The sequence below is a fragment of the Pan troglodytes genome, chromosome 14 (assembly GCF_028858775.2).
Source record: "Pan troglodytes isolate AG18354 chromosome 14, NHGRI_mPanTro3-v2.0_pri, whole genome shotgun sequence".
NCBI lineage: Eukaryota > Metazoa > Chordata > Mammalia > Primates > Hominidae > Pan > Pan troglodytes.
Window position 1 is genome coordinate 15,469,240 of NC_072412.2, and position 72,089 is coordinate 15,541,328.

Consider the following 72,089-nt stretch of genomic DNA (forward strand, 5'->3'; position numbering starts at 1 on the left):
CCAGGTTGATTCACTGAGAAAGTTTGAATTGGTTTAGAAAGCATAGTTCTGAGTTTTCTAGAAGAACAAAATTTAGAGTCGGGCATAAGAAGTAATGCCCATATCAAAAAATTAGAAATATCTCAAATTAACAACCTAACATCACAACTGAAAGAATTAGAGAAGCAAGGAGAACTCAACCACAAAGCTTATAGAAGACAAGAAATAACTAAAATCAGAGCTGAATTGAAAGAAATTGAGACATGAAAAACTGTTCAAAAGATCACTTAATCAAGGTTTTTTGAAAAAATTACTAAGATAGGGCACTAGCTAGATTAATAAAGAAGATGAGAGAAGATTCAAATAAAGAAAATTAGAAATGATGAAGGGAATGTTACCACTGACCCCAGAGAAATAAAAATAACAACCAGTAACTACTACGAGCACCTCTATACACACAAACTAGAAACCCTAGAAGAGATTAATAAATTCCTGGACACATATACTCTCTCAAGACTGAACCAGGAAGAGATTCAGTCTCTGAGCAGACCAATTATGAGCTCCAAAAATTGAATCCATAATAAATAGCCTACCAACCCCCAAAAAGCCCAGGACCTGATAGATTAACAAATTTTAACAGATGTACAAAGAAGAGCCAGTACCAGTCCTACTGAAACTATTTCAAGAAATAGAGGAGGGACTCTTCCCCAACTTGTTCTATGAGGCCAGAATCATCCTGATACCAAAGCCTGGCAGTGACAAAACAAAAAAAGAAAACTTCAGGCCAGTATCCTTGATGAACATCCATTCAATAATCCACAACAAAATACTTGCAAACTGAATCTAGCAACACATCAAAAGGCTAATTCACCATAGTGAAATAAGCTTCTTCCCTGGAATGGAAGGGTGGTCCATCATGGGCAAATCAATAAAATGTGATTCCTAACATAAATAAAACTAAAGAACCACGTGATTGTCTCAAAAGATGCAGAAAAGACTTTCAGTAAAATTCAACAAAGCTTCATGTTAAAAATTCTCAATAAATGAGGTATCAAAGGAACATACCTCAAAATAATAAAGGCCACCTATGACAAACTCACAGCCAACATTATACTAAATGGGCAAAATCTGGAAGCATCCTCCTTGAAACCCGCACAAGACAAGGATGCCCTCTCTCACCACTCCTATTCAACATAGTATTAGAAGTCCTTTCTGGAGCAATCAGACAAGAGAAAGAAATAAAGCGTATTTAAATAGAAAGAGAAGTCCAACTACCTCTGTTTGCAGACAACATAATTCTGTATCTAAACCCTATACTTGTGACCCAAAATTCCTTAAGCTGATAAACAACTTCCACAAAGTTTCAGGACACAAAATCAATGTACGAAATTTGCTAGCATTCCTATACACCAAGAAGAGCCAAACTAAGAGCCAAATCAGAGAGGCAATTTTATTCACAATTTCCACGAAAAGAATAAAGTACATACGAATACAGCTAACCAGGGAGGTGAAAAATCTCTACAATGAAAATTACAAAACACCTCTCAAAGAAGTCAGAGAAGACACAAATAAATGAAAAATCATTCCATGTTAATGGAGAGAAAGAATTAATATCATTTAAATGGTTGTACTGTCCAAAGCTATTCCTATTAAACTACCAATGACATGCTTCACAGAAGTAGAAAAAAGCTATTTAAAAATTCATATAGAACCAAGAAAGAACCTAAGTAGCCAAGGCAATCCTAAGCAAAAAGAACAAAGCTTGAGGCATCACATTACCCGACTTCAAACTAACCTGCAGCACCACAGTAACCAAAACAGCATGGTACTAGTACAAAAACAGACACATACACCAGTGGAACAGAATAGAGAGGTTAGAAGTAAGACCACATACCTACAAGTATGTAATCTTTGACAAAGCTGGCAAAAACAATCAATGGGGAAAAGATTCCCTATTCAATAAAAAATGGTGCTGGGATAACTGGCTAGCCATATGCAGAAGATTGAAGTTGGACTTCTTCCTTATACCATATACAAAAATCAACTCAAGATGGATTAAATACTTAAATGTAAAACCCAAAACTATAAAAACTCCGGAAGACAACCTAGACAATACCATCCTGGACATAGAAAGAGGCAAAGATTTCATGATAAAGACACCAAAAACAACAAATACAACTATTGACAAGTGGGATCTAATTAAACTTAAAAGCTTCTGCTCAGCAAAAGAAATTATCAATAGAGTGAACAACCTATAGAATGAGGAAAAAATATTTACAAACTATGTATCTGACAAAGATCTAATATTCAATATGAGGAACTTAAATTTACAAGAGAAAAACAAAAAACCCTATTAAAAAGTGGCCAAAGCCCTGACTTCTGAATAGCACTTCTGGACCCAGCCAGGGACTGAGGGATCTCACTGCCCTAAAGGAAAGAACACAGACCTGTCTGGCTTTGCCACCTGCTAATTGTAGAGACCAAAGGCCTTGAGTGAACATAGGGAGTCGTCAGAAAGTGCATGCAGCAGGACTTGAGCAAGACCTGTGCTGTGATAGCTTCAGGTCTGATCCAGGGCAGTCATAGTGGTGGTGGCCAGAGGTGCTTGTGTCTTTCTTCTCCCAGCTTTAGGTGGCTTAGAACAGAGAGAAAGACTCTGTATCTTTGAGGGAAAATAAGGGTAGGGAAAGAGTCTGTGGCTAGTAATCCAGAAAATTCTCCTGGATCTTGTTGAAGGCTGTCAAGGTGGTACTTCTCTGAGTCTGGAAGAATTACAGCATTATTGGGTATAAGGTGCCCCATAAAGCAGATATGGCTTAGATCACAACACCCAACTCTTTTCAAATATGTGAAAAGCCTTCCCAAGAAAGACAGCTACAAATAATCCCAGACAGTGAAGACTACAATAAATACTCACCTTTTCTCTCTTTAAATTTTATTTTTTAAACTTCTCATATGGTGCTGCATGCCCAAGATTTTAATGTCCAGACACTGAAGAACATCTACTAGCATCAACACCATCCAGGAAAACATGACCTCACCAAGTGAACTAAATAAGGCACTGGGGACAAATCCTGGAGAAAAAGAGATATGTGATGTTTCAGACAGAGAATTCAAAATAGCTGTATTAAAAAAAACTGAAAGAAATTTAAGATAACAAAGTAAGGAAATTCCACATTTTATCAGCTAAACTCAACAAAGAGATTGAAATAGTTACAGTACATTAAGCAGAAATTCTGAGCTGAAAAATGCAATTGGCATGCTGAAGAATGCATTACAGCCATGTAATAGCAGAATGGATCAAGCAGAAGAAATAGTGAGCTTGAAGACAGGCTCTTTGAAAATACATAGAAGAGACAAAAGAAAAAGAATAAAAACAACAAATCATGCCGACAGGATCTAGAAAATAGCCTCACAAAGACAGATCTAAGAGTTATTTGTTTTAAAGAAGTTGTAAAGAAAGAGGCAGGGGAGGATCTAGAAAATAGCCTCACAAAGACAGATCTAAGAGTTATTGGTTTTAAAGAAGATGCAGAGAAAGAGGCAGTGGTAGAAAAATTTATTCAAAGGGATAGTAACAGAGAACTTTCCAAACCTAGAGAAAGACATCCATATCCAACTACAAAAATGTTATAGAACATTAAGCAGATTTAACCCAAAAAAGACTACTTCAAAGCATTCAATAGTCTTCCAAAGGTCAAAGATAAAAGTTCTTAAGGAAGAAAGAGAAAAGAAACAAATAACCTACTGGGGAGCTCCAACACGTCTGGCAGCAGACTTTACAGTGGGAACTCTACTGGCCAGGAGAGAGAAGCAATAAATATTTAAAGTACTAAAGGAAAGAAACTTTTACCTTAGAATAGAATATACAGTGAAAATGTTCTTCCAAAAAAAAAGAATAGTGACTTTTTCAGACAAACAAAAGCTGAAGTATTTTATGAATACCATACCTGTCCTAAAGGAATGCTAAAGGGAGTACTTCAATCAGGAAGAAAAGGACATTAATGAGTAACAAATGATCACCTAAAGGTAAAAAAAATCCTCACTGCTAATAGGATACAAAACAAAACAGAATATTATAACACTATAGCTGTGTGGTGTGCAAACTACTCTTATTTAAAGTAGGAATACTAAATAATATCCAATCAAAAGTAATAGCTACAACAACATTTCAAGACATAGCACAATAAAATATAAATAGAAACAACAAAAAGTTAAAAAGTTAAGGGATGAGCACGACCCGTCCTGAGCCGGCAGATGTGGTGGAAGCCCCGGAGCTCCGGAGCTCCCGGAAGGACTGGAGCGTGGGCGGAAAGGAGGCTGCCCCTAGAGCCGGAAGCCTGCGCAGGGGACAGAGGCCTCCGGCGGCGCCCCCCAGCAACAGCAGGGCGGTGCCACATTGGTCCTGAGCCAGGCCTGGCCGCCGGTGACGGCGGGACTCTCTGGGAGGCCGGCGGTCCTCGGGTGTAGAGGGAGACAGCTGCCCGGGGGCACGGGCGAGCGCCTCTGGGGGTCCCGGATCCGAGACCCGCGGCCCCGGGGTGGCGGTGACGCCTGGAGTCATGCGGGCTTGGCTGGGCCGGGCTCTTGGGGCAGCCAGGCGCCGCTACTGGCGTCTAGGCCACACCACCCTGAACGCGCCCGCTCGCCTCTGATCCGTTGAAGCTAAGCAGGGTCGGGACTGGTTAGTACTTGGATGGGATTCCGCCTGGTAATAGCGGTACCATAGGCTTTTGGCTTCCCGCTCCCTCCTTCTTTCCCCCTTTTGTCTCCGTGCTTCCCAACTGCCCCCCGCCTCTGCTCCCCGTTGACCGCCCCCGTGCCCCAGCCGAAGCCCAGGACCTCCTCCTGAAGATCCGCCGCTGCAGCACCGCCAGGCAGCAGCATCCCACCTCTTCCGACTCGCTGCAGCCCCACCCAACCCGGGCGGGACGGGACCGACCCCGAGGGTGCAGGCGCGGGTTCCCTGAGGTCCCGGGTGTCTTCACGCTCCCCGGACTCACAGGCAATTGTATTCATTCATTCAGCGTCACTGCAACCGTCCAAGCCGGTGGAAGGGGCGAGCAGGAGCAGCGGGTGCCACAGAACCCAGCCAAGACCTCAGCTCCAGAACCCAAGGGCTGCTTTCCCCAGAGGAAGGACATTTTCTTCGCCAGCCACGAGGAAATCCGTCCCTGTGCACCCTGTTTCCCAATGCCACCGACTTCGTGTAAACTCCAGTCCGGAGGACAGGAGAGAGACCCAGGCCTCGCCCCGTGGACAGGCTCGGCGCCACGGCTCCCTCCAGACACACGAGCACACTCTACAAATCTCGGGGCCCACCGCATCAAGGAGACAGAAAGAAGCAAACAAAGGAAGGACCTTATGAAACCCCCCCCCAAAGCAACAAACCAATCGAAGAAAAAAACACGTCTCAGGGCTCCATTGGTTTTCCTGGGTGGGGGACCCTGACCACCTGTTCTAGCCCGGCCCAAGAACCCTCCACCCCACCCCGGCCTGCTGAAAGGTGCCCTGTCTACCTGAGCAGAGCCTCCCTCTCCAAGGCTCTGTCGCTGTCACTCCACAACTCCCTCACCCTCTCCCTTTCTCTACTTCCCCCTCCACCTCGCGCTCTACTGTGGTGCTCTCTCTTCCCCCCTCTCTCTCTCCTCCCCCCTTTTCTGTCTCTCTCTCTCTCTCTCTATCGCTGTCTCTCTCTCTGCCTCTGGTTCTATTTCTCCATCCCTCTCTCCCTTGCTCTCCTTCTGCAGCAGGAGGAGCTGCAGACAGAACCCCTCAGACACCGAGTTGTAGAAGGAGGGGCTTTATTCAGCTGGGAGCATCCGCAGACTCATGTCTCCAAAAACCGAGCTCTCCGAGTGAGCAGTTCCTGTCCCTCTTAAGGGCTTACAACTCTAAGGGGGTCCACGTGAGAGGGTCGTGATTGATTGAGGAAGCAGAGGGTACGTGACTAGGGGCTGCATGCACAGGTAATTAGATCAGAACAAAACAGGACAGGGATTTTCACAGTGCTTTTCTATACAATGTCTGTAATCTATAGATAACATAACCGAGTAGGTCAGGGGTCGATCTTTAACTACCAGGCCCAGGGTGTGGCGCAGGGCTGTCTGCCTGTGGATTTCATTTCTGCCTTTTAGATTTTACTTCTTCTTTCTTTGGAGGCAGAAATTGGGCATAACACAATATGAGGGGTGGTCTCCCTTCAAGCGCTCTGTGTCTGTGTCTTTGTGTGTCTGTGTGTGTGCGCCCGGGTGTGGTGTGTGTGTGTGTCTGCGTGCATGCACCCGTGTGCATCCGTGTGTGTGTCAGGGTGGGTTTGCTCGTGGTAGTGGTGGGGTGTGTCTGGGTGTCCGTCAGCCCCTCTTTCCCGGGATGAGGCTGCCGGGGCTCTAGTGACAGGGCGGGGCAAAGCAGAGCCTTCTTGCCCCTTTGGCCATGGTGGGTCCTCGTCAGAACAAGCGACGATGGTGTGAGCATTGTGAGAAAAAGGGCCCGTGGGGCTGGGCCGGCTGTTCGCCCCTGGGCAGCCCTGGCGGCTCTGAGTGTGTGGGGCAAGAGGGGGCCTTGCAGGAGGGGCGGCGAGGAATCCAAAATAAATTTTCCGCGGCAAGGCGGAGGACCGGAGGGGACCCCAGGACCGTGGGCCTCGGGCCCTGACGCCTCGGAGCACACCCGTCCTAAGCGGGCCCCAGGTGTTGGAAGCTCGGGAGCTCAAGAGCCTGGGGAAGGCCTGGAGTCTCAGCGAGAGGGTGGCTGCCTGGAGAGTCCAGAGCCCTGGCAGGGGATGGAGGCCTCTGGCGCCTGGGCTGTCTCGCGCATGGTCTGGCCGCCGGCGACATCGGAACGCTCTGGGAGGTCGGCGGAAAGCGCAGCGCGGCGATGGTGGTGCTTGGGCGTAGAGGGGGAGAGCAGCCCGGCCACAGGCAAGCGGCTCCGGGGTGCCTGATCCCAGCCTCGCGGCCCCCGGGTTGGTGGTGACGCCTGGAATCAGGCAGGTGCAGCTGGACTGGGCTCTTGGGCCAGCCAGGCGCCACTGCCATTGTCTACGGCCATACCACCCGGAAAACGAGAGAGACCCAAGCCGCGGCCCGTGGGCACGCTCAGCGCCACTGCTCCTGCCACAGTGAGGGGCGCACTCTACAACTTTCAGGGCCCACAGCACCAAGAGGACAGGGAGGAGCCCTTGCTGCCTGGCTCACGAAAGCCCCCTGTGGGAGAGCCCCAGAAGCGCAGGGCATGTGGGGTGCAGGAAGCGCCTTTCCCCATGCCCCGGTGTAGGTGAACTCCATAGAGGAGGGAGGAGGGTGACACCCACCAGGGGTGCTAATTGGTAACCACAGTGGCCTCAAAGAACTCAAATGAAAGGAAGACTTGCAAGTCTCTCACTTTAAGTCCAGAGCTAGAAATGATTAAGCTTAGTGAAGATGTAGAATTTTCATAGCTAGAGAGAAGTCAACGCTTGGCTTCAAAACTTCAAAGGATGGGCTGACTCTCTTTGAGGACCACTGCAGCTGGTGACTTCAAGTTACAGCCAGTGCTCATTGACCACTCTGAAAATCTCAGGGCCCTTAAGAATTATGCAAAATCTATTCTTTCTGTGCTCTAGAAATAGAACATCACTGTCTGGGTGACAGCACATCTGTTAATAGCATGGTTTACTGAATATTTTAATCCCACTATTGAGACCTACTGCTCCGAAAAAAAAAAAAAAACGATTCTTTTAAAAAGATTGTTGGTTGGCCAGGCATAGTGGCTCATACTTGTAATCCCTGCACTTTGGGAGGCTGAGGATCACCTGAGGTCAGGAGTTCCAGACCAGCCTGGCCAAAATGATGAAACCCCATCTCTAATAAAAATACAAAAAAATTAGCCAGGCATGGTGGTAGTACCTGTAATTTCAGCTACTCGGGAGGCTGAGGCAGAAGAATGGCTTGAACCCTGGAGGCAGAGGTTGCAGTGAGCCGAGACCGCACCACTGTACTCCAGCCTGGGCAACAAGAGTGAAACTACGTCAAAAAAAAAAAAAAAAAGAAAAGAAAAGAAAAGAAAAGAAAGAAAAAGAAAAAATAAAAGGAAAGAAAAGAAAAAAAGATTGCTGCTTATTGACAATTCACCTAGCCACCCAGAAGCTTAGATGGAGATGTACTTGGAAATTAATGTTATTTTCATGGCTGCTAGTACAATATTTACCTTCAGCCTGTGGATCAAGGAGTGGTTTTGACTTTCAAGTGTTTTTATTAATTAATAATTGCATTTTGTAAAGGTATAGCTGTCATAGATAGTGATTTCTTTGATGAATCTGGATAAACTGAATTGAAAACCTTTTGGAAAGGATTCACCATTAATCCTTTCATGATATTTGAACCTCCTCCCGTGAATCACAAATGTCCTTAATAGCAATCCTTAAATGCCATTAAGGACTTTTGTGATTGATGGGAGGAGGATGAAATATTAACATTAACAGGAGTTTGGAAGAAGTTGATTCCAGCCCTCATGGATGACTTTGAGGGCTCAGGATGTCAGTGGAGGAAGTCCCTGCAGATGTGGTAGAAATCACAAGATAACTAGAATTAGAATTAGGGCCTTAAGGTGAGATGAAATTGCTGTAAACTCATGATGAAACTTGAACAAATAGGGAGTTGCTTCTTAGGGACGAGCAAAGAAAATATTTTCTTGAGATGGAATCTAATCCAGGTGGAGATGCTATCAACATTGTTGAAATGACAACAAAGGATTTAGAATATTCCATAAACCTAGTTGATAAAGCAGCAGCAGGGTTTGAGAGGGTTTACTCCAATTTTGAAAGAAGTTCTACTGTTGACAAAATGCTGTCAAACAGCATCACATGCTACAGGGAAATCTTCTGTGAAAGGAACAAACTTCATTGTTTTAAAAAATTGACACATGCTTCCAACCTTCAGCAGCCCCCACACTGATTAGCCAGCAGTCATCAATATAGAGGCAAGACTCTCACCAGCAAAAAGATTATGACTTGGTAAGGCTCAGATATTCATTAGCATTTTTTAGCACTGACGTATTTTAACTTAAGGTATGTACACAGTTTTTTAGACATTCTATTAATTACTAATTAATAATTATTAAATACTCATTAGACTACAATATAGTTTAAGCATAACTTTTATAAGCACTGGGAAATAAAATGTTTATGCAACTAACTTGATTGTAACATTTGCCTTATTGAAGTGGTCTGGAACAAAACCCACACTATCTCTGAGGTGTGCTTGTAGGTTTTTGTTTGTAACATTTGCTTTACTGCAGTTGTCTGGAACCAAACCCACACTATCTCTGAGGTGTGCTTCTAGGTTTTTGGTTGTTCTTTGTTTTGAGATGGGGTTTCGCTCTGTCGCCTAGGCCAGAGTGCAGTGGCATGATCATAGCTCACTGCAGCCTCAAACTGCTGGGTCAAGTGATTTTTCTACCACAGCCTCCTGAGTAGCTGGGACTACAGGCATGCAGCACTATGCCTGGCTATGTTTTTTAATACTTTTTTTGTAGAGACGGGATCTCACTATGTTGCCCACCTGGTCTTGAACTCTGGGGCTCAGGCAATCCAGCCACTTCAGCCTCCCAAAATGCAGCCATTACCGGCTTGAGCAACTGCACCCAGCTTGTCTGCAGTTCTTAAAACAAAAACGGCCAGGTGCGGTCTGACACCTGTAATCCCAGCACTTTGGGAGGCCAAGGCAGGTGAATCACAAGGTCAGGAGTTCAAGACCAGCCTGGCCAAGATGGTGAACGCAGTCTCTACTAAAAATACAAAAATTAGCCAGGCGCAGTGGCGGGCACCTGTAGTCCCAGCTACTCGGGAGGCCGAGGCAGGAAACTCGCTTGAACCCGGGAGGCGGAGGTTGCAGTAAGCCGAGATCGTGCCACTGCACTCCTGCCTTGCGACAGAGCAAGACTCCATCAAAAAAAAAATGTAATTTAAAAGATTAAAAGTTACGATAGATTTTTACAAATGTATATATCTACCATTATAGTATCATACAGAATGGTTTTACTGCCGTGAAGATTCTCTGTGCTCTGTGTATCCATCTCTTCCTTCCCCTTGGTCCATGGCAACCACTGATCTTTCTACTGATCCCATAGTTTCACCGTTTCCAGAACGTCATATAATTGGAATCGAACAGTACGTAGACTTTTCGGATTGGCTTCTTCTTTTAGCAATATGCATTTAAGTTTCCTCCATGTATTTTTTTGTGGCTTGATAGTTCATCTCCTGTTAGCAGTGAATAACATCCTGTTGCCATTATACTTTTGTCAAGACTCAGAACGTACAACGTGAAGAGTAAACGTGAATGTGCACTGTAATCTTTGAGTGATAATGAAGGATCAAGGTAGGTTCCTGGTTGTCACAGGTGTGCTCCTGTGAGGCAGGAAGCTGTAGTGCGGAGGCTGTGTGTGGGGAAAGGGACATATGAGAAGTCTTTACTCTCTGCTCCGTTTAGCTGTGAACCTGCACTTCTCTAAAAAATAAAATTAGTTAAAATTAAAAGCAAAAAATTAGAAAAATTAAACATTACAATGTGTCATATAGTTTTCAAATCACAAGACAGAAAAAGACATAATAAAAGAAACTATAGAAAACATCAAGGATAGGAATAAAACATCAGTGATAGAAGGCAGAAGACAGAAACGTGGAGCCAAACACATTAATTTATTTTAATCATTAATTATACTCATTTATACTAATTTATATTGATTTAACATATTAATTCTGACTAAATGGCATTAAAAGAGGTCTGAGGAATTTGCATGTCACATTCTGGATGACAGGACTCGATAATATTAACTTTTTAGTTTGCTGTAAATCATTTAAAAATATGCTCAAATTCCAATAAAAATTCCAAGAAAAATATTTTCGAACAAGAACATGTGATTTTAAATCCATATATTGAACACACACATACAATGAGAGCCATTATTATAAAATTTACTATAAGATATTTAAGATTATTATCACTATCCAAAATTAAACAAATTTGAAATGGCACAAAAATAAACACATTAATGAAAGAGAATTAAAAACACAGAAATTGAGTGTAATTTTATCTAGTGACAGGGTAACATTTTAAACCCACAAAACAGAGCGATTGTTCCATTTGTGGTATTAAAATATTGGGTAATGATTTGAGAATATAAAATGACAGAATTGCATCATGGTCCTACATCTTACATAAAAGTTAATTCCAGTATTAAATATAAAAGAGAGAGAGAGAGAGAAAAGAAAATTAGATGTGTGTGTGTGTTTTATGACCTTGAGAATGAATGTCTTCTAAAATAAAAATTTCAAACAGAAACCATATAAAAAGGAATAAACCTAACGTACCTAAAATGTAAATTCTTATACATTTTAACACCAGGTAAATAGCACAAAACAAACTGGGGAAACTTTTACAGCAATTATGTTACATGAAAGTTAAAATCCTTATGACATATACAATGTATAAAACAGTATGATTACTGCTATTATTAATCGCATTATGATTACCTGGTCTTCCCGCGCACCAGTCCTCTTCTGGTGCCCTGTGGTGAAGCAGAGCCCTCCCTCTCTGGCCACAGTGAGGGATCCAGCAGGAACCTGTGCCTAAACCCACAGAGGGTGTGAGCCAAGCCAGGACGTCACATTCCCTCCCGCGAAATGATGCAGATACCCACTCACGACAGAGATTTGGTCCCTCTCTGGAAAAGCTGTGTAACAATTATTGCAGAAACTTGTTTCTTATGTTCCCAGACACGTGGAGAAAGCTGGTCTGGAAGACTGATGTCCACATGCTAAGAGAAGCAGTCACTCATAACACACACACTGCACACACCACACCGTGTGCACATGCACACACACCCCACACACAGACACCACACAAACAGCACACACACCATGTGCACATGCACACACACCCCTCACACCCACTGCCTACACCCCACAAACATACCTACTGCACACACACCATGTGCACATGCATACACCCCATACAGACACCACACACACTGCACACACGCCACATATAGACACCACACACAGTGCACACACACTATGTGCACACACCCCACACACACCACACACACTGCATACACACCATGTGCACACACACACAGACACCACACACACTGCACACACACCATATGCACATGCACACACTGCACACAAACACACTGCACACACACCATGTGCACACACACACCCCACACACATACACCACACACAGTACGCACACCATGTGCACATGCACAGGCCCCATACAGACACCACACACACCACACATAGACACCACACACACTGCACACACACTATGTGCACACACCCCACACACACCACACACACTGCATACACACCATGTGCACACACACACCACAGACACCACACACACTGCACACACACCATATGCACCTGCACACACTGCACACAAACACACTGCACACACACCATGTGCACACACACACCCCACACACATACACCACACACAGTACACACACCATGTGCGCATGCACACACCCCACACAGACACCACACACACTGCACACACACCATGTGCATATGCACACCCCAGACATCACACACACTACACACACCACTCCATGTGCACACATGCACCCCAGACACCACACACACTGCACACACACACCGTGTACACACACACACCCCATACACCACACACACCACACACGCCATGTGCACATGCACACCCCAGACACCACACACTGCACACAGCAGACACCACACTACACACACGCCATGTGCACACGCACACACCCACATACACACCACATTGCACACACCACGTCATGTGCACATGCACACTCCACATGCAGAAGCCACACACACGGCACACACACCATGTACACATGCACACACACCACACACCATGCACGTGCACACACACACCCCTCAGACACCACACTGCACACACAACCAAGACACCACACGCACTGCACACCCCCCCAACACTGCACACACACCATGTGCACATGTACACACACACCACACACTGCACACACACCATGTACACATGCACACACCCCACAGACACCACCCAGACACCACACACACTGCACACAGCACACCATGTATACACACACACTGCACACACACCATGTACACATGCACACACACCCTGCACAGACACCACACACTGCACACACCACACCATGTATACATGCACACACCATGCACACACACCATGTGCACTTGCACACACACCCCAGACACCACACACAGACACCACACTGCACCCACACCATGTATACATGCACACACCCCACACACTGTACACACACCATGTGCACACATGCACACCTCTGACACCACACACTGTGTACACACCATGTGCACACACACCCCCCACAGACATCACACACACCACACAGTATGTGCACACGTGCACACACCCCCACACCACACACATGAATCTACTACACTTACACCACACACATACAGCACCACACACATCACACACCCCATACATACTCCCCACACACCACACACACCACACATACTCCCCACACACTGCACACGTACATACAGTGCCACACACATAGAGCAAACACATACCTCACATACATACACCACACCACACACACATTCTACAAACACATCAAGCACACATCAAACACTACACACACCGCACACACACAGCACCATACACACACAAAACACACACATCACATACACCACACACATATCACATGCACACACCACACATAGTACACATACACACCAAACACACATACACCACAAACACAGCACATATACACACCATGCACCACCCACATACTACACGCAGTATAAACACATAACACCCACAATACACTCCACACACACATATACATACCCCATGTACCTACTACACACACAGGCCACACACACATATCATGCATACACCTGCACACACCTCACAGAATATATACACTCCTCACTTTTAGAAATTAATTTGGCTTTTAAGGAGCCTGGATAGTAAAGTATTTTATTGGCGTTTGAGTGAGCCGAGAAAATGCGTATAAATACACATGCATAACTATGAGGGCAAAAGCAGCACTTTCGAAATCACAACATTAGATTAAACCGTGTAAATTTTTTATTGTTTTTAAAAAGTCAACTCTTTCTCATTTTACTAGAAACTATTTACCAGAGTAAACTAATGAGATTCTTCCTGAGGTCAAAAGACTTTCTGGAAAAACTTCTCCTTGATGAAATTGCACTTAAAACATCACTTCCATAGTGAAGTATTTCTTTAAGATGTTCTTGGTCCTTTTCCTGTCATGTGGAATCGTCAATTCAAATTTTAAAAGTGACTATGAGATGTTTTTCATCTATTATTTAAAAAATGTTGAAGGGCTTTTTAATTCTGCCTTCAGCAGAGATCGACACACTCTGATTATGATGTAAAACTGAATACGTTACTCTGACAGGCTTTCTCCTCTGCAGCGCCGCTACCATCATTATTAATAATGATTGAATGCTTTTACTCCATGCACAATCTATATTCCCTGCTTTATAAAGAATAGAAATCTAATTCTCACTATGAAGGCAGATAAAAGTAATCCCTTCAATCTACAGATGACTGAATCATTTACCAAAGCACTCAGACTTTAAATATAATTTATCAAATGTGTCTATATTTCTATGCATATAATTCATATAAAGAACATGTAGTTTAAATCATTGCACATTTTATGCTTTTAATCAGTTGTGATGGTCATTAGTATTTTTATCACATTTCCCCAAAGGTAGGCTAATTACTGTTATTATTTTCAGCTAGAAATATAAAAGGTATTTTCTATTTTTGATGACTTTGAAACATAACCCTTGGAATATAATATCTGTGTATAATATCTGTGGAAAGCATGAAAGTAATATTCAAACAGTATGCATTTTTTCCAGAATGAAAATTTCCTCTACAATATTCATCCTTTTTTCCTGATGGACACATAAAAGTCAACATTTCTAACATTGCTGGACATTATTTACATTAAACTTGCCTCAGCTTCAGTTGTTGCAGAAACTGGGCAAGAGGCCACAAGGTACACAATACACACACACACAAAAAACTTGTATTATTATACTTACCTAAGTGTCTAAAGAGGTGGATAAATATATTAGATTGCTCCAGAACAAGGATTTTTATGGGGCCTATTGGAAAGTATGACTGCAGTTTGAGTGAGATGCCTGTAAGAGATTCAATTTGGCCACTATTTATTGAGTATCCAAGTTTAAAAGTACTGACAGAAGGCTCATGAGATAGAAATTTTCACCTAAGTCTACTGGAAATGTGCTACTGGATGCTGTAGTAAACAGTGGTGTGGTAATTGTAAAACACATCTGATATCTAAACCTTTGTTTGTTTTTTACCTGAAATCTTTATGGGGGTGATTGTGTATGTCAATTTGAATCTTCCCATCAACAAGATAAATAAATAAATAGCCAGCCTACCTCGATAAATTAGTTCACCTTTTCGGCAGTGCTTCTCCTCCTTTGACAGCCACAAGATTCGCCCGGGGATCTCCTTAAAATGCAAAACCATAGACCACACTTTGACTAGCTTGGATAAGGGGCCAGAGCATTGAAATGAGTGTGTAGGTGACTGTGCTAAGATTCTCCTGCTCATTTGGGAACTGGCTCACCATATAAATAAAGCTTAGGACCTCTAGTCCTTGCTGGAAAAGAAATACACATACATAGGATGTGACTGTGCATATGGAATATCTGTTGTGTTCTGGACATTGTGCTAGACAACAGAGATAAGGAGTCAAATAATCACTTGTCTGTATCTGAAAAGAGCTTCCGACACAGTGGCTTCTGAGGTCTTTGAAACGAGATTCACTTTCAGATTTGATTATTTCATTTATGATTTGATATTTTCATTGAACCCCATGATATGATAAAGTTTTCCAGAACCTGCTAGAACAATTGACTTTGCTTTCAGCATTATGAAGCCACTGGGGCATATAAGTAGTTCATTTATGTTTGTATTTAACCAGACAGGAACAAGTTGAGCTACTTTTCTGGCCACCTTCGTTTAGACCTGTTTTTTTTAGTTATTTTTGTTTGCTTGTTTTTGAAACGGGTCTCACTCTGTCACCTAGGCTGGAATGCAGTGGCGTGATCAGAGCTCACTGCAGCCTCTACCTTCTAGGCTCAAGCAATCCTCTCACCTCAGCCTCCTGAAAAACTGCGACCACAGGCTCATACCACCATACCCAGCAAATTAAAAATATATTTTTTTGTACAGACAGGGTTTTTCCATGTTTCCTAGACTTGTCTCCAACTCCTGAGCTCAAGCAATCTGCCTGCCTCAGCCTCCTAAAGTGTAGAGCTGTGTTTTTAGTCTTTTTTGAGCTGTTTTACAATGCAGTTTTGAATTGATAAGTTTGGATTCATTCTGATATTTACAGATTTAACATCCTACTTCACAAGATGCTCATAGCCTTGATCCATTACAGTAGCCACCTTGTCCATCTCTGCTCATAGCCTAAACTAACAGAAGCCAGAGGGAAGAAATGGAAGCCAACAAGAGTCCAGAACACACATTTTATAAGAGCATAAGAAATTTAAAAATAGCAAAGTATATCATGAAGTTTTTAATAGATATGCGTGGCCAAAATTTATTCTTAATCAATATATTCTATAAACTGGGAGAAAATATTAAACACATGAAAAGTAAGGAACTTGGGCTGGGCGCGGTGACTCACGCCTGTAATCCCAGCACTTTGGGAGGCTGAGGTGGGCGGATCACAAAGTCAGGAGATCAAGACCATCCTGGCTAACACGGTGAAACCCTGTCTCTACTAAAAATACAAAAAATTAGCCAGGCATGGTGGCGGGTGCCTGTAGTCCCAGCTACTTGGGAGGCTGAGGCAGGAGAATGCTGTCAACCTGGGAGGCGGAGCTTGCAGTGAACCAAGATCGCGCCACTGCACTCCAGCCTGGGTGACAGAGCAAGACTCCGTCTCAAAAAAAAAAAAAAGAAAGAAAAGTAAGGAACTTTTATCATTACTATATAACTAATATTGGTAAGCTATTGATTATTGCCACAATTTCAGATCCTGTTATTGGTATATTCAGAGATTCAACTTCTTCCTGGTTTAGTCTTGGGAGAGGGTACGTGTCGAGGAATTTATCCATTTCTTCAAGATTTTCTAGTTGATTTGTGTAGAGGTGTTTGTAGTATTCTCTGATGGTAGTTTGTATTTCTGTGGGATCGGTGGTGATATCCCCTTTATCATTTTTTATTGCGTCTATTTGATTCTTCTCTCTTTTTCTTTATTAGTCTTGCTAGCGGTCTATCAATTTTGTTGATCCTTTCAAAAAACCAGCTCCTGGATTCATTAATTTTTTGAAGGGTTTTTGTGTCTCTATTTCCTTCAGCTCTGCTCTGATTTTAGTTATTTCTTGCCTTCTGCTAGCTTTTGAATGTGTTTGCTCTTGCTTTTCTAGTTCTTTTAATTGTGATGATAGGGTGTCGATTTTGGATCTTTCTTGCTTTCTCTTGTGGGCATTTAGTGCTATAAATTTCCCTCTACACACTGCTTTGAATGCGTCCCAGAGATTCTGGTATGTTGTGTCTTTGATCTCGTTGGTTTCAAAGAACATCTTTATTTCTGCCCTCATTTCGTTATGCAACTAGTAGTCATTCAGGAGCAGGTTGTTCAGTTTCCATGTAGTTGAGTGGTTTTGAGTGAGATTCTTAATCCTGAGTTCTAGTTTGATTGCACTGTGGTCTGAGAGATAGTTTGTTATAATTTCTGTTCTTTTACATTTGCTGAGGAGAACTTGACTTCCAAGTATGTGGTCAATTTTGGAATACGTGTGGTGTGGTGCTGAAAAAAATGTATATTCTGTTGATTTGGGGTGGAGAGTTCTGTAGATGTCTATTAGGTCCGCTTGGTGCAGAGCTGAGTTCAATTCCTGGGTATCCTTGTTGACTTTCTGTCTCGTTGATCTGTCTAATGTTGACAGTGGGGTGTTAAAGTCTCCCATTATTAATGTGTGGGAGTCTAAGTCTCTTTGTAGGTCACTCAGGACTTGCTTTATGAATGTTGGTGCTCCTCTATTGGGTGCATATATATTTATATAACTAATATGACGAGAATGTGGTTTATGTTTTTATCTTTGCAAGATTTAGGAACATTTAGTGCAAAGAGGAAGAATTTATAATCATGGGGAGCATGTATGATACTGGAGGGACCCTTCTGAAAAGGGGGAAATGGCATCATGAGATATGCTATGGTCATAGCTTTGTGGGAGCACAGCTAGCTATGATCTCCCTCATCAAACCCATTGGGCAGTGTTCAGTTACCAACATTGAGATAGAGCTCACCCACCCAGGACAGAAGAGAACATATACACTGCAGTCAGAAGCCACTGAGTAGGAAGCTCCTTTCAGATAGAGGCAAGGGATATTTGACTTTTTATCTCTAGTGTCTAGTACAATGTCCAGAACACAACAGACATTCCATATGCACAGTCACATCCTATGTATCTGTATTTCTTTTCCAGCCAGGACTGGAGGTCCTAAGCTTCGTTAATATGGCGAGCCAGTGCCCACATGAACAGTAGCATCTTAGCACTGTCACCAAGACATCCGTTTAAATGCTCCTATCTTAGCTAGTCAAAGTGTGGTCTATGAGTTTCCATTTTAATAAGATCCACGGGTGAATCTTGTGCATGTTACAGAGGAAGCACTGTCCTACATCATATGTGACAGGCTCTCATACTCACCATCATCACGGGAATCTTGTACATGTTACAGGGAAGCACTGTCCTACATCATATGTGATGGGCTCTCATAGTCACCATCATCACGGGAATCTTCTGCATGTTACAGGGAAGCACTGTCCTACATCGTATGTGACAGGCTTTCATAGTCACCATCATCACGGGAATCTTGTGCATGTTACAGAGGAAGCAGTGGGGCCCTACATCATATGTGACAGGCTCTCATAGTCACCATCATCACGGGAATCTTGTGCATGTTACAGAGGAAGCACTGTCCTACATCATATGTGAAAGGCTCATAGTCACCATCATCATGGGAATCTTGCGCATGTTACAGGGAAGCACTGTCCTACATCGTATGTGACAAGCTTTCATAGTCACCGACATCACGGGAATCTTGCACATGTTACAGGGAAGCACTGGGGTCCTACATCATATGTGACAGGCTCTCATAGTCACCATCACCATGGGAAGCTGCATTTAGAGCATTTTAACTATATGGGCTCTGAAATCAGATGACTTAGGTTTAGACTTCCTTCTACTTCTTACTAAGCAGAGAACTCTGGGGTGAAAACTTTACGAGGCCCAGTTTTATCATGTGCAAATTGGAGGTATAGGGAAATTATAGCATTTTGCATGGAATATCTTTTTAAGTATAAAATGAAATAGTACATAGGAAGCTTCTGCCATACCATAACTACACAATAAATATTAGTTATTATTAACTCATTTAATCCTAAGAAGAGGTCTATAAATTTGTACACAATAATTTTTTGTGGCTACTCAAATTTTCATAATTAATCTAGATTTAAAATCAAGGAATATTCTTACTTGTAGTTGGCAATCAATATGACATGCCAAAATTATATGTAAGTATTTTATTGTTGGTGAGGATATAAGAAATTTACCATCAAAAGAGGGACGATAATCTATGCTTGCAGACTCCAGAAAGCTGTCTCTCACATAAGAATTTGCAATTTCTGGGGGAAAAGAAAAAGTTGATTGTGCAAATAAAGATTACCATGGAGTCTTCTCTATAGCAACATCAAAAATGAAAGCTGATTCTCATCTTCCTAACAATCTGCAAAGACGAGTGAAACACAACCTACTGAGCATCAAGTTAAAGAAGGAGAGAATTTGAGTGGCACAGGAGGAAATCATGTCACCGCTAGCGAAATCAATATGACGAGTGCTCCTCTGCCCTCCTCCGAGGCTAAGGATGGGTTAAATATCAGTGGCTGACCTCAGGTAATGGAATGAGCAAAAAAGCTATAAAAATGCATGCATTACGTAATTAAGAGGGTGGGAAGGGATTTTTTTTAAAAGGCAATTCCTACTTGGGTTCTTTCCTGTTCACCCCGTTGGCAAAGAAGCTGGTCTTGCCCTAGAATTCTGGGAATGGCTGCAGACAAAACAAACACTGAGCAGACGAAATTCCCAGTAATTTAAACAAAACTCATGATATCCTTGTGTACAAGATGGAAAAAGAGTGAACCAGATGACAATATTTAGATGCAGTCATTCTTAACCCCCGTTGCTCTCCCAGTGGTCTAGCTGGGGTTTGTATAAAGTGGAATAGGAGGAATAGGGAAGGAGCCCCCACCTACCCTCTCCCCTTGTCCAGTTGTCCTCCTTCACTAGTGGATAAAGTCCACGGGAACAGGCAAGTTATTTTAAATCTGTATCTTCTGTTGTCAAGATCTGTAATCAGTTCTGCTTGCTGGACTGGGGACAGGAACCAAGGGAACATGAGGGTGAACGGGTTGACATGGAGTCCAGGAACACACTGTGCCTACATGCAGAATGTTTGTGTCAGGAAAGCCAGTCAGCAGGCAGATGGTCTCAGATACCAAGCTAGTGTTGGGAAGCAAGATTCAGTCTCTTGAAGGTGGTGTTCCTCATCCTGTGGTTTGTATCACTTGCTTCAGAATGACCTGGAGTACTTGTTAAAATGCAAATTTTGAGCCCAATCCTAGACCTCCTAAGCCTGCATCTCTACGGATGGGTCTCAGTAGTCAATATTGGAAACGTGCAGGTCCCTAGGAGATGCTTATGCATATAGATTTGAACTGTTGTGTTTAAGGGTTAGGGAGCTGGCAAAAACAAGGAATAGACCAAGCCCTCGGGTGGGAAGGCTCCATAACCTTGGCACTGTTAGCATTCTGGGCGGAACAGGATTCTGCCACATGCTTCACAGCATCCCTAGCCTCTACTCTTCAAGACCGTATTCCAGTTGTAAAAACGAAAATGTCCCCTGGGAGGCAAAATAGTCACCAGTTGGGAACTGGAACCACTGCTTTGTGAGATCAGAGTGGTTACTTTGTTCCCAATCCAAGGATCAGAACACACGATGAGAGAAAGTCCAGCTATTGGAACTGGAGTGCCAAGTTGGAGCTAGACCTACAACAAAAGCTCCAAAAGCTCCTTTATAGAGCTGATCCTATGCCTCAGCTACCTAGCTTGTACAGATGCCATGTAACTCTAGATTTGGTGACAGAAGGAATTTAAAGGCTAGAACTAGATAGGGCCTTTCAGGTTAGGCCAGCACACAACGTGGACTTTTGACATCATCCAGATGCTTGAACCAACCTCAGTCGTGAGGCAGAATTTCCCGTGGCATCTGATATACAGCCTGGATTTGGAGCACTCACTGGGATTAGATGCCACGGGAATATTGTGTTTAGGAACTCTGAAAGAGGCTTCAACAAAGCAGACCTAAGCAACACGTAGCGTCTGAACTTCTTTATCAGCTTCCATTCCAGCCCATGAGGACAAAAGCATCACATACATATCCACTGTGGCAAACCTGTCCTCAGTAGGGAATTTCCCCAGTATTACTCTCCCCTCTGTTCTGAGCCTACTTGCTCCTTTGTAATGTTTCCACTTTCTGTCCCACTCCCTAATAGATGATTTGTCCTCTCTGCCCAGCCCCCTAGTTCTGATATTTGGATTGTCTGTGATCTGGGTAGTACTTAGGAGGTAGAATCAAAGCCTTGTTGATTGGATTGGGAGTTTCTAACTTCCTATTAAAGGCACTGATTAAGCATCTATTATATAAAGTAAAGTAAGATTATGATCCAGTAAGAAAGATTCCACAAGTAGCGCAGGAAGAATTGGTTTCTAGTACACTTCATGCTTCAGGACCAGAAATCCAGAAAAAAATTCTGTGGTACGTTAAGTGTTTACTGTAAGTTTCATTTCCGTGTGAAAAACTGTAGTTAGCTAAAAAGTACATCCATGAAGAATCCTGATTAAACTTGTTTAATCCTGGTTAAACTAGCTACCAGCTAAACAATAAGTTCACAACAACTCAAGAACTCTGTAAAAGCATTTCTTCTGAATATTTTATTCAGAAAAAAACACACAAAAAGATAAGGCAGAAACAAAAATCCCAGTCATTTGCAGTATCTGTCAGCTTTCAATTTGGTTCTCTTGTTTAAATAAAGAAAAATAGTAAAATTAATCTATGTAAAACATGTCATATATATTCAACTGCTACTAAATATAAAAAGCGTTAAAACTGTGTGTTCAATTTTGGTTAGTGTATTACCACAACACTTATATTAAAATATGTATACTTTTAAATTTGGTTTCTATAAAAAATGGATTCCAATCTTATAAAAGTTATTTCCTAATATTCAATAAATGTTGCCTAAGGGCTTTTTCAATCCAAATAGCAATTTTAATTATGCTGGAATTTAAGGGTGCTCTAAATTTCCATTTAACAGGGTGAGAATGCAGTATTATTACAAGTGAAAAAAGTTACAGGACATAGAGCTTATTCCATTTTAGACTCCACATCCTGATTATATTTTATATCCTCTTCTTGATTTCTTACAACTAGATACATACTCATTTGCTCAGCTGGAAAAAGTTCTTAATGTTATTTACTGACTTTAGGTATGAACTCTACCAGCTAGTTAACAGGAAATATGTAATTAAACATTGCCTTTATCAAGTAATGTAAAAAAAGGGTAAGAGTAACTTTCCAACATAGGACTTGAATGAGCTGCTGGTGATTATCAAAATCTGGCACTTAATTGATTTATACTTGTACACTCACAGCTAAACGTCTCTACCTGTTTTTCTATGTTGTAAATCTAGGACATCACTTATCTACATAGGAATAGTAATAAATATTAATAATGTGCTATGATAAACATCCTGCACTCTTCCAAATCTTACAATAAAACTGCTTCAATTTCACTTGTTTAGCTTTTATACTTAGTTTTTTAGTTGATCTATGCTTATTTTAAGGAACCTGAACTACTCTAACAGAATCCACATAATTTTTATATTAGTCAAACTGCTTCTTTCTAACTCTGGTTCTAATAGTTATAAAAAGATAATGATAAATTTATGAAGTAGATACAGTCAAACCTGAATTTCTTAAAGTATATGCTTAGAATCGGTTATAATTTTTAGATATTCTTTCTTGAAAGTCTTTTCCCAAACTCATGATGTCCTCTCTAGGTAATATTGCCACACTCATAAATTAGAAATAAAGACAAAAATGTGAAAACTACAGTAATTTAAGAGAATGTAGGTTTTCTATATGCCATTTCTATTGGCTACTGAAAATAGTGGAAATAAGTAAATAAATAGCTACCTGTCCAGAAGCGTCTCATGCAAAAATCCATCTTTCTGTGTCTTTTTAAGAATTTTACTGCTTCTTTACTTATTTTAAGTTTGTGGTCTTGGAAGCTCTGAAATTTCTTTATGCAAAGAAAATGCCTTCATTGAAAAAACCTCAAACTCTGATTATACATATTTACTATTAAATTTATAAATACTGTTAATTTCTTTTTCACTTATTAAAAAAGTCTAATTGTAGGCCAGGCACAGTGGCTCATGCCTGCAATCCCAGCACTTTGGGAGGCCAAGGCAGGCAGATCACTCGAGGTCAGGAGTTCGAGAACAGCCTGGCCAACATGGTGAAACCCCGTCTCTACTAAAGATACAAAAATTAGCCGAGCGTAGTGGCGTGTGCCTGTAGTCCCAGCTACTCGGGAGGCTGAGGCAGGAGAATCACATGAACCTGGGAGGTGGAGGTTGCGATGAGCTGAGATCATGGCACTGCACTCCAGTCTGGGGGACAGAGCGAGACTCCGTCTTGGGGGAGAAAAAAAAAAGTCTAATTATATTTTTTTAAATAAGCTGGAGCTTTTGAACAACAAAGATGACCTTCATGACCTCTCAAGAGGAGGGCCACTCATTGACTGGGTAGCACAAGGCCCCATTTCTATTAGGGCATGCTGGCTGGAGTCCCCTGTGTCCTGGCCATAGCACAGCCTTTGACAGGCATCACTCCTATTGTATGAATGAATGGAGAGATTGACTAACCCGACTGACTAGTTTTGGGAGCTGGTAGGATGATTAGGAAAACTGAACCCTCAAGAAAAGAAAAGCATTTAGCTCAGTGCTCTGTCCCAAAGGATACATTGTGTTGCCTCTTCTTGTCCATCAGTTTTCATTTTTTCAGACGGGGTCTTGCTCTGTCACCCAGGCTGGAATGCAGTGGTGATCAGAGCTCACTGCAGCCTTGAACTCCTGGGCTCAAACAATCCTCCTGTCTCAGCCTCCCGAGTAGCTGGGCCTACATGCATGCACCACCATCCCCAGCTAATTAGGTAATTTATTTTGAAAGCACTTTGAGAAGCACTTCACTGTCAAATCTGTAGGTCTAAAAGGAAAAGCATACATACACATAATTGATTTCACATTGTTTTACATTTCCTTTGTCTTCTTCTGGAATGTCATCTTTTTTCTTGGTTTCTCTTTCAGCACAGGATCTAATCTAGATATTGGAAAAGAGAATCCAATGGGTTATACGTTTATCTTCCACCTTCCCCACTTTACGTATCACATAAGAACATTCGAGATGATTTCTTATGCAGAAGAAAAAATTAACTGAGCAACTATATTCAGAAAAAGACAGGTTCTGGCTATGTGTTTTTACTTCATATATATAATCTATATGAATAAGTGCTATCACATGCTTCCTCCACAGCCCTTGTGTCAGAAACACTACAGAAAAAATTATTTCAGAAACATTTTACACATCAGATCCTGTTAGGCAGTAAAGCAATCATTAACTAATTTAATTTTGTCCTCCAAGTTAATACACTAGGATCAAATTATCCCTAGCAGACAAGTGTTCATTTGATCAGATTGAAAGCTTAATAGCTATTTTAGATTGCACAGACTATTACCAAAGTATTAAAACTTTTAACATTACACAACTTGTTTTTAATTAATTGGAACCCACCTCTTTTACTAGCTTCTTATATCCTCCTAAGTTTGGATAGATGCTTACTATCACATGTCATAAGTTAATTGATCTGCATTCAACAATTAGGATCACCCACAGAACAGGCAATTGGCAATGGTAAGGACTCATGTCTCCTAAGGGATCTCTGTGGCCAGAGTCTAGTTCCAGGGCTGCTTAGAAAGTGATGACAAATAACGTGTTTGTGCCAATGACATCTTTGTGACAGTTTTGATTAGAGGGGTCCCAGACCTGAAAACATTCCCTGCTAGGGCCTGTAGCACAATGCTACCTTTAGTAAGAGGGATCTGTGTTCTGGTAGATAAGGCAAGGTCATAAAGGTGAAGGGCTGACAGAGATTAGGAGAGCCTGCAATTAAATGGTACGAAAAGAGTCCTAAATAATCACTGTTCAGAGCTTCCAAGTACTTGACTAACCAAAGAGACCCAGAAAACTTTGTATTTCATCTGAAAATTGCTTTAAATAGTGAAAAATGCAATCTTTGTGTAAGTATCTTTGTATCTTTGTATAAGTGCAAAGCACTGCACATATATTTGCAATTGTTGCCTTCAATAACACTTTTGTGATGATATCCAGATGAAAAATAATTTAAACATGATACAATAAAATATAAATATATAAAATTAAATCTAAGTCACAAACCCATCTGCATTTCCTCCATGACCTGTTTCCTGAGAAGCAATTGTGCTATGAAATACTGAGACTGGCCTCTGGAGTCAGCTGGGCCTGGGTACACATCCTGTCTTACCACACCTTGAAATCACTGCGATTTCCATGAACTGACTGACAAAAACCACGAGGATGTAAGGAGGGTCAGAGGCTGTCTTACTGTCTGTAAGGCTGAGCTCACATCCACCTCACAGGAGCATTATGGAAATTCAAGACTGCAACGCACGTGCTGGATGCATGCAACGAAAAAATATAACACTTCACTTCTCTAACTGTAAGAAAATACCTACGTTTTAGATTGAAATTGTTTGAGCTTTAGATTTGAAATTATCTGAAATCAAGACTATTCTAAAAAGAAAATCAAACATATGACCGGAAATCTAACATGAAGCACATACAGAGAATTGATAGATGCTTTTAAATTACACTGGTAGTAGAGAAAAATGTAACATAAATTTTTATGCTCTGATTATAAGAATGAAGGGCATTTTAGAAAAGGCATTTGCCCCCTCTCTTAGAGCCTTCCACTCTGGCCCCCACAATGCCTGACAGAGCAAATCTGGGTCAGACTGGATGCAACCTGTGATTCCCAAAAGAGACAAACAAAACAAGGTTCAGGATGCTCAGTACTGCGATGGAATGCCAAGACACAGAAAAGCCATGTGTCAAGAAGGGGGGAGTTATTCTTTAGACACATCCTGATATATGTTTATCATTAAAGATCAGTGGCTTTTGTGAGTCTAAAAAATTAAGCCTTAAATGTTTTCATCAAATTCCAGTTAACTACCTGATTTATCTAGGTTATATTAACAGTATTATTTAGAATTTCACCTTGATATGAAGATGTCTGTGTAACTTTTACAATGATGTAAAACAAATAGTAGGATTAGGGAGGGCACAGGCCACTGGTGCAATGGATAACGCGTCTGACTACAGATGAAGGAATTTAGCCTGGAATAAGGAACTTTTTTTTCCAGCTTAGTGATGCACACAAATTTTAAAAATAAAATAAAAAACATGTTTTATGTGATTCATGTTTCTCCTAATGCAAAGAAGATGGGTACTATTACTAAAAATATTTTTTAAATGTAAGGGCTAAGGCCCCAGAAGTTCTGCTATGATTTTTAATGTTTCATAGAGTGATTATCATCACAGAAGCTCAAGCATTACATAAATACAAACGCGTATACCCCGACCTGGTAATTCTGCTTCTTGAAATTTATCTTCAGGTCCACACGCACATCTACAAATTGATGCATATTCAATGTTATATACTGCAGCACTGTTTATAAGAGCAAAAGACTGGAAACAGCCTAAATTTCCATCTATAAAAGACTAAATAAATAAAGGTACATCCCTAAAATGGAATATTATGTGGCTGTTAAAAAAGAGAGAGAGAGAAAGAGAGGAGAAGCAAGAAAAAGAGAAAACTTTCTGCATTCAAACTAATAGTAGAAAACTCTCCAAGATAAAATTTTAAAGAAAAAAAAATCAAAGTCAAGAAAACTATAGAGGAGGCTGCCTTTAGTGTAAGACAGTTGAAAATTATAAATATATTCATATGTTTATAAAGAAATTTTAGGAGGCTATAAAAAAACAAAACAAAGGGAAAGAGGAACAGGAGCTGGGACACAGGTGAGCAAGATGCATGGCAGGCATATGTCTTCATCTTCGTATGCTTTTATTTAAAAATGTTGGACCACGTGTACATGTTATCTATTTTAAAATTTAGATTTTAAAATACAAGCAAGAAAACAAGAAAATGAAAGCATAAAAAGAGCATGTGGAACTACCAGTAAAACATACTAATCCATGGAGATAATGGCAAGGTAGCTCCTAGATGCGCTGATTTCTCTATCACATTGTATAAACAAGCCATCAGCTATGGGATTTGTAATTAAAAATGAGTCTATTTGAAACACCACATTATAAAAAGCTATTAAGTAAATCTTTAAAGTGACAGTAAATGATGACTTAACATTTTAAAGAGATACAGTCACATCACGTGTGAATGCAGTCATCTGTATAAAATGTCATCATTACCTTCATCATTTCTTCTTCTCCTGCTGTTTTACTTTTTGCTTCTATGTCCCCTGCTTCATTGCATCTAATAAAGCAGCTATTTGAGGCCAACAAAGCCATTTTCCCCTAAGTGAAACAAAGTAACAAAATCGCCATGAGGATACTTCTTGTAGAAGAAACATTAAGTGTTTAGACTGAATGAATTTTTCCTCCCTGATTTAAAAATCACAGAAAAGAACTTAGAGAAAAACCTGAAAAATATAATACAAGAACATATAGAAAAGGAAACCAAAATCACCTTTCATTTTGCTATTCAAAGATTGCCACAATAAATATTTGTAGTGTATCTTCCTAGTAGGACTAAACTCTAATTAGATGAGGTAGGATTGCTTCCTTTCTAAAAGATCTACTGAAGATAAAACTGATTTAGTTCTGTTTGAAAAATTAACTTTAAAGACAAGAACATAATTATGAATGCATACTTTATTCAAATATTAGCATTTTAAGTAAAATTTATTTTCTTCACAATTAGAAAACATGAAAAGGCATATACAATGCCTTTGGTGTTTTGAATTTAAGAATCAATGTCTGAGGGACTTTTGTGTGTGAAAATAAATATTCATACACATTTTTCGTTGTTTAATGTTTGATGTATTACACTGCTTTCTATTAAACAAAACTTTAAAAACTGATTTTCTTGTGTATCTAAATCTGGGTTATAAATTTGGTTAGCTTAACTCCCATAACAAATGTAATGTTTATTTATAACTTGTATTTGGTTGATTCTTTTGGAAAACTTGGAATACAATAACATTTAGATAAAATATCTATAAATACAATGATTACAAAATATGTTAACCTTATATCACATCCAGTTAAAAACGTGCTGATAATATGGATTTAATTTCTTAGTCAAGTCACAAGGGCTGGGTGGTCTCTCATCTCGATGGCTCCCGGTGAGCCCTGGAACATGGTGGTGTGGTCCAAGGCGATTTAAACCTGTGCCACAGATTATTCAGCTGAGTCCTTTTTGCAATAGAGTTTTAAGACCCTCTTTCATTTAAATTTAAATTTTTGAAACTTAGTTTCCTTCCTAAAAATAAAATGAAATGAACTTTCCTAAAGTGTTGTAATATTAGTACTATCTAAGTCATCATCCTGGCCTTATGAAATATTGGCATTTTATACTGGTGTAACTTTTATTAGAAGGATTCATCATAACTAGTAGGATCATCTCAAAGGGGTTGCAACACATTAGCAGGTAATGAAATCAATGTAGTGTTTCCTGAATGGTATCGGGTGGGTGGGGGGGAAAAGAATACACACAGACACACAGAGGAAGGCTAAAAAGAGAATAAGAAATATCAAGATGCATAACACACGGATAAGTAAGTATTGTTAAGTACAACTCTTGCTTCAGTTATACATATGTGTGTGCTGGGCTGCAATGTAAAAATGCATTTCTCAATGGATTGGGTCAAAATAGTTTTCAAGTCACTGACTTAAGATTTTATCCTAGGGGATGAGGAAATTAGTCTAAGTGATTACCTCTTTCTGGTGGGATGTTTGTTTAATCTGTCATCTTAGAAAACACTGCTGAGTTCCTATTTTCAGTTCATTGTTGTATACTACCAAAGCTGCTACTCAAAGGCTGAGCTTATCTTCTACTTGCTTGTTCTGCATGGTGCCCACTGGTCCTTACTGTTTTTGATATAGTTATCTACTTTTTAAAGACAGTTTAGCACTCACATATTTTTGTTCAATCTTTACTTCTCACACAAACAGAAAAAGGAAATTATGTATTCTGTATCAACAAAGATTTAACAAAACATCCATACACTACAACTGTCTACTTACTAAAATTAAGAATTAGTATATTATCTTTTTTCTTCTTATATTAAAACTATCTTTTCATACACTATTTTAAGCTTATGAACTGAAAGTCTTTTAGAGATAATTTACTTCAATGAACTATTATTATTTATATTTTATAAGCAAATTGTCACAACTTGGTCTTAGCTAGCTCTACTGTTCGCTTACAGTCTCTAAAGTTTCTGAAAGCATCCATGACTTCTGCTACAAAGAAGATACTTAGGAACGATTCTGTTTTCCTACTCTGTGACCTAAAATTGACTGGTTCTTCAATGGAAATGAGATCCATATCGGGCACTAAGGGTATACAGAAATAATTGTGGGCAAAAGTACTAAAGCTATTTTTGTTGCACTATATTTTGAGATCTCTTTAAGGCTCTGTGTTCTTACTGATTTATTCCAATTTAATGTATTATACTATTGCATCCTACTTTTTCTTTTTAAATATATTATTATTGACTGCTACAGACTTTGTGTTAAACTGACAGGAAGTTTTTATAAACAATAACAGCACTCACATTTTGAAAGACTGCTTCCCATTGTTCTCTTGGTCCAATTGCATCTGAACGCCAACAACAAGTTCATCTGAATTTATACTAAGATATTTTCCATAGCCAGGTTTCAGGGCGATTCTGTACATTAATAAGATAGATAAAAGTTAAAAACTGAGAGAAAATTAATTATAGGACATCAAAACAGGACATGTGTATGTGTGTGGGTGTGTACATATCTAAAATTCCAGACTGGACATATTCCAAGTGTTCAAAAGATGCATGTGGCTGAGTGGTGACTCACTCCTGTAATCTCTGTGCTTTGGGAAGCCAATGGGAGAAGTGCTTGAGGCAAGAAGTTCAAGATCAGCCTGGACAACATAGTGAGACCCCATCTTTACAAAAAATGTGAAAAGTTAGCTGGGCATGGTGGTGTGCACATATAATACCAGCTACTTGGGAGGCTGACGCAGGAGGAGTGCTTGAGCTCAGAAATTTGAGGTTATAGTGAGCTATGATCACACCACTGCCCTCCAGCCTGGGTGACAGATTGAGACTCTGTGCCTTCAAAAAAAAAAAAAAGCTACATGTGACTAGTTGTTGCCATATTGGACAGTACAGTTTTAAATTTAGTTTTATATTTTGCTTTTTTAATATAAACATTGTACCTTATATATTACATAATATTTTCAAAATTCATCATGCTTCAATTATACCTCTTTAGTTATAAACTTCAATAATAAATTACTAAAACTTTATGTCATCAAACAGTTTTCCAGAAAATGCTGCTTCCATTTACATTCTTACCTCAAATTAACAGAGTATGTTTTGTATCATGGATTTTTTTTTAAACGTTATGACTCTAAAAAAATACTTGAAAACCTGATACGAAAAAAACAGTATCCTATTAATTTGCATTTTAGTGGTTAACTAGCATAACAATTGTTTTCTTTTCCTTTCCTTTTTAGTTTTTAGATTATCTGGTAATGCCTCTTGTCCATTTTTCTATTCAGATCTGATTGTTTGCAATTTTTCTACTGGGGTCTTCAGTGCTATGACTTCTATACAAGATGCATATGAAGAGTAAGAACTCACTGCCTATTAACATTGTTGCAAATATTTTCTCATTTGTCAGTTTTCTTTATAATCCTTCTTTGTTTATAATTGTAAAGCCGTTTAAAACTATTGAATTTTTCTTCCTCTGCTTTTATTCTTTTTCACCCTACTTATCAGACTTTCAAAGAAAGTATAGAAATAATCATCTTAATGTGATTTTTTTAAATTATGATTTCTTTTACCTTACCAAGAATCTCCTCGGATGCCAGAATTGACTTGTACTCCTTTATACATTAATGATTATATAACAGAAATCATTATCATGTTGATGTAACCAATTACTAAAATATGTAAATTCACTTTCAGTATCTTTTACCCAAAGAATCATTTTATACTTCTGCACAAGGTGAGAATAAAAAAGGTTACTTTATAAAATGACTGTAAAAATATTGAGTAAAAATATTCTTTTGGTCGTTATGATGCTGTAACATTCTCTGCTGGTTTCAACAATATTCCTTTTTTTTTAGTCTTCCTGTTTGTCTGTGGACTTCCAAACAGTGAGTTAAAATATCATAGCAACAGTGAACCAGGTTTTGTACTATTTGATTTATTTTTTAATCTATCTTATTTGGTGTATGAAATTATTAATCTTCATCTTTTACCTTACATATCTTTTTTCCAGCCTAGCATTATATATTGATAGGAAATCCACTAAAAGTAGATCACAAAATCTACTTTTCAAAAAAGCTATTTCATTTTTTATATCAAAATTACCATGGGCTTAAGACAGATACTAAAATTTTTAATGAATACAATTAAATTTTTAAAATAACTGGTTACTAATTATATTACAATATAAGTTCACCTGGAATCAGATAATTTGACAGCCATAAACTGCTCTGGAGGACTAGGGCCCTCATCAACTATTGGAGAAAAAACATTTGAAAATAAATTTGACATATGCTATAAATATAAAGACATTATTTTGCTTTAAAAAATGTGGCTATTTTCTTCTGCAATTAAATGTAAGAATATTCAGATACACTGATGTCACTGTAATACTGTATCTTTGGAATCAAGATCTATTTTATCTTCTTTTAACTACAGTGCTAATTTTATACACTGAGTAAGACAGGGTGATATAATGCTTATTTAATAACTTTCGAGATAGCTTCTCTTTATATTTTAAAATACAGTCAGAAATAAGCACTTATTTAAAAAAGCTAAATGCCTTCATTTATTCAATGGATGGCCTTGCTGACAAAATGATACTGCTTTTTATCTTCTAATTACTTCATATCTCATTAGTGCTTCCTCTAATGGGCTAAAGAAACTGTGGAAACTTCAAACTGTTAAATGCACCCAGGTTAGTTTTGGTAATAGGTCTGAATAAAAAAGAAATTCAAATATGTTTGACTCAAATAGGTTTTCTTTTTTCTTTCCACTTACTATTTTAATTATTCATATTGTTTTGATTTCCAAAGATACTCTTCTGGAACTATACGGAATGTTTTCAAATGCTTATATTAGAAAGAGGGACTTGCCAATGGCTGGTAAATATTAAGGAATTTTTAAAAATGGAAGAGTCAAATGCAATGGTTCCATTCCTTTGGAAAATGTTTGAGACTAGTTAGAGTTTGGCCTAAGTGAATGAATGTCCTAAAATCTACACTTGTGGCAGGATCTTCCGTTCCAGACACAAACCTTCTTTGTGTGGAGCTCCCAGGGTAAAAAGACCATTGTCGAGTGCATGTATATAGGTTCCCTCATCCATTTCAATGGCTATGGTTCCTGAAATTTCACCAAAGTTTGTTACTGTTCACCAGATTCCTAAAAAATAAAATTGATATTTCAACTTTATATTTTAGTTTTGACACAGAGTTCTTTGTTATTATAACTTAGTTTTTAAAACTTTTTATTTTGCAGTCGTAAGAAATACTACGAAGATCTCACATATCCTTTACTCACTTTGTCTCAGTGATAACATCTTGCATAAGTATCATACATTGTTAGAATCAGGAAACTGACATGGATATAATCCATGAAGCTTATTCAGATTTCACCAGTTGTACATGTACTTGTTTGCATGTATGTGCACAGATTCATGCGACTACAAGCACAGTCAGGATTAGGTTTTTAAAATACACAATAGCAACATACAGCCAGGCATGGGGGTGCATGCCTGTAATCCCAGCTACTCGGGGAGCTATGAAAGAGGATCACTTGAGCCCAGGAGTTCAAGGTTATAGTGAGCTATGATCATGCCACTGCACTCTAGCCTGAGTGACAGAGCAAGGTCCTGTCTCAGAAAAAGACCAAAACAAAACAAAAGGCAACATGTGAAGGTACAAAGTGATATATGGAGAACGGTCTCTCTCATGATAGACCCCAGCCATCTATTCATGCCTGCTTTCCAGAGGCAATGCCTATGATAATGCTTCTTAAATATGCCTCTACAGGAAGACTTTCTAGCATAGTAATTTTTTTTTTTTTTTGAGATGGAGTCTCGCTCTGTCGCCCAGGCTGAAGGGCAGTGACGCGATCTTGGCTCACTGCAACCTCCACCTCCTGGGTTCAAACAATTCTCTGCCTCAGCTTCCTGAGTAGCTGGGGTTACAAGAGCCTGCCACCATGCCCAAATAATTTTTTTTGTATTTTTAGTAGAGACGGGGTTTCACCACATTGGCCAGGCTGGTCTTGAACTCCTGACCTCGTGATCCACCCGCCTCGGCCTCCCAAAGTGCTGGGATTATAGGTGTGAGCCACCGCGCCCAGCCAGTAATCTTAACTATGATTTTAGATTGAAAGCAAAATGAGCAGAATCTATGTCTATGTATACTAATGTCCAATTTGCCAATATAAATGTTAGACTCTAGCAACAATTATTTTAGCACTTGTTATAAAAGTTTATATCTTAATGTTAAAAAATATTCTCAAACCTCCTCCTAAATTGTACCTTAACTAGAGTAGAAATGAGTCAATCATTAACTGGATATGACATATTAAGGAATTCTTGTTAATTTTACAAGGTCCGATAATGACATAGTATAATGTATAAAAGTAAAGAACAAAAGAGGTGATGAGAGAAAGACATACCACGTTAAGAAATGTACATATATTTTTTTCAAAGTTTTCAACTTCTTTGCCTTTGGTTTGAATGTCCTCCCGTAGCTCAGAGTAATTTGATCATCTGAAGCCTTCTTCTCTCAGCTCGTCAAAGTCATTCTCCGTCCAGCTTTGTTTCATTGCTGGTGAGGAGCTGCGTTCCTTTGGAGGAGGAGAGGCGCTCTGATTTTTAGAGTTTCCAGTTTTTCTGTTCTGTTTTTTCCCCATCTTTGTGGTTTTATCTACTTTTGGTCTTTGATGATGGTCATGTACAGAAGGGTTTTTGGTGTGTGGATGTCCTTTCTGTTTGTTAGTTTTCCTTCTAACAGACAGGACCCTCAGCTGTAGGTCTGTTGGAGTACCCTGCAGTGTGACGTGTCAGTGTGCACCTGCTGGAGAGTGCCTCCCAGTTAGAATAACCAATATAGAGAAGTGCTTAAAGGAGCTGATGGAGCTGAAAACCAAGGCTCGAGAACTACGTGAAGAATGCAGAAGCCTCAGGAGCCAAAGCGATCAACTGGAAGAAAGGGTATCAGCAATGGAAGATGAAATGAATGAAATGAAGCGAGAAGGAAAGTTTAGAGAAAAAAGAATAAAAAGAAACGAGCAAAGCCTCCAAGAAATATGGGACTATGTGAAAAGACCAAATCTACGTCTGACTGGTGTACCTGAAAGTGATGGGGAGAATGGAACCAAGTTGGAAAACACTCTGCAGGATATTATCCAGGAGAATTTCCCGAATCTGGCAAGGCAGGCCAACGTTCAGATTCAGGAAATACAGAGAATGCCACAAAGATACTCCTCGAGAAGAGCAACTCCAAGACACATAATTGTCAGATTCACCAAAGCTGAAATGAAGGAAAAAATGTTAAGGGCAGTCAGAGAGAAAGGTCGGGTTACCCTCAAAGGGAAGCCCATCAGACTAACAGTGGATTTCTAGGCAGAAACCCTGCAAGCCAGAAGAGAGTGGAGGCCAATATTCAACATTCTTAAAGAAAGGAATTTTCAACCCAGAATTTCATATCCAGCCAAACTAAGCTTCATAAGTGAAGGAGAAATAAAATACTTTACAGACAAGCAAATGCTGAGAGATTTTGTCACCACCAGGCCTGCCCTAAAAGAGCTTCTGAAGGAAGTGCTAAACATGGAAAGGAACAACCAGTACCAGCTGCTGCAAAATCATGCCAAAATGTAACGACCATCGAGACTAGGAAGAAACAGCATCAACTAACGAGCAAAATAACCAGCTAACATCATAATGACAGGATCAAATTCACACATAACACTATTAACTTTAAATGTAAATGGACTAAATGCTCCAATTAAAAGACACAGACTGGCAAATTGGATAAAGAGTCAAGACCCATCAGTGTGCTATATTCAGGAAACCCATCTCACGTGCAGAGACACACATAGGCTCAACATAAAAGGATAGAGGAAGATCTACCAAGCAAATGGAAAACAAAAAAAGGCAGGGGTTGCAATCCTAGTCTCTGATAAAACAGACTTTAAACCAACAAAGATCAAAAGAGACAAAGAAGGCCATTACATAATGGTAAAGGGATCAATTCAACAAGAAGAGCTAACTATCCTAAATATATATGCACCCAATACAGGAGCACCGAGATTCATAAAGCAAGTCCTGAGTGACCTACAAAGAGACTTAGACTCCCACACATTAATAATGGGAGACTTTAACACCCCACTGTCAACATTAGACAGATCAACGAGACAGAAAGTCAACAAGGATACCCAGGAATTGAACTCAGCTCTGCACCAAGCGGACCTAATAGACATCTCAGAACTCTCCACCCCAAATCAACAGAATATACATTTTTTTCAGCACCACACCACACGTATTCCAAAATTGACCACATACTTGGAAGTAAAGTTCTCCTCAGCAAATGTAAAAGAACAGAAATTATAACAAACTATCTCTCAGACCACAGTGCAATCAAACTAGAACTCAGGATTAAGAATCTCACTCAAAACCACTCAACTACATGGAAACTGAACAACCTGCTCCTAAATGACTACTGGGAACATAACGAAATGAAGGCAGAAATAAAGATGTTCTTTGAAACCAATGAGAACAAAGACACAACATACCAGAATCTCTGGGATGCATTCAAAGCAGTGTGTAGAGGGAAATTTATAGCACTAAATGCTCACAAGAGAAAGCAGGAAAGATCCAAAATTCACACCCTAAAATCACAATTAAAAGAACTAGAAAAGCAAGAGCAAACACATTCAAAAGCTAGCAGAAGGCAAGAAATAACTAAAATCAGAGCAGAACTCAAGGAAATAGAGACACAAAAAACCCTTCAAAAAATTAATGAATCCAGGAGCTGGTTTTTTGGAAGGATCAACAAAATTGATAGACCGCTAGCAAGACTAATAAAGAAAAAAAGAGAGAAGAATCAAATAGATGCAATAAAAATGATAAAGGGGATATCACCACTGATCCCACAGAAATACAAACTACCATCAGTGAATACTATGAACACCTCTACGCAAATCAACTAGAAAATCTAGAAGAAATGGATAAATTCTTGACACATACACTCTCCCAAGACTAAACCAGGAAGAAGTTGAATCTCTGAATAGACCAATAACAGGATCTGAAATTGTGGCAATAATCAATACCTTACCAACCAAAAAGAGTCCAGGACCAGATGGATTCACAGTGGAATTCTACCAGAGGTAGAAGGAGGAACTGGTACCATTCCTTCTGAAACTATTCCAATCAATAGAAAAAGAGGGAATCCTCTCTAACTCATTTTATGAGGCCAGCATCATTTTGATACCAAAGCTGGGCAGAGACACAACCAAAAAAGAGAATTTTAGACCAATATCCTTGATTAACATTGATGCAAAAATCCTCAATAAAATACTGGCAAAATGAATCCAGCAGCACATCAAAAAGCTTACCCACCATGATCAAGTGGGCTTCATCCCTGGGATGCAAGGCTGGTTCAATATATGCAAATCAATAAATGTAATCCAGCATATAAACAGAGCCGAAGACAAAAACCACATGATTATCTCAATAGATGCAGAAAAGGCCTTTGACAAAATTCAACAACCCTTCATGCTAAAAACTCTCAATAAATTAGGTATTGATGGGACATATTTCAAAATACTAAGAGCTATCTATGACAAACCCACAGCCAATATCATACTGAATGGGCAAAAACTGGAAGCATTCCCTTTGAAAACTGGCACAAGACAGGGATGCCCTCTCTCACCACTCCTATTCAACATAGTGTTGGAAGTTCTGGCCAGGGCAATTAGGCAGGAGAAGGAAATAAAGGGTATTCAATTAGGAAAAGAGGAAGTCAAATTGTCCCTGTTTGCAGACGACATGATTGTTTATCTAGAAAACCCCATCGTCTCAGCCCAAAATCTCCTTAAACTGATAAGCAACTTCAGCAAAGTCTCAGGATACAAAATCAATGTACAAAAATCACAAGCATTCTTGTACACCAACAACAGACAAACAGAGAGCCAAATCATGAGTGAACTACCACTCACAATTGCTTCAAAGAGAATAAAATACCTAGGAATCCAACTTACAAGGGATGTGAAGGACCTCTTCAAGGAGAACTACAAATCGCTGCTCAAGGAAATAAAAGAGGATACAAACAAATGGAAGAACATTCCATCCCCATGGGTAGGAAGAATCAATATCGTGAAAATGGCCATACTGCCCAAGGTAATTTACAGATTCAATGCCATCCCCATCAAGCTACCAATGCCTTTCTTCACAGAATTGGAAAAAACTACTTTAAAGTTCATATGGAACCAAAACAGAGCCCGCATCACCAACTCAATCCTAAGCCAAAAGAACAAAGCTGGAGGTATCACACTACCTGACTTCAAACTATACTACAAGGCTACAGTAACCAAAACAGCATGGTACTGGTACCAAAACAGAGATATAGATCAATGGAACAGAACAGAGCCCTCAGAAATAATGCCGCATATCTACAATTATCTGATCTTTGACAAACCTGACAAAAACAAGCAATGGGGAAAGGATTCCCTATTTAATAAATGGTGCTGGGAAAACTGGCCAGCCATATGTAGCAAGCTGAAACTGGATCCCTTCCTTACACCTTATACAAAAATTAATTCAAGATGGATTAAAGACTTAAACGTTAGACCTAAAACCATAAAAACCCTAGAAGAAAACCTAGGCATTACCATTCAGGACATAGGCATGCGCAAGGACTTCATGTCTAAAACACCAAAAGCAATGGCAACAAAAGACAAAATTGACAAATGGGATCTAATTAAACTAAAGAGCTTCTGCACAGCAAAAGAAACTACCATCAGAGTGAACAAGCAACCTACAAAATGGGAGAAAATTTTCACAACCTACTCATCTGACAAAGGGCTAATATCCAGAATCTACAGTGAACACAAACAAATTTACAAGAAAAAACCAACAACCCCATCAAAAAGTGGGCAAAAGACATGAACAGACACTTCTCAAAAGAAGACATTTATGCAGCCAAAAAACACATGAAAAAATGCTCACCATCACTGGCCATCAGAGAAATGCAAATCAAAACCACAATGAGATACCATCTCACACCAGTTAGAATGGCGATCATTAAAAAGTCAGGAAACAACAGGTGCTGGAGAGGATGTGGAGAAATAGGAACACTTGACACTGTTGGTGGGACTGTAAACTAGTTCAACCATTGTGGAAGTCAGTGTGGCGATTCCTCAGGGATCTAGAACTAGAAATGCCATTTGACCCAGCCATCCCATTACTGGGTATATACCCAAAGGACTATAAATCATGCTGCTATAAAGACACATGCACACGTATGTTTATTGCGGCATTATTCGCAATAGCAAAGACTTGGAACCAACCCAAATGTCCAACAATGATAGACTGGATTAAGAAAATGTGGCACATATACACCATGGAATACTATGCAGCCATAAAAAATGATGAGTACATGTCCTTTGTAGGGACATGGATGAAATTGGAAATCATCATTCTCAGTAAACTATCGCAAGAACAAAAAACCAAACACCGCATATTCTCACTCATAGGTGGGAATTGAACAATGAGATCACATGGACACAGGAAGGGGAACATCACACTCTGGGGACTGTTGTTGGGTGAGGGGAGGGGGGAGGGATAGCATTGGGAGATATACCTAATGCTAGATGACGAGTTAGTGGTTGCAGCACACCAGCATGTCACATGTATACGTATGTAATTAACCTGCTCAATGTGCACATGTACCCTAAAACTTAAAGTATAATAATAAAAAAAAGAAAAGAAATGTACATTTATGTACTTATGGATAAAATGATGTAATATCTGTGATTTTACTTAAAATTTTCTAGGAAAAAACGTGTGTGGGGGTGTGTATGTAAATGAAACGAAATTGGCAAAATATTGATAATTAATGCTGGGGCCTGGGCACAGGGGGGACTCATTATATTCTTATATGTATGGATTAGTTTGAATATTTCCATAATAAAAAGGTTTTAAAGATTCAGTTAATTCCACTGCACAAAATTTTCTATTCAACTAAACATGCTTTTCATAATCAATTTTAAAATACATAAAATTTTAGCTAAAATGAAGTTGGACCCTTATGTAACACCAAATACAAAAAGTAACTTAAAATAGACCAAAGACCTAAATGTAAGAGCTAAAGTTAGAAAACTTTTAGAAGAAAATGGGAAAAGCTTCACGACAATGAATTTGGCAATGATTTCTTATATAGAACATCAAAGGCACAGGCAACAAAAGAAAACACAGACAAACTGGACTTCATCAGAATTAAAAACTTTTGTGCATCAAGAACCACTGTCAACAGAATAAAAGGCAACCCAGAGAATGGAGAAAATATGTGTAAACTACATACATTATAAGGAATTAATATCCAGACTATATAGAGAACTCCAAAAAGACAAATACCACAATTCAAAACTGGGCAAAGGATATATACGGACATTGCACCAAGATGATATACAAATGGCCAATAAGCACTCGAAAAGACGCTCAACATCACTAGTCACTAGGGAAATATAAATCAAAACCATAATGCAATACCACTTCACACCCATTAGAATGCTATTATCAAAACAAATAAAAAACAGAAATCAAGAAAACCAGAAAAACAAATGTTGGGCAGGATGTGGAGAAACTGAAACCCTGTGCAATGCTGGTGGGAAGGTAAAATGGTGCATGTATTTAAATGCCACTGAAGTGTACACGTAAAAATAGAAAAACTGGCAAATTCTATATTCTGTATATTTTACCTCCACAAACACACGAAGCCAATGGAGAAAAAGAAAATTAATCAAAATAGACAATTAAAAAGAAATAAAACTAATAAGCAATTTAGATGATTGAGTTATAGCTACAATTGTTTTCAGGAAAAGAAATAATGCTTTATTCCAAATCATTATCAACAGTGTTATGATTAGCAAGTCTTTCTTATAAATGTAATAGTTAATAATTTTAAATTAGTTTTATTTTGTATGTTCTATGCCACGTTCACCAAGTACACTTAATATTAAATAAAATTATTTAAATATAATATCTCATTAATGTTTTGTAAATGAAGAAGAAATTTCTGGCAGACAAGCTCCTCAAAATTTTCACACTCTGTCCAAGTAGGGAAATGATACAATAACATTACTTATAATATTGTCAACTGAAAAAGAAATTACTTTGAACAGATGCCAGTATTTCTTCTCAATGAGATTTCAAAGAATAAGAAAGCTAAACACAGTATTATCAAGAATTAAATGTGAGCATTCTGCCTACTTTCTGCAAGTGGCCTACATTCAACCTTTGGAGGTATGCTTATACGTTTAACGACTAAAGTAACATAACATAATACTTAACAGTGCCACTCAGGGGTTTTAGCTGTGAAAAAGCAGTGGATCCTAAGAACAGTGGGCACTGAAGTTGCCTGTCTCTATGTCAGGTTACAGCTCAAGCTGTGTATATGCTGCAGACGCCCAAGCTGAATTTAAGAGAATCCGCTCTAAAACATTACTTGCTATTTAGACACATGCTTAAAGTTATTTCCTTTTAAACCTTAGGCAGATGGTGAAATATTCCCACTGTATTGTCTCACAATGCATAACAAAGCTTTTCACGTATTTTCAGATAGTTGAGAATGTTTCCATATGTCTGGCATGCCTGTAATCCAGCACTTTGAGAGGTGGAAGCAGGACAACCACTTAAGCCCAGGAGTTCAAAATCAGCCTAGGCAACAAAAGGAGACCCCTATCTCTACAAAAAAATTAAGAAATTAGCTGTGTATGGTGGTACAAGACAGTGGTCCCAGCTACTCGGGAGTTCGAGGTGAGAGGATTGCTTGAGCCTACGAGGTCGAGGGTGCGCTGAGCCATGATCATGTCACTGCACTCCAGCCTGAGCAACAAAGCAACAGCCTGTCTCAAAAAAAAAAAAAAAAAAAAAAAAAAAAAAACCGGCCCGATGCACCAGTGTCATGGCTGATAAGATACTCCCAGGGCACCCTCATTCTAGCATCAAGGCTGTGTGACAGCTCACCTCACCTTCTGACTAACCCAGTGCTTCTGTGCTAAGGGCCCCCTTAAACCTCTACCTTCATTATGTGCTTGGCACAAAGGAATGATATATCTTAGATTTGGAAATGGAATTTTCTTCCCCAATCTTACTGTAGTCTAAGTACCCTTCACAGACCTTCTGTTAACCCATAGCTTACTCAGCTTTAGTTCCTGGGTAAATCAAATCTGTGTTTTGCAAACTACGATGTTGTAAGTTCAATTGCTTCTGAATCTAGCAGAGCTCAGTGAAACTCTTTGCTTACAGACATGCTCATTTTTATTAATGTCACACACGGTATTCTCCATGTGAAAGACAGAATTTCTTTCATCCTATTTACCAATCCCTTCAGATCCTTGTGAGTAACCAACAGAACAGCTTTAAAAAATTAAAAGGGTTTTTTCTTTCCCTTCACAAATAGGCACATGCTTACTTATACGGCAAGTTTAGAAAATCCACAATGCAAAAGAAGGTGGAAGGACAAGGAGAAAAAGATGCAGAAGGACTTCCTCTTCCAGCCAAGATGGACTTGCCTTCCCACCATGACCAATGAGAAAACTGAAGCTGGATAGAATATTTGAGAAAACTGTTTTCGGGGATTGGAACACAGGCAGAACAGGACTGTGATATTTGAGAACAGGAAAACACAGGAGGTAAATCTCACACACACTTCTGTTTTCTGCCCAATGGCAGTTTCTCGACCACACAGAGAGAGGTAGAGACCTCCAAAAATGAGGCAATGTCACTGTCACTAAGCTGAGAGTCTTGCAGTGCTAACATGTTTGGAGTTTATAGAATAAGGTACTGGAGAAGAGGGAACTACATACAGGTGAGGCCTCAAAAGAGAATGCAAAAGTTCTCTGCAGGTCTGGGGCCAAGGGCTGGGGGGAGTGCATACAGCAGGCAGGCTCCACAAGGCCTCTGCAGAGTGGCTGGCACTTCTGAGGGCTGACTGGAGATGCCAGAGAGCACACAAATTTGGGACATAGCAGAGTGGAGAGAACTCATCAAGTATACCTAGAACATGTGGCTGAGGGCCATGAGGATGAACCTTTCCTAGAGTAAGAGTCACTATCTAAGTCTACAGGCAAAAACCTAATAAATAAGCACAAACTAACAAAGGCCCAGGCTTGACAGGAGCAAAAGGGTGGTCAAATAATATAACTAGACATCAAGATATTTAACAGAAATAAAGGTTAAAATGTTATGAAAATGAAAGACTGAATTTATAAGGAAGACTTAACAATCCTAAGTGTGTACACATGACAGCTTCAAAATACTTTAAGCAAAAACTGCTCAAGTAGACAGATCTAGAATTACAGTTGGAGATTTTAACATAACTCTCAATACATTGTAGGATGAGTAAAACATCAGTAAGGACACAGAAGATGTGCATAGTCACAAGCTCCACCAGTTGATCTAACTGACATCTAAAGAACACTGAACCACCGGGCGCCACGGCTCACACCCGTAATCCCAGCACTTTGGGAGGCCGAGGCGGGCGGATCGCCTGAGATCAGGAGTTTGAAACCAGCTTGGCCGACGTGGTGAAACCCCGCCTCTATTAAAAATATTTAAAAAATTAGCCAGGCGTGGTGGCAGGTGCCTGTAATTCCAGCTCCTCCAGAGGCTGAGGCAGGAGAATCACTTGAACCTGGGAGGCGGAGGCTGCAGTAAGCCGAGATCGTTCCACTGCACTCCAGCCTGCTGGGCAACAGATTGCGACCTCATCTCCAAAAAAATAAAAAATAAAAATAAAAAACAACCCTGAACCAACATCTACAGAATACACATTCTTTTTAAGTGTACATGGAAATTCACTAAGAATGTATGTTCTCCAACTATACTATAAATGAATTAGAAATCAGCAACAATAACATACCTATAATATCTCTATGTAGTAGAAATTAAAAAACAATACACTTTTAAATAACTCAAGTGTCCATGAAAAGAAAAATCACAAGGAAAACTAGATGATATTTTGAATGGAATGAAAATGAAAGCAAAATGTGTTGACTATAACTAAAACTAATGTGGAATGAAGAGATCTAACTCTCTTCTTAAGAAGCAATAAAACAAGAGCAAAGTAAACTGAAAATAAGTTAAAGGGAGGACAAAAAAAGACTGAAAATAAATGAAATAAAAAATGAAAAAAAGAGAAAATAAGTAATACTGAAACAGGCTTGTCCAACCTGAGGGCTGCATGTGGCCCAGGACAGGTTTGAATGCAGCCCAACACAAATTCATAAACTTTCTTGAAACATTATGAGATTTTTTTCCTTTTTTTTTTTTTTTTTTTGGCTCATCAGCTTATCGTTAATGTATTCTATGTGTGGCCCAAGACAATTCTTCTCCTTCCACTGTGGCCCAGGGAAGCTAAAAGAGTGAATAACCCTGTACTAAAAGATCATTAATGATCTAAAATAAGTGATCTTATAAAGAATTGATAAACCTCCAGCTAGACTGACTGATCCAGGAAAAAATAGAAAAAACACAAATTACCAATATGAAGAGACTGCAATGCAGATTAGATTCTACAGACATTAAAAGGATATTAAAGGAATATTCTGAAAAATTTTATGCCAATAAATCCAACAACTTGGATGAAATGAAATTTTCCTAAAAGGCAAAAATTACCAAAACTGACAACAGAAAAATCTGAAAATATCTCTTAAAAAGTCTTAATTCTCCCACAAAAAACTAAAACCAAACCAAACAAAACCCTCTAGGTTCAGATGACTTCACTGGTAAATCCTATCAAACATGTAAAGAAGAAATCATACCTATCTTACACAGCTATTTCCGAAAACAGGGAAGAAGACAGCACTTCCCATCTAATTTTATGACACCCAATATCACCTTGACACCAAAATCAAACAAAGACATTACAAGAAAAGGATACAAAAGTCCAATATCTCCATCAACACCAATATAGAAATCTTAAAAAAAAAAAACCTAGAAATCAACTCTAGCAATATTCCAAAGGACAATGCCCCACAACCAAGTGGGGTTTATCTCAGGGATGTAAAGTTAGTTTAAAAGTTGAAAATGAAACCAATGTTATTCATTGGCAGAATGAAGAAAGTTGTATAATCATCTCAACAGATACAGAAAGAGACATTTGACAGCATTAAACATCGTTATGATAAAAACTGCCAAGAAACAAAATTTAAAAGGAATGTCCTCATTTTGATAAAGGTTTTCTCTGTAGATCATACAGACATCATACCATATGGTGCACTACTGAAAGCTTTCTGCCTAAGCTTGGAAACAATGCAATTATGCCCATTCTCGTGACTTCTGTTCAACACTATGGAAGTCCTGGACAGTAAAATAAACCAATAAAAAGCAAGACAAGACATAAAGATTAGAAAGAAAGAAGTAAAGTGATAGTCACAGGAAACATAATTGCAAATTTCTTAGTTTTCTATATAAACAAACCACTAGAAGTAATAAGTGAAACAGACTTATCAGACTATAAAGTCACTATACAAAAATCAATTGTATATCTACATACTGACAGCAAACAACTGGAAAGTCAAATTCAAAAATTCTACTGACAGTAATGTAAAAGTATAAAATACTTAAGAATAAATTTTTAAACAGGCATGCAAGACTGCTACATTGAAAATTATGAAATATTGAGGCCCAATATTAAGATGTTGATTATCCCCCAAATGATCTGGACTCAATACAACTCTCCGAGAAAATCCAACAGGCTTCACTGTAGAAATTAATAAACTAATAGTAAGTACAAAGTTGGAGGACACACACTACCTGATCTCAAGACTTCATGAAATTATAGCAATCAAGAGAAATATACCAAAAGAAAAACAGACAATCGATAGAACAGAGTCCAGAAATAGACCAATACATAGAAAGTTAATTGACTTTTTATGAAGATATGAAACTGGATTAATGGAAAAAGGAAACACCAGTGGTGCTGGCACAAATGGCTATCAAGATGATAAAAAAAAAAAAAGTAAATCTTGAAACCAAACTCACACCATGCCAAAAATTAATTTGAGATTAATGACAGATTTAATGTAAAAACTAAAACTATGATGCCTCTAAAATACACTGTAGAATATTTTCCTGACTTTGGGGTAAGCAAAGATCTCTTAGATGAAAGAGATAAGGCAGTAACCATAAAAGAAAAAAATAAACTAAGCTTTATAAAAATTAAAAGCTTCTGACCATCCTGGCTAACATGGTGAAACCCTGTCACTACTAAAAACTCAAAAAATTAGCTGGGCGTGGTGGCAAGTGCCTGTAGTCCCAGCTACTTGGGAGGCTAAGGCAGGAGAATGGCGTGAACCTGGGAGGTGGACCTAGCAGTGAACGAAGATCGCGCCACTGCCCTCCAGCCTGGGTGACAGAGCGAGACTCCATCTCAAAAAAAAAAAAAAAAAAAAAAAAAAAAAAAAAAAAAGCTGTCCATCCAAAAACCACCATTAAGAAACTGAAAAGGTAAAACTCAGACTGGGAGAAAAGACTGATAACACCATAAACTCTTGGCAAGGATGTAACTGGAGAACTAATTCATTCTTGGTGGGAGGATAAAATAGCACAACCACTTTAGAAAAATTTTGGCAGTTTCTTATATAGTTAAACATTCACCTATCCTTTGACACAGCAATTCCACATCTACATGTCTACCCTAGATATTTACCCTAATTTTAGAATTGTTGATTTGCCATTTCAAAAGCAATGATTCTTCCAGAACATTAGCTTTACACCATTCCATATTTTATATATTTTTTAAGCTACCATAATTTATGAAGATTCAAAATGCAACTTGCCAAGTTTTAAAAGAGAGAAAAAAGTATGGAAACAGCTAAACGGAAAACAGGCTGGTTAAGTGTGTTTGGGTCAGTTTATTTCTAGTATCATTTACAGGCTACCCTGATATTGTATTTAAATTTTTCATTCATTTCAGAGTTCACAAAATAATGATTTTTCCTGTGAAGATACCTCGTTTAAGAGACAACTGACTTCTACAACTAAAATGTACACATGTTCAAAGAAAATAGCTTGTAAAATATATTTGGTTGAATAACATTTACATTAAGCCTTTAAAATTATGTATCAGAATCTCCGGCTATTAAGCAGTCTAATGGTGCCTACTAAGTCAGAGAGTTGTAATTCTTCTCTCCTGTGCTCTGTTCTGATAATGAAGTAAAGGCGTCAGTAGCATCTACTGGGCTAAAGAATAAATGGAATTTACAACTGTAGGTAATATTTAAGCACTTTAAGACAAATATGAATACATCATAAATTTCTAACTAGGAAAATATTTTCAATGAGATCTCAAGAAATGTTAACTTTTTTCAGAATAAAGCACTGAAAACTGACTCACCAACATATCAAGCTGGGTTTCTTCATCTTCTTCTCTTTTTCTCTTCTTATCTTTGCTCTCTTTCTTCTTACTACAGGAAATAATTTATATAGATGAGTTTAAGTACATTGATTTGTGTGATAAATAAATATCATAAGATTGAAACTTGGAAGTCTTTTAAGTTGTTTCATTTATAAATTATTGATTTAGGAAGACTTACATTGCTATGCCCTCTTAAATACAGTACTGAGAATTTGCTTCAGGCTTTGTACATATTATGTTAAAGTTCAAAGCAGATTGTAGAGCCACACCGCGAGATTTTAAATCCCGATTCTGCCACTTCTTAGCTCTGCAATTTTTGGAAAAGGTACTGAATCTCTCTGTGAGTCAGTTTCCCCACTTAAAAAATTAGGATAACAACTTAACTCTTAAGGCTATTGTGAGGATTAAGAGGTAATATGTATCTTCACACATTGCTGGTGGAAATGTAAAATGGTGCAGCATCTACAGGAAACAGTTTGGGGTTCCTCAAAAAGTTAAAGAGTTACCATATGACCCAGCAATTTTACACCTAACTATGTATACCCAAGGGAAATGAAAACATACACCCACAAAAATACTTACATAAGAATATTCACACTAGCATTAGTCACAATAGTCAAAAAGGGGAAACAATCGAAATGTTCATCAACTGATGAATGGATGAACAAAATATTACATCCATACAATGGACTACACTACGCAGCCATAAAAAGGAACAAGTGCTACAACAATGATGGACCTCAAGAATGTTGTAAGTGAAAGAAGCCAGATACAAAAGGCCACATGTTACATGATTTCTTAGGAAATATTCAGAATAGGCAATTTCACATAGATAGCAGACTAGTGGTTGCCAAGGACTAGGAGAGGGGGAAGATGGGATGTGACAGCTTTAATGGGTAGGAAGAGATTTCCTTCTGAGATGACAAAAATGCTGAGCAACTAGACAGTGGTGAACCTCTTGGATATATACTAAAAACCACTGACTGTACAAAAGGGTGAATTTTATAATTATGAATTGCATCGCAATAAAAAAATAAAAACCCAAGAGGGATTTGAAAAAAGTTAATGTGCAAAATGCCTACAACAATTTCTTGGCGCATTGAAAGTGCTATATAAGCATTAATTATGATTATTACGATAATCTTAAGACACTCTTGTCTGCATTTTCATCATAAAGTTTTCAGAAGATAACTCACCACTCCTCACAGGAAATTCACAGAGTAAAAATCTCACATTCATTCAAGATATACCTGCCATTTATTCTGGCATCTTCATGAGGCCAGACTCCTCGAGAGGGTTCTCAAGGGCAGTGGCTTCAGCTCACTCCTTGATACTTTCTTTCCATCTCGCCTAACAATATCAAAACTTCTGTTTATCACGGAGGCCAGGAGGAAATGCTCAATATTTGTATGTACAGTTAACCTCAGGCAAATCTGCCAGTTAAAAAAGAAGCGGGGATATGAATGCACAGGTATTTTTCTCCTAAAGAGCTAATAAATTACCACTACAACCTCCTCCTCACATTTGGCTCAATTTATTTACTGCATGTATGTTCTCTCATTTAATCCTCACAGTCTTCTAAAGGTATAAAAAATGGTCTGAAAGTATAAATGTGTAAACGGAGGTTCAAAGATACTTGATCTCTTAATGAGTAAATGGAAGTTCAGACATATTAACCAATTTGCCACAAATTACAAAATTAGTAAATGACAGAGTGCAGGTTCCAGCCCATATCCCTATCAAAGTCCATATACACCTCAACCACTGTGTGATTCATCCTGGTTTCACTCTACATATTAGCTTAGAAAAAAATTAATCAATAATTTTTCCAGGAAGAGACAATGGAGAAAAGAATAATCCCTAATAAAGGAAGTTATTATAATGAACTACAAGATCAGACTAAGGCAGACCCACCAGGCAGAGGCCTGGAGAGATGCCTCAGGGGACCCAAACTCGTGAGTACGGGGCCACGGGTCACCCGCCCGTCTATCCTGTTTCCAGGGTCGTCCGCGCAGGAGGCTGCCCCTCTCTGCACAGGCGCCAGGAACCGCGGTCCGGCCTCCGTCCAGCCCAGACAGGGTCAGAGCAAAAGAAGCCTGGGAGGCCACGAAGCCGGCTCTCCGCATCACGGCTTCCACCGGATTCGCGGGGGTGGAGTGCATCCGAAAAGAACTGAGGAGGCTCCCGCCGGAGCTGCAGGACCCAGCTCTTCACCTCGGTTCCCCTGAGCACAAGCTTGGTAGACTTCACATAAGAGTACTAGGCCATGACTCCGGGAGACTTCTGCGCGGAGAGGCTGAAGCCGGCTCGGGAAGAGTATGTGACCTGGAGCAGCACCAGGGCGAGGAGGAACAGAAGTGGAGGCGAAGTAAACACTCCCTGACAACGTAGGTCTGCCCAGAACCCGCCTCCGTCTTCACCCAAACGCTGAATGGCTGAGATTTCCACTTCCGGGTTTCTGCCGGGGAGCTACGGCGGCTGCAGAGGGCCGAAAGGTGTCCGCACGCATCTGCTCCCTGGCGCCCTCTCCAGGAGCCCCTGAGGATTCGTGCCTCCAAGAGGTGGGGAAAGCCCGCCGGAGGCGCCGGTGCTGACGGTGGCAGGGCTGCCGGGCACGCTGTGGAACTGCCTCCCGCTAGAGCTGCGGGCTGGCGACGGTCCCGTGGGGGCGGGAAGCGGCTCAGGCTGCCCTCGCCGGCCTGTGGCGGCGCGTCTGGGAGCGCGGGCCACTCGTGCACAGGTGTGCCTCGCGCGACTGTGTGTGCAGGAAACAAGCAGGAAATACCCTAAAATGGAATGAAGCGCCATCTTGAGGGCCGCGGACGTCGCGAGTGCTGTGGGAATGTGGGCCGAGGTGGAGAGTTATGGTGGCGCGTGTCACAGGGTCAGGGGTCAGGAGGAAGCCTAATCGTGGAGGCGGCATCTGAGGAGGGTCTTGAACGCTGGGCAGGCTTTTGCCCGATAGAGATGGAGGAAGCTAGTCCTGTCTGATGGAGGAAACAGGGCAGAGGCATGGAGGGAGATGCGCAGTGCTGGTGTGAGGAGCCGCGAGCAGGCCAGGCCTGTAAAGCAGCGTGATGGGAACCAGGCTAGAGAAGGCAAGTCGGGGTCCTGTGGTCGCTGAAGAATTTGAATGAAATCAGTAAACAGGTGAGAGGGATCCATCGCAAGAGCATGGGATGAAACGAGCAGTAGTCCACGGTGATTCCTCTGCAGCGGTGGGTATTATTAATCGCGTATGTGACACCAAAACGGTGGGTATTATTGATAGCGTATGTGACACCAAAACGGTGGGTATTATTGATAGCGTATGTGACACCAAAACCACCCCATTTAAGCTGTGGCTCTTTCCCTAAAGTAGAAAACAGAGACCAGTTGGGTTCCAAGCATCCACGAAGATCTTATTAAATTCGTGATCCCTGGTGGCACCACGGAGTCAGGATTGGCTCATCTCAAACCTGACTCAGAAACAAAACCATCTCAATGGGCGGAGATGAGCGTCCTTACCCGCTATCATAACGTATTTTCTGGTGTTTTCACAGTGCTGCGCTTCCTAATCCCCATTCTAGGGCAATCCACATGCCATGATGCCCAGAGGCATTAACAAAGGAGACACACAGGGGCTCCTCACGTTGGCTTTCCATGGTTTTGATGAAAACCTGTTTCCTCATCTCATACAATGTGGTTCGTAATAGTATCATTTAGGGTTGAAGAATTAAATGGTACAAATTATATAGGGTGCTTATGATAAACTACATGGAAAATGCCTAGGATATGTTAGCTATGCTCATCACCAACATCGTTATATGATGGTAATAATCAGATAGTCAGGAAGGCCGACACCAAGAAAATGGATACATGCTCTGAGGGAATGAATGTGGAGAGATCAGAAGGTCAAGAACAAAGCTGTACAACATGTCTGCAGTAAAGGGATAGAGAAAAGAAAGGCTATAAAAGAAGGAATGAAACAGTTAGAGTAAAATTATAAAATCAAAGCTAAGGAGAATTTCCAGAAAGGGTAATATCATTTAATATCATAGAAGTTTAGGAACACAAGATGGAAAAAAGGCCTCTGGGTAACTGACATTGAGGCAGTCTTTAGGGAAGCTCCATTTCTGATAGAGAAGTAGACACCAAGTCAGCTTGAAGCAGGGACAAGGTGAAGAAGCTGTTGGCTGGTCGCATGGGGAAATAAATAAAGGATGGCATATGCCATATTTCTGGATTTCTTTCTTTCTTGCCTAGCCTCTATATATGCATAGAGTTTGGTGAAAACTTACAAAAAATAAAAATGAAACCAATTTTGTTTGTTGACTCAAATACAATGCTTTGTGTTAGAATCAAGATAAATTCATGCCTCTCCCTTCTATTGTCACCGTCAGTTTTGAAATTAAACATCAGCTTTTCTTCTTCATTAAAATCATTTTCAACTCCTCCCAGGTGTTGGTGGTTTGGGGGAGTTACATAAGCAGTCAGGTCTTGATGAGTAGAGGAGGAGGGAACAAACACTTTCAGCAAAGGCAGAATTCTGAAATTCTGCTCATATTTTTCTCCAGTAACTTTCCTATGTTTGTGAGGTTATTCAGTCATAATGATCCTAGTGAAATTTTTTTCAAGCTTGACTAATCGTAATCACTGTGGACGTTTGTTTAAAATGTGTATTCCCAGGCCTCTCTCCTGCTGATTCTGATTCAGGAGATCACGGATGGAACTCAGAATACATGTGTTTGACAAATACCACAAGTGGTTCTTATGGTCAGGGAAATTTGGGAATCTAACCAGAAATTTATGTTTTTATGACTGGCAGCTAGAAAAGATTCCTAGAGTCTTTGCTTTTAGAAAATAAAATATTTCTTTTTTAAAAGGAAAATTGCATGACTAGATACAACATTTATACATGTGGCACATGTACTATACTGTGTGCTTTTGTCATATTTACAGTTGAAGATGTGTAAGAACACTCTGAGAAAAATTATCTATTAAATGCAAAGAGGGGTAAGTCAGGGTGGGGGAGAAATAGGAAGGGTGTGCTTATTGTTGCTAAAAGGTAGAAAAGCCAGAATGATAGCATCTAAGGTTGCAAATAGCACATTGTAAGTTGAGGGAGCTTCACAATCATGTCTGAAACCTTCTTTGATATACTGAGTTGTAAACAGTGGCTTTGGACAAGATTTGAGGGAGAAACCAACTATGCTTTAAAGTGTTCATTTAAAAGGCTTTAATTAAAGGAAAGTCTTTATATTTACTTGAGCTAATTTAACTTCAGGACTTTAACAATTTACTAGCCCTTAACCTCTTAAAAATTGTCTTTCATTTCAAATGAAAGTTTAAGGTGGCCTTTATGTTCGATTGGTATACTTATGTGAAGACTTAACAGCAAGGTACTGTACATTTCTAAATGTTTACTTCTTAATTTTGCTGGAAGAAATATACTATTCAATTGATTATTTTTAAAGCAAAGTAAAACAATTTATTTTGACAAGCGACACTGTATTTTCCCAGTTTTCTGGTGGCAAAGATTAGGCTTAACATCACTAATCATCAGAGAAATGCAAATCAAAACCAAAACGAGATACCATCCTACACCAGTCAGAATAGCTACTATTAAAAAATCGAAAAACAGCAGATCTTGGGAGGCTGTGGAGAAAAGGGAACATTTACACATAATTGGTGCGAATGTAAATTAGTTCAACCACTGTTGAAAGCAGTTTGGAAATTTCTCAGAGAATTTAAAATAGAAATTCTTTTCAAGCCAACAACTCCATTACTGGTATATGACCCAAAGAAAGTCAGTTATTCTACCAAAAAGACATATGCACTTGCATGTTCATCGCAACACTATTCACAATAGCAAAGACATGGAGTCAGCCTAGGTGCCCATCAACAGTGGATTGGATCAATAAAATGTGGTACATCCACACAGTATTATTAGGCCATTCTTGCATTGCTATGAAGAAATACCTGAGACTGGGTAATTTATAAGGAAAAGAGATTTAATTGGCTCATAGCTCTGCAGGCTGTACAGGAAGCATGGTGACGGCATCTGCCTGGCGCCTGTGGAGTCTCCAGGGAGCTTTTACTCATGATGGAAGGCCAAGAGGGAGTAGGTACATCACATGGCCAGAGCAGGAGCAAGAGAGAATGGGAGTGGGGGTAAGTACCACACACCCTTACACAACCAGATCTTGAAAGAATTCACTATCACAAGGATGGCATCAGGCCATGAGAGATCCACCCCCATGACCCAAACACCTCCTACCAGGCCCCACCTCCAACACTGAGGATTACATTTCACCATGAGATTTATAGGGGCCACCTTCCAAACCATTTCACACACCATGGAATACTATGCAGCCATAAAAATAACAAAATCATGTCCTTTGAAGCAACTTGGATGCAGCTGAAGGCCATTATCCTAAGTAAATTAATGCAGGAATACAAAATGAAATACCACATGATCTCACCTATAAGTGGGAACTAAACACTGGGTACTCATGGACATAAAGATGGAAAGAATAAACACCAGGACTACTAGAGGGAGAAGGAGGAAGGCAAAGTTTGACAAACTATTGGGTACTATGCTCATGTATTAATCTGTTCTCACACTGCTATATAGAACTACCTGAGGCTGGGTAATTTATAAAGAAAAGAGTTTTAACTGACTCACAGTTCCACAGGCTGTACAGGAAGCATGGCTGGGAGGCTTCAGGAAACTTATAATCATGGCAGAAGGTGAAGGGGGAAGCAAGGCACGTTCTACCATGGTGGCAGGAGAGCAAGTGAGCCAGGGGGGATGTGCCATATGTTTAAACCATCAGATCTCATGAGAACTCACTTACCACCTAAGAACAGCAAGGGGGAAATCTGCCCTTATGAGCTAATAACCTCCCACCAGGTCATTCCCCCTACTTTGGGAATTACAATTCAACATGAGATTTTTGTGGGGACACAGAGTCAAACCATACCAAATCAGCATCTGGATGATGGGATCATTCATACCCCAAAACTCAGCAATATGAGATATACCCATGTAACAAACTGGCACATGTACCCCTGAATGTAAAATACAAGTTAAAATTATTTTCAAAATAAATTAATTAATGAATAAATAAATATGATTAAATGAAATTAAAATTTTGAATTAAAAAATTTGAGAGTGATTTCAGCTTGACAGTTATGTAAGTTATGTAAATTGAAACAGTGAGTTCTGTAGGGTTTGGATCAATTGCATTATCTGTACTAAGTTGATGACCAGTTGTTTGGATGAAAAGAAAAGAGGTGAAACATATAGATCTAACAGGAAAAAAATGGACCAGTTTTTATGATAGCAAAAAGAAGAATGGAGGAAATAGGACTGAGGTTATAGTGATTGATAGATATTAATAGACGACTAAGTCAAAAGCCATTGGTTGCAGAAAATATTGATTAATTTTGTTTTATTCCAGTCAGACAAAAAAATCCTATAACCTGCCTCTAGAGAAAACCCTTTTAGCCCTATAATTATCTTTATTCCAAGCACCATTCCATTCATTAAGTAGTGTATAGGGTGATTAATAAGTGAATTATTCACAGAATTAAGACAAAATTTTTGAGTATTACAGGATATTAATAGTATAGCCAATGAACTAAAATAAAATTTGACTAGAGGTGTGATCACCATGAATGCCATGTTGGTCTCTTGTTAGATTTGGCAACCTAAAGTTGACAAATTTATTAATAAACATTCCTTGATGATTAATTTACATTTAGTAGACATGCTCTTTCTTCTTCCTTCCCTTTCTTATTCATTCATTCATTCATTCATTCCTACAGAGCAGTGACTTTCATTCTAAGATTCCCAGAATCCTAAGGAATTCTTGAATGTCATCATAGGGAGCCAGGTGTGAGGATTCCTAAAAGTTGTACTTAATACTTGAAAAATCTCGAAAAGTTATATATTTACACCAGAAAAATCTATACAGGTTTAAAGTTATATGTATATAGTTGAATACTTTTTATTTCTATCCAGTACTAAGTCATTAGAGTTAATAATGTTGATTATTTCATACTGACCTAATGGGTAACCTTTATATATCATTGATTACTTATTTGTAAAATAAGAAGCCCCCCAAAATTACAAAATAAATATATTTTGTGGGTTTTTCTTAAGGCTTTTGAAACATAAAATCAGAGGAGAGGATTAAAAGTAATCCTTGATTATTAAAAAGGCAGGGAACTACTAACTTAGAAAATTGTATGAAAACAGCAAGATATATACATGGCCCTCAGGCCAGCTGCCTGTTTTAATAAAGTTTTATTGGAGCACATCCATGGATCTATGGTGCTTTCCTGCTACAATGGTAGAGTTGAATGGTTGCTATAGAGACCGAATGGTTTGCAAAGCCTAAAATATTTTTCATCTTGTCCTTTATAGCAAAAGTGAACCCAGTTTTAGAACATTCACTTTACAAATTAAGATACAGTGGATGCTGCCTTAACTGACCTCCACTTAACTGATTTACAATCAGCACTTTCTTGTACCCCTGTACAACTTATTGACTGATGTCCACTGCAAACAGAAAGCCTTTGAGCTACTTTTAATGCCCGTACATTTCTCCTTCCATCACAGAAATTGTACAGTTTCTAAGAGGAAGCTGTGTTCATTCCTAAATATGTTTACACCATTTGTTCTTGTTCTTGTAGTTATGCAATTTAATTAAATATGATGTTGAGAGGCTGAGACGGGCGGATCACTAGGTCAGGAGATTGAGACCATCCTGGCTAACTCGGTGAAACCCCGTCTCTACTGAAAATACAAAAAAAATAGCTGTGCGTGGTGGCGGGTGCCTGTACTCCCAGCTACTGGGGAGGCTGAGGCAGGAGAATGGCAAGAACCCGGGAGGCGGAGCTTGCAGTGAGCAGACATCGCACTACTGCACTCCAGCCTGGGTGACAGAGCGAGACTCCATCTCAAAATAAATAAATAAATAAATAAATAAATAAATATTACGTAAACTGAGAAAATGAGTATAACAAGAGTAGTATTGTTGTTTCTCTGAGAAATAAACTAAATATGTTGGAAAAATGAGAAACTCAACAGTTGCTGTCAGCTTAACTGTTGGCAAGACAACTAGAAACAAATGGGAAAAATTGTGTAATCTAGGATTTCAGATTGCTTTACCCCAGTTGTCTTCACAGAAAGTGAACAAGAAATCAATGACAACATATCATTGGCATAGTTTCCACAAGAAACTCCACTCTGAATCCGTGCAAGGGTTTGACCTTGTCATCAAAATTCTGGCAAATTTATTTACACATGTCTTTTAAATTAAAGTTAAGTTTTAAGGACTTACATCTAATACTTCTTATGATTCCTCCAATTAACTTAAATTTGTGATTAATCTGTTTATTACTGGTCCCAATCTGATTGAATAAGGGGATTTCTACCGTTTTTCCTAACCAAAAGTTTACTTTGATGAAGATGGAATTATAAATACAATAATTCAAGTTTAAAGAATTAGAATGGTAATGGTTAATACAATTTAGTATGCCTAAAAATCACTTGAAAAGCTTACTAACAATGTAAATTCTTGTGCCTTAGGCCTGAGATTTTGATTCAATAGGTCTAGCATGGGGCATAGGAATCTGTATTTTTAGGAATGATAAAGGAAAATTGCTTAAAATAGGGTAAATTATGACTTACAAATATAAAATGAACACTTGTCTAAGATTTTTGTTTAACTCATTTGTTTAATGAGGGAGCCAGTAAGATGTTATACTGAGTTTTATGGAAAATTAAAAGAGCCACACATATCTAGGCACTAAGGAACTCTGAAATAAATTTGCTTGATAGGTTCAAAACTGAATTCTTGATGGAAGGTGGGAAAAGGAAAATTAATTATACTTCCACCAAAATCAATCATTTGCCTGTCTATAAACATGAATATTTGCATTACTATCAGTAATCTACAACTAACAGAATTGCAAATAACAAAGAAAACAAAAGGCACAGAGACCCCATAGAAACAGATAACTCAGGTTATTCTAGACAAGGCTGAGATTTCCATTAAAGACACTCAGTGGTAATTTCGTTGGTCCATCTTAAAATCTTTGCATTTCCTCCTGAAACAAATTGCTCAAGCAATTCAAATACAACGAATGTGGTCAGTGGGTCACACCTGGAGAAATCATTTTCTAACCTGTAATCAAGACTGCTGAATTACTCCCTTCACTGGAAAGAATAAAATATTACCACATAAATTCGTATTATGATAATGGCCCACTATGAATGCTTTGGTGTTCTTAATTTTCTTAAGATTTATTAATATTTCTGAAGTAACTACTAAATGCCAAGCAATATATTTTCTAATTTAATCTTTCATTGACTTTTACTTTCACTTCAGTTGAGCTACTCACTTTCATGGCTATAAACTTAACTTTTCAATCACTTAAAAATTGATTTCTAATGTTATAAACTTTAATGTTCCACTCTGTGACCTGCTCTTTCAGACTCTCTCTTCCTTACTGCCAATTCACCTTCTCTTCTATCTCTTCCAGTGCCTCAGTATCTTGACTCTTCCATTTTCTTTTTTCTTTGATTTTATTAAGTGGATACATGATAATTTCACATGTTGATGGGGTACAATGTGGTATTTTGATACATGACACATTGTTAAAACCTCTCCTCCCTATCTTTCCCAGTCTGGTAACCACTCTTCTACTCTTTATTAGATCAGTGTTTTTAGATTTCACATATAAATGAGATCATGTGATATTTGTCTTACCGTGGTTAGCTTATTTCACTTACCACAATGTCGTCTATGCTCATTCATGTTGTCACAAGTGACACGATTTTACCCTTTATTATGGCCAAATGTGCATATGATATAGTTTGGATATTTGTCCTGACCCATATCTCATGTTATATTGTAATCCCCACTGTTAGAGATGGGGCCTGGTAGGGGGTGTTTGGGTCATGGAGGTGGATCCCTCATGGCTTGGTGCTATCCTCATGATAGTGAATGAGTTCCCAAGCTTCCTGACTAGTCAAGCAGATGTTGGCATTATGCTCCCTGTACAGCCCATGGAACCAGGAGCCAATTATGTCTCTCTTCTTATAAATTATCAAATCTCAGGTATTTCTTTATTCTTGCAATGCAAGAATGACCAAATACAGCATATATGCCACATTTTCTTTCTCCATTCATTCATTGATGGACACTTAGGTTGATTCTAGGCTATTGTGAATATTGCTGTAATAAACATGAGAGTCCAGAAATCTCTTTGACATACTGATTTAATATTCTTTGAATATATACCCAGTAGTGGGATTGCTGGATTATGTGATAAGTCTATTTTTAATGTTTTTGGAAGTTATATTGTATTCCATAACAATTGCTCTAATTTACATTTCCACCAACAGTGTATGAACATTCCCATTTCTTCACATCCTTGCCAGCATTTGTTATTTTTTGACTTTTTCATAAAAAGCATTCTAAGCAGGGTGAGATGATATCTCACTGTGGATTTGGCTTGCATTTCTCTGATTATTAGTGATGGTGAGCATTTTTTCATATACCTGTTGGTGATTTTTTTGTCTTATTTGGAGAAATGTCTATTCAGCTATCTTGACTATTTTCTAATCCAATTATTTGTATTTTTGCTATTGAGTTGTTTGAGTTTTCTATAAATTTGGGGTATTAACCCCTTATGAAGTGAATAGTTTGCAGATATTTTCTCCCATTTTGTAGGTTGTCTCTTCACTCTCATGATTGTTTCCTATGCAGTGCAGAAGTTTTTATTTGGTGTAATCCCATTTGTTTATTTTTGCTTTTGTTGTGCATGTCTTTTGATGTCTTTTCTAAAAAGTCCTTGCCCAGACCAATGACATATAACATTTCACCTATGTTTTCTTCTACTAGTTTCATAAGTTTGAGGTCTTACATTTAAATATTTAATTTATTTTGAGTTGATTTTTTATATGATGAGAGATAGGGGTCTACTTTCATTCTTTTGTATGTGGATATGCACTTTTCCCAGCACCATTTGTTGAAAAGACTGTCTTTTCCCAAATGAATGTTTGCACCTTTGTCAAAAATAAGTTGCATGTAAATATGTGGATTTATGCCTGAGCTCTCTATTTTTGTTCCACTGGTCTACATGCCTGTTTTTATGCCAATACCATGCTGTTTTAGTTAGGATAGCTTTGTAATATATTTTGAAATTAGATAGTGTAATACCTCTAGCATTGCTCTTTTTGCTTAAGATTTATTTGGCTATTTGGGGTGTTTTGTAGTTTCACATGGATTTTAAGATATTTTTTAATATCTGTGAAGAATGAAGTTGGAAATTTGATAGAGATTATATTGGATTTATAGATTGATTTGAGTAGTATGGTCATTTCAACAATATTAATTCTTCTAGTCCATGAACATGGGATATCTTTCTATTTATTTTAATTTTTTAAATTGCTTTTATCAATGTTTAATAATTTTCATCTTTCTGTGGCTTAATTTACTTATAGGTTTTTTTTATAGCTATTTTAAATGGGATTATTTTCTTGATTCCTTTTTCAGATAGTCTGCTATTGGTGTAGAGATGTTACTGATTTTTTATGTAGCTTTTGTATCTTGAAACCTTATTGTATTCATTTACTATTTCTGATTCTCATTGGTGTATTTAGGGTTTTTTACATATATGATCATGTCATCTGCAAAGAGGGACAATTTGATGTTTTTTTCCAATTTGGATGCCTTTTATTTCTTTCTCTTACATAATTGTTATGACTAGGACTTCCAGTACTATGTTGAAAAAAGTGATTAAAGTGAACATCCTTGTCTTGTTCCAGATCCTAGAGGCAAAGCTTTAAAGTTTTCACCATTCAGTATAATGTTGTCTGTGGGTTATCACATATGGTCTTTATTTTATTATGTTCTTTTATAACTAATTTGTTAAAAAGTTTGATCATAAAAGGATGTCTAATTTTGTCAAATGCTTTTTCTGCATCTATTGAAATGATTATATGTTTTTTATCCTTCTTTGTTTAATGCGATGTATCACATTTTATTGATTTACATGTATTAGACTATCCTTACCTCCCCAGGTAAATACCACTTGATTATGGTGAATAATCTTTTTAATGTGCTTTTGAATTATCATTGCTAGAACTGCTGGTTTTGAATGTTTGCATCTATGTTTATCAATGATATTGGCCTGGAGTTTTCGAAGAGTTCCCTCCTTTTCATTTTTTTGAAATAGTTTGTAAATAATTTGTATAAGTTTTTAAAATGTTTTGTAGAATTTGTCAGCAAAAACCACCAAGTCGTGAACTTTTCTTTCTTCTTCTATTTTTTTAGAGACAGAGTCTCACTCTATCACTGAGGCTGGCATACAGTGGTGCAGTCATAGCTGACTGCAGCCTCAAACTCCTGGTCTTATGTGATCCTCCTGCCTCAGCCTCCTGAGTACAAGTACATACCACTATACCTGGGGAATTTTTATTTTTATTTTTAGAGATGCAGTCTCATTGTGTTCCCCAGGCTAATCTTGAACTCCTGGCCTCTAGTGATTCTCCTGCCTTGGGCTCCTAAACTGTGAGATTACAGATGTGAGCTACTGTGTGAAGTCTTTTGTATTTTTCTTGACTGAGAGCCTAAATCACTCCTTCAATCTCATTATTTGTCATTGGTGTGTTCACATTTTCTACTTCTTCTTTCTTCAATTTTGATGGGTTATATGTCCAGAGCATACGTATTTCTTCTAAGTTTTTCAATTTATTGACGTATAATTGTTTGTAGTTCTTACTCACGATTCCTTATATTTCTCTAGAGTCTATCATAGTATATCCTTTTTCATCTCTGATTTTATGTGAATTTTCTCTTTTTTTCTTAGTCTGACAAAACATTTGTCAATTTTACCTTTTCAAAAAAGATTCCTTCATTTAATTACTCATTTGTATTTTTTGTCTTCATTTTGTATATTTGTGCTCTGATCTTTATATTCTTTTGCTAATTTGGGTCTTAGTTTGTTCTTGATTTTATAGTTCCTTGAAATACATTGTTAGATGCTTTGTTCACTATCTTTCTTCTTTATTGATGTCAAAAGGTATTGCTATAAACGTCCCTCTAAGAACTGTTTTGCTGTATTTCATAAGTTTTCATATGTTCTGATTTCATTTTTATTTGTCTTAAGACGTTTTAAAATTAAATTTTTTTCATTGACCATTTGGTTGTTTAGGGATATGTTGTTTAATTTGTATGTATTTGAACAATTTCTGAAGTTCTTCCTGTTGTTTACGTCTAGCTTTAGTCCATATGGTCAAAAAAAACAAGTGGTATGATTTGATTTTTTGATTAGCTAAGACTTGTTTTGTGCTCTAACATATCTATCATGGACAATATTCCATATGCAGGTGAAAAGACTGTGAATTATGCAATTGTTGGATGAAATGTTATGTAAAAAACTGTTAAATTCTTTTGATCTAGAGTGCAGTTTAAATGTTTCTTTGTTGACATTCTCTCTCAATGATCTGTTCATTGCTGAAAATGGGATGTCGAGGTTTCTTACTATTATTGTACAGTTTTTGGTCTCTCCTTTTAGATCTTTAATGTTTGCTTTATATATTTAGGTTCTCCAATGTTGAGGGCATTATATATTTACAATTATTGTATTCTCTTGTTGTACTGACCCCTTTATTATTACATAATGGCCTTGTTTGTCTGTGTTTACAGTTTTTTTACTCGAAGTCTATTTTATTTGATATAAATATAACTACTTCTGCATTCTTTTGATTTCCATTGTCATAAAATATATTTTTCCATCTGATCACTTTCAATTTATGTGTGTATTTATGGGTGATGGGAGTCTCTTGTAGAAAGAATATAGTTAGATCTTGTTTTTAATCCATTTACCCATTCTCTGTCTTCTTACTGGATAATTTAATCTATGTACATTCAAGGTAATTATTGATAGATAAGGACTTGTACTGCCATATACTGTTTTCTTGTTGTCTTTTAGAATTTTTGTACCTTTTTGTCCCTTTGTTGTCTTCCTTTGTAATTAAGTGATTTTCTCTGTGTGTTTTTGTTTCTTGTTCTTTTATTTTTAGTGTATCTAATAAAAATGTTTGCCTTTTGGCAATGCGAAGAATATTTTATAGTTTCAATAGGTAATTTTGAATGGATAACAACTTAATTTTGATAATAAGAAATGGGGAAAAGTAATAACTCTGCTCTTTAACTCAATCACTCCCCCACATTTTGCATTTTTGATGTCTTAATTTACATCTTTTATATCACTTATCTCTTAACAAATTATTGTAGTTGTTATTATTTTTGTTTTGTATTTTAACCTTCTTACTAAAAACATGTAAGTGGTTTGCATTCAATTATTACTATATTAGAGCATCCTGAATTTGTCTGAATATTTATTTTTACCTGCAGATTTATACCTTCCAATTTTTTGTATTACAAATTAGTGCCCTCTTCTTTCAGTTTGAAGACTGTTCTTTAACATTTCTTTGGTATGATTTGGTATAATTTTTTCCCATTATTTTAAATTCTTTGTTGAATTTCTCATAAATTTCCATATTGTTTCTCTGTACTTTGTTGAAGTGCACAGATTTTTTTTTTAAAAAAAACAGCTATTTGAATTTTTTTGTCTGCCACATCATTCATTTGCATGTCTTTAGGTTCAGTTGCTGACACCTTGTTTTCTCCATTTGGTGAGGCGGTTTTTCCTAGGCTATTCTTATTTTTTGTAGATGTACATCTCTGTCTACACATTGATGAATTAAATATTTATTTCAATCTTCTCAGTCTGGGTTTGTTTTTGACTGTTTCTCAGTGGGATTGTTTAGAAATTCTGTGTGGATTTCCATTATATTCCATTTTAGCATTAGGAGGTGCCCAAAGCAAAGGTTAGACATAAGTCTTGCAATAGGGCTTCACCACTGATACAATGTAACTGGATGGGCCCATGGGTGATCCACAGAAAGGCTGCTGTCTGTTGGGGGAGAACAAGTCAGGCCATCAAATCTGGACAGTCTGTGTATCATGTTTCCCACAACGTGGTGCCCATAAACAACCTGTCTGGTATAATGTTTCCTCTGGTAGGAATGGCTAGCCACTGCTAAGTTTCATATAGTAAGTATCGCTAACCCAATCCCTTCTCTATGTCCCTAGCATGCCTCTGGTGGTTCAGCTCTGTTGACACTCATGGTGCTGCTTGTAGGCTGATGCAGGAGTGAGTCTACTGTGAAGGCACTCAGTATGGTGGAAAAAATATTCAACTTCTGCTCTCTTTATTCAGTGTAAGAACTGTGAGTTCAGGAGGACTTTGTGCATATAATACCATTATGTCCAGGGGGAGAAGTATCACAGTCACAGAGTACTGTTTCCCTTACTGTCCAAGCATGGTTTTACTCCTCTTTGCAGTCCAAAGGGGCTTCATAGACTCACTCATATATTCAGGGTTCGTTAGCTCTTGTAAAGGTAATTTCATATGTGGATAGTTGTTCATATAGATGTGTCCATAGGGGTATGATTACTGGAGAGATCGACTCCACTACCTTGCTCTGCCCAAATCCTTCCCCTTTGCAACAAGAGTTTGCCACCTCCTAGTTTTCTTTTTTCTTAACCAAACTAAGTTTAGCCTTTTAATCCTTCACCCTTCTCCACTTCTAATGCCATTGCTTCTTTGTATGCTTATTGTATTTTCCATGCTATATGACTTTCAGCTGGTTATTTACAGTATGTAAGTTTTAATATCCTGTAAAAGGGGGATAAAAATAGCATCCGTTTGATAAAGATGTTAAAGATACTAAATGACACTGTCCATGTTAAATAGCTTTTTGAGATATATTGAGATGTTTCTGTACTTCCTTGTTCTGGCCTTCCTGTGGAACCAGAGGAATCTATTGCCATGAAAAGCATTAAAACTGTGATAGTAGAAATTAAAAGTGAGTAGGAACTTATTTGAAAATCATCATTCTCCTTTTCAATGCAAAAATAAGAACTAGAAACTTTTAATAAGGCAATAGTCTGGAGAAATAATTTATGGAAGATAACATGGGTTTTTTAATCTTAAAGGGTTCTTTTTACATATTCAAGGGTCGAGATTGGCTGCCTTGAATCCTACTAAAATTTCAATGTAAGTTTTAGAAAGGGAGGAAAGAGTCAAAGAAAAAATTGCACTGGAAAAAGTTAAATAAGTAAGGAAGATATTATTCAAGCTATTGCAATACAGGAGAGAGGCCAGACCTAGTCTGAACTCAGCTCCCTGATACAAAGGGCCGTGGAGTTTTTGAAAGTGAGGGTAAGGGGGCGATCATAGGCCACCTGTCTTTGCTAACTGTCTTTTCTCAAAGGAAAAGTAAACTTTCTTTTATCTTTATGATATAAGGTAATTTTTACAACTTGGAGCAAGATTAGGCTCTTACTCTCTCATGGAGACTGGGAAATAAGGTATTATCTTTCTGGAGGATTACATTTGAAAGGGATGGCTCCCAGATCCTTGAAAAAGGAAATTTTCTGCTTACAAGTTACACATGCCACTTCTACCTGCATTTCAGTGGCCAAACAGGTCACATATCTAAATCTGACCCTTCCTTAAGTAGGACAGAAATGTATAATCTTCTAGGAGATAGGGTCACTGCAGTAGGAAGACCAGATAATGGGAGAATGATAATATAATCTACCACAATGACCACAGTGAAAACATTAGTAATCCTCAGGGTTAAACCAAGTCTTCTTGGACACTTAGGTTGATTCTAGGCTATTGTCAATAGTGGAATAGTAAAAAACAAAGAGAATAGCCCATTTATTTTTTGCAGAGAAGCTAGACAATTCACAGTAACTTATGGCCTAGACAATTTTGTTTCTTGATCAACACAACTCTTTATAGATGCCTGTGGTCCAAAAATGCGGATTCCTAATCGTCGCCAAAATGAAGGGATCCTCTGCAAGGCAACCTGGGAGGGAGTTTAGGATTGTTCTGAGGCAGTGAAAGCCATTGAGATTCACATGTAAGAGGGTGGAGAAAGGTAATCCACATGTTTTGATCCCTCCATGTGCTGGATATAACTTGGTCTTCATTATATTGCACCACCTTTGGTGTCAGAGAGAACTGGATTTGAATCCCAGTTCCATCACTCATTATGATTTGATGGTGAAAGTGTTTTTAACTCGTCTGAGCCTCAGTTTGCTCATCTATAAAAGATGGGATTGTTTTGAGACTTGCATAAGGTAAATGTTTAAAAATCTGGGAATAATCCCTGTAATTTAAAAGATGGGGTTGTGATGAGGCTTCAGTAAGGTAAGTGTGTAATATCTGGACACAATGTTACTAATTTTGTACGTTTTCAATATATGGAGAAGGAGGATTATTTTTCTTTCATTTAATTTTTAGAACAAGTTTATAAAATTGGTATTATTCATATTTTTGAGATAATCAAAGGATCACTAAGTTTAAATAAATCACCATAGTCACAAAGCAGTTCACAATATATTGACTGGACAATTGCTAGTGAAAAGTAGCAATGATGGTCACATTGAAAATCTTGTGTTAGGTGGTGGTTTTCTCTTGCATAAGCCTCTTCATTTGTTGAAACCATAGATTCTAAGTTTGCTCTATCAAAGTGATCATTAGAAAAATATAATGTACTTAGTGTATAAATTTTAGAAAATATCCTTTTTAGTCCTGTTAATTTGATTGAATATGTGCATTTTGAATTATGAATATAAATATGAATATGTATGACATATGAAATATGACTTGACATCACAGAGTAAACTTAGATCGTGGCAATGTTTTTTTCTGAAAGCACCTGCAGAAATGTATCTTCTTTCTAGTTTCCAAAAAACTCAGAGGCCATGGGGCAAGAGGGGACTTTGGCTGTCAGATAGTGCATGAGGTACATTAGGATATAGTAATTGCATCATAATTCATATTCATAATTCACAGTGAGGAAACCTGAAATTTGCTTCCAGCTACCAATAAATGAAAGGTGGGGCGGGGTCGCTGGGGGGTGTGGCTTTGTGAGCCAGTGCCTGGACTCACACGTCACAAATGGAAGGGCAGCGCGTGGAGGGAACTCAAGGCCTGATTGGTTCTTCCTAAGCAGGACACGATCAGGTTGGCAGGGCAACCGGCCTTCAGTTGGTGGCCTTCAGTGGGTGCCTTAAGTTGGTGGCATTTGGTTGCCTTTCCTGGGGAGAGGCAGTAGGTGCTCAGCTCTGCAGACGTAGGGGCAAGCGAAGGCCCAAGCTGCCTCGAGAAGAGCAGAGGTGCCCCATGGGGACCACGATGACCGGTCGCATGTGCACCAAAGCCAGCCCCCGGCAGGGCCAGCGCAGTGGTTCTGCGGGGCCGTCCTGTGGCTCTGCTATCTATGAGTCGTTGGCCAGCAAAGGCACAGGCACCAGCAGAAAGGAGCAGAAACGCCCAGAACATCCTGTACCCCAATGCCAGCCCCAAGCAGGGCCAGCTTAGGGTGCGGAAGGCAGAGTCATTCTGCAGCTTGAGATCCATGAGGAGGAGGTGGGAGTAGCGCCAGGCTCCACTGCGTTGTAGCTCGCACAATTTGAGCCCAGTTTGATTCCGGAGCCATGACTTGCAGCACACTGGCGACCAGAAGACCCCCAAAGGTAGGGAGGCGACAGACACTGCTTGGCCTCAGGAGCTCCTCTGGCCGTTGCTGAACCAAGGTTCCCCCAGAGACATCCACAGCCTGGGGCTCCTCCCTTCTTCACCTAGTTCCTTTCCTAGGCCCAGGCCCCAAGCATGAGGACTGGCTCTGCCTGGCATCTCCATCCCTTGGTCTTTCTCTGTTGCATCCAGCTGGTTTCTTTTCTCCTCCCTACCCATATGCCCAGTTATGAGCCCTCTTCTTCTTCCTAGAGGCTGGCCAAAAACTAAGTTTTCAAAGTACAAAATGGATGCTACAGATTTCGTTGCTTTGGAGGAGATGTCTGACAGCTCTTGTATTTAAACTTAAGTAGCTACACTGGGACTCACAGTTTCATATCTTGAGTTCTAGACCAGAGCTATCTACCCTAAAGCAACGGCAAGGGGTTAGAGGTACTCTTCTTGATTCGAATAATAAAAAATGATTTTTTTTGTAGGACAAGGCTCACTGTGTTGCCCAAGCTGGTCTCAAACCCCTGGCTTCAAGTGATTCACCCACCTTAGCCTCCCACACTGCTGGGATGACAGGCAATAGGCACCACACCTGGTCATTGGAGGTGCTCTTGCTTTGTGTGTTTCGGCTGGTCTTCAGGCGCAGCTGTCAGTAAGATGCTCCTGCAGTATAGTTCTAAGTCTTTCTGCACAGATTCAGTGGGTCCTGTGTTTTTTTACATGGAATAGCCCCTTTATTTTTTGCAGAGAAGCTAGATAATTCACAGTAACCTATGGCCTAGAAAATTTTATTTCTTGATCAACACAACTCTTTATAGATGCTTGTGGTCCAAAAATGCAGATTCCTAATCATCCCCATGAATAAGGGGGCCATTGCAAGGCAACCTGGGAGGGAGTTTAGGATTGCTCTGAGGCAGTGAAAGCTATTGAAATTCCCACATGAGGGGGCAGAAAAGGGAATCCACATATTTTAATCCCTCCATGTTCTGGGTGTAACTTGGTCCTCGTTAAATTGCACCATTTTTGGCATCAGAGAGAACCGGATTTGAATCCCAGTTCCATCCCTCATTATGATTTGATGGTGAATGTGGTTTTAACTTGTCTGAGCCTCAGTTTGCTGATCTATAAAAGATGTGATTGTTACGAGGCTTCCATAACGTACATGTGTAAAAACCATGGCAAAATGCTTGTAATTTAAAAGAGAGGGTTGTTAGGAGACTTCTATCAGGTAAGTATATAAAAACCTGGACACAATGCCTATAATTTTGTAAGTGTTCAATATATGGAGTAGGAGGATTATTTTTCTTTCATTTAATTTTTAGAGCAACTTTATAAAATTGGTGATACTCATATATTTCAGATAATCAAACCAAGGATCAGAAAGACTAAACAAATCACCATAGTCACAAAGCAGTTCACAATACATTTACTGGATAATTTCTAGTTAAAAGTAGCAATGATGATCACATTGAAAATTTTGTATTATCTGGTGGTTTTCTCTTACATAAGCTTCTTGGAATTTAGTAAGATAAGTTGCACCTCAAAAAGCAGATCCATAGAATATTTTATTCCAGAGATTGTAGTGGGGGCCAAAGTATTGCATGAGTTTTGTTGGGAACAAGGTGTAGGCTGAGAATCTAAGCAAACTTCAGTTGGTGGTTTTCAGTTGGTGGGCAGTGGCAGAAGGAGGAGGAGCTCTGTCTGTGCTCTCTCTTCCCCCAGTCACAGCCCTCAGGCTTGTTGCATCCAGGCCCTTCTAAGTTAAACCAGACAGGTTGACAGGTTTATTTATCATTTAGCAGACAAGTCAGCTCAGGGTAGGCGGGTGAGGTGGGGTGTGGGCTGCTAGTACAATGCTGCCCTTTGACCCAGGGCTGCCCGTGCCCATGGGGCTATTCCATATATTATATATATATAATATTTATATATATGTATATAAGCCTGTTGGTTTGTTAAAACCATGGATTCTAAGTTGCTCTATCAACGTGATCATTAGAAAAATGTGATGTGCTTAGTGTGTAAATTTTAGAACATTTCTTCTGTTAGTCTTGTTAATACTCAATTCTTTTCTAAAACACCTAGCCCAAATCTCCATAGGTTTTAATCGAATTATATTATAATTTGGATTTTCTGGCCTGCCTATCTTCCAAATAATAAAGTTCTTAATATTAATTTTGTATTGCTGCCATAACAAATTACCACAACTTTGTGGCTTAAATCAAAGACTTATGACCTATAGTTCTGTAGGGCAAACCTCTGACTGTGGTCTTACTGGGCTTAAGTCAAGGTGTTGTCAGGGCTGTATTGCTTTCTGGAGGCTCTAGAGAGAATCAATTTCCTTTTCCAACTTTTAGATGCTGTCCCTATTCCTTGGATCATGGGACAATCCCTCCATCTTCAAAGCCAGTAATGTGGGATGTCTGTGGCCATTGTTCTGTAGCCATATCACCTTCTGACTGTAGCTAGGAAAGATTCTCTGATTTTATAGACACACGCAATTAGATTGGCCCCCAAGATAATCAAGGATAATCCCCCAACTCAAGAGTTAATCACATCTCCAAAGTCCCTTTTGCCCCATGTAAAGTAATATGGTCACAGATTCCAGGGACTAGAACATCTTTATGGGGTCATTATTTTGACTGTCACAAAGGCAAAGTCTTGGACTTATGCATATCTAGATTTTCTTTGCTTAATTTCTGAGCCTAGAACACATTAGACTCTAAATAAATGTGAATGAGTGATAAATATTATATTTACAGATTGCTGCCACATTGCAATTCTGTCCTCCCACTGGTGGTGGAATCCTATGTACTTTTTACCATCTCCATTTTGCATTCAGACTGAACATGGCTGTGTTACTCCTTTCACCTGGGTGATTTCAAACCATCTCTCTATTTCTATTTGTAGAGATCTTACCTATCAAGCCCTTCTCAAATGCCACTTCAAAAAACTTTTTCTAATCCCCAATTGTCTTAGTCAATTTATACTCTTACAACAAAATAACACAGACTAGGCAATTTATGAAAACCAGACGTTTATCTGTCATAGTTCTGGAGACTAGGAAGTCCAAGATCAAGGCATTGGCAGGTCTGATGTCTGGCAAGGGCTGTTCTCTCCGTTCAAGATGGCGTTTTGATGCTGCATCTTCCAGAGACAGGGAACACTGTGTCCTCACATGGTGGAAGGCGGGAGGGCAAGAGGGATGAACGCCCTCCATGGAGCCCTTTCATGAGGGCTCCTAAACCCATTCCTGAGGTAGGAGTCCTGATGGCCTAATCACTTCCTGTAGGCTCCACCTCAACACTATCACATTGTCAACGCTGAATCTCGGAGGAGGCACAGTGAAACCACAGCACCAATCAAGTATGATCTTTCTCTCCTCAGAAACCCCCTCATATGTTTAGACTTCCCATGCACTTTTATACATTTTGTCTCATGGTTTCTTCCTGTACAAATAAGGTGCTATAAATGGATAGCTATAGTTTTGTGTTTCATTTCAACAAAACACTCTTCCTAGTTTTTTGAACCCCAAGCGAAATACGAGGACAGGCCCCACCTTCCATTACAAAAGCTGAAAGGAGGGCATGATCCTTTTTCCAGTTTCTTGGCCACTCACGTGTGGGCACATATCTAGGCCCAGCCAACTGATGTCTCTTTATTAGAACTTGGAACCCGATGAAATGATGCAAAAGACCTGAAATAATCAGAGATGATTCTGAGAAATTGAGCAGAGATGAGATGCAGGTCCAGGAATGTGGTAGCAAGTGCCTAGGTTCAGCAGAGCCCAGCTACATGGTGACAAGTGTCAAATGGCAACATCCTAGTGGTGGCATCCCAAGATCTGCTTCCGTCGAATGAACTTGGCTGTGCTGAGTTTCCCTCAGTTCTTACCTTGCTTCTCCAGCATCTTCAATGATTTTGTGAACTATTCAATATCCTTTCATCGAATTCCTATTTTGCTTAAGTTGTCTAGAATTTGTTATTTTCAGTGAAAAATATAAACCAATTATCCCCTCACATTAAAACACACTCCACTTAGGCATCTCCTGTGATCTCACTGGAGAAAAGTGTGGATGTTATTTGTAATTTGACTCAGAATGATAGGATTAGTTTGGTACTAGTAACAATGGAGATAAGTAACTAACTTTTTGTGAAAATTCTTCCTGGGGTGAAACAAAATCTATTGTGGAAACTCTTTCCAATCATCTCTGGAAATTTATTAAATGACCTAGTATGTAATGATAATTTACCATGATACTTGATAAAATAGTTTTGTGTGTTCAGAATAATTTCTTTGTTCTTTACCTTTGAAAATAATGCATCGATAATTTTCTCCTAAATTGTCTGTTTTTATTTCCATAAAAGGTATTTATTGAATGTCTCCTTACTTTTAATATAACTAGGCATTGTGTGATCAAAGCAAAATAAATATGTTCTTGTTTCTGGAATTACTAAAGCTTTGAAAATGGACTTATCGACCTCAAACCAATGGGACATATTCCCATGTGGCCTGCTCCCCTGTTAGGTTTCCCAGGGTAAGTGATGATTCCTTTTCTGTCTTTTTAAAGATTTTAGAAATGCAGCTTCTGCTGTGGGCCACTAGGCGGAGTACTTCAGAGCAGGGTTTGTGGGAGTACAAAGCTAACTTCTGCTGCTTTTGCTTGATGCTTCTGCAGCTTCCTTGACTACTGTGGATGATAAGTAACTATTTTCTTCCTCTTCTTTCTTTTTTCCCCACACTCTTTGGAGTGAACTTGAAACATTTAGGAAGTTTGTTGCTCAACATATACCGTGTTTATGAAAATCCGGCTAAGATAATATGGTAGGACTCCTTTGGTTATAAATAATAGAATTCAAACTCAAACTGGCCTAAGCCAAAAAAATATATATTAATTTGTGGACTCGTATAATGGAAAAATCCAGGGTGTAGCTTCAGAATGGCTGAACGTAGGGACTCAGGACTTGGTTCCTCTCAGCTTCCTTGCTTTTTCTTCCCCATTGATTTTATTCTCAGACAAGTTTTCCCTTTGTGCTGCAATGTGGCCATCATCACTCCTCCAGTTTACATTTCCTTAGTTCCACAGCCCCAGAATAAAGAAAAAACAGAAACACTTCTAATAGTTTCAATAAGAGACTAGAGATTGACTTTGGGTGTGAGGCTTGGATTTCATGTCCGTTTCTAGTTTCATCTGTGCCAGGATTAGAAGTATATTCATTGGCCAGGCCTGTATCACGAGCACATACAGGGTTTCCACTGTCCACACAGTGCCTTTGCAAGTATTAGAAAATGGCTCCCCTTTCTC

General features: G+C 38.9%; 1 protein-coding gene across 7 annotated transcripts; it reads right to left on the minus strand.

Annotated features, from left to right (window-relative positions):
• Positions 1-14,933: 14,933 nt before the first annotated feature.
• Positions 14,934-49,546, minus strand: LOC129136896 (protein FRG1B-like). 7 transcript variants are annotated; one of them, XR_010150347.1, is made up of 8 exons: positions 48,423-49,546; positions 47,152-47,221; positions 34,208-34,378; positions 32,816-32,941; positions 30,083-30,196; positions 24,418-24,509; positions 23,322-23,824; positions 14,934-15,500 (listed from the first exon to the last, which is right to left on the minus strand). XR_010150347.1 is itself a non-coding variant. In XM_063791905.1 (5 exons), the coding sequence occupies exons 3-5, from the start codon at positions 32,879-32,881 to the stop codon at positions 24,396-24,398; spliced, it is 285 nt and encodes a 94-aa protein (XP_063647975.1). In that variant the 5' UTR covers positions 32,882-32,941; positions 47,152-47,221; positions 48,423-49,520; the 3' UTR covers positions 24,050-24,395. The 7 variants fall into 7 exon arrangements, 1 of the variants encoding a protein (XP_063647975.1); XR_010150344.1 differs by lacking the exon at positions 30,083-30,196 and adding an exon at positions 31,977-32,034 and having other exon boundaries at positions 14,946-15,500; positions 48,423-49,536; XR_010150346.1 differs by lacking the exons at positions 14,934-15,500; positions 30,083-30,196 and adding exons at positions 20,049-20,437; positions 31,977-32,034 and having other exon boundaries at positions 48,423-49,536.
• Positions 49,547-72,089: the final 22,543 nt, after the last annotated feature.

Bases quoted from the DNA above. Each gene is read 5' to 3' on its own strand.
- LOC129136896 (XM_063791905.1), bottom strand. From the start codon at position 32,881: ATGAGGGAACCTATATACATGCACTCGACAATGGTCTTTTTACCCTGG. The intron at 27,819-32,815 runs GTTTGTGTCTGG...TGTTTCACTTAG, and splicing joins GGGAGCTCCACACAAAGAAG to GGGAAAATGGCTTTGTTGGC. The intron at 24,510-27,713 runs GTAATGATGACA...TCCAATATCTAG, and splicing joins GAGAAGAAGAAATGATGAAG to ATTAGATCCTGTGCTGAAAG.